The sequence below is a fragment of the Anastrepha obliqua genome, chromosome 6, assembly GCF_027943255.1.
Source record: "Anastrepha obliqua isolate idAnaObli1 chromosome 6, idAnaObli1_1.0, whole genome shotgun sequence".
Lineage (NCBI taxonomy): Eukaryota > Metazoa > Arthropoda > Insecta > Diptera > Tephritidae > Anastrepha > Anastrepha obliqua.
In genome coordinates, this window is record NC_072897.1 from 39,073,252 (window position 1) to 39,145,340 (window position 72,089).

At 39.8% G+C, this 72,089-nt stretch overlaps 2 pseudogenes; both read left to right on the forward strand.

The window, feature by feature from the left end:
• Nucleotides 1-31,709: 31,709 nt before the first annotated feature.
• Nucleotides 31,710-31,895, forward strand: LOC129251108 (U2 spliceosomal RNA; annotated as a pseudogene).
• A 740-nt stretch (nucleotides 31,896-32,635) lies between these two features.
• On the forward strand, nucleotides 32,636-32,774 carry LOC129250962 (U2 spliceosomal RNA; annotated as a pseudogene).
• The last annotated feature ends 39,315 nt before the right edge of the window (nucleotides 32,775-72,089 follow it).

Here is a 72,089-nt window from a genome sequence, read left to right on the forward strand (position 1 = left end):
TTCTGATGATCACCCGTAAGAAGAGAGTGAAGTGGTTCAGGTGGAGGGAGAGTTTCTTCTAATTTGACTTTTCCTTGTAAACAACACATACCTTTCGATTCGTCCTTGAATTTCAATGCGAAGCAATGTTCACACACTACTGACATAGTACCTATTGATACTATTCGGTCGTCCTTGTAAGAAATCGAAGGATCATAATTCATGGCCGAATTTTCTTTACTCACCCATGAATTAGTAACTCGTGCTGATGATTCTCTGGCTCTCTTTATTCGATGTCTGTCCTTATCTCGGGTGCGGCGAAGCTCACGCTCTCTTGAAGATTCTCCCTCTCTCTGAGCTCTATATCTATCCCGAAGCTGACTGAGTCGAGCCTCACGCTCTGCTGACGATTCTCTGTCCCTCTGAACCGTATGCCTATCTCGATCCCGGTTGCAACGAACCTGACGCTCTACTGAAGATTCCCTCTCTCTCTCAGCTCCATATCTATCCCGCATCTGACTGCGGCGAGCCTCACGTTCCGTTGACGATTTTTAATCTCTTGCTGAACGTAGTCTTCTGGCATCCACTGTACTACGACCTATGTTCGAACGACGACGTCTTCCAGCCATGACTTTATAATTTTTGTGAAAATTTACTCAGTTCTATATGTATGATTACCTATCCACAAATTGTCATATTATTAGTATGTGCCGCAGTTAAAAATATGTAAATACTTACCATTTAGAAACAAAAGATAATTACTGATGTAATATCTTGAAAAATATTTTTTTCAATTATATGCTGTAAAGAGTCATATACATAGATCTATATTAAAACAACAATGTATTTAAGGTATTTGAATTTGAATTTGAATTTGAAGAGGTCGAGCCAAGGAGCACCAGGAGATTTGGTGGCTCCTAAAACACTCAGGCTAAAAAGCCCATTGTATTTAAAGCTCTGGAAAGGGGGTAGATAGTTAAGGAGGGAGGGAGAAAAGTATCAGAGAAAGAGATAGGAAAGAATAGAGACAGAGATAGAGATAGTTAGTCCTGTGAGAATTTTCCAGATTCTTTGGCAAATCTGTAAATATCCTCTAGTTTGAGAGAACGAATATTACTCATTCCCATGACATCGGAACCCAATACCCGTAGTCGCGCTCTAGCAAAGGCAGGACACTCACAGAGAAAGTGCTCAGTGCTATCCGCCTCCTCCAAGCAGGACAGGCATACCGGGTCCTCGATGATTCCAATGGTGGTCATATGCTGACCCCATGGGTTGTGTCCTGTAATGATGCCGACCATCAACCGAATGTCTTTCCTTCTAAGTTTTAGTAGAAAGTTTGACAGTTTTCTGTTCGGACTTGTCACAAAACACTTTGCAGTTCTGCAGCGTTCTAGACCGGACCATCGCTCTTTATGTAGATTGCCTACATAATCGTTGATCCAATTCTTGATTCCTGCGGGACTGATTCCGATTATTGGCTCTGGCCCCTGTGGGGGCACCGCTGATCCACGGTTGGCCAGTTCGTCGGCAATTTCGTTTCCTTGAACACCGGAGTGTCCCGGAACCCATATAAGTACAAGCCTGTTTTGTCTTGCGACAGAATTAAGCTTCCTCTTACATTCTTGAACAATCTTCGAGGTTTGCTTCGCGTTCTCCAGGGCCTTCAATGCAGCCTGACTGTCACTGAAGACTCCAATCTGTTTCCCGCTCCATCTCCTCTCGATTATCCATTCCGCTACTTTCAGGATGGCAAAAACTTCTGTTTGGAAAACAGTTGCCATTTCCCCCATAACATAGTGATACTTATTACTATCGTTTAAGTACCATCCGGCTCCAGACCCTATTTCAGTCTTGGACCCATCGGTAAAGAAAATATCCGTCAGACCTCCCTGCATGCATTCTGGATTGCTCCATTGCTCACGCAATGGAAATCTGACATCAAATTTCCTTCCGAATGAAACTGTGGGTATCAGGTCATCTTTAGGTGCCAAAAACAGTGGATACTGCTCCGACAGCAACTTAAAGATTTCTCTGTGTCCCGAAGTTCCATCTTCGTGCCAGAAACCATATTTATGAAGTCTACACATTGCTTTTATTGCTTGCTGTTGTATCTTAAGATCCAGGGGGAGCAAATTAAGCATAGCATTTAGGGCATCACCAGAGGTTGTACTCATGGCACCCGTGATGCATAAACATACACTTCTTTGCAGCCTGTATAGTTCCCGGATTGTGGACTTAACCATGCTCCGTCGCCACCAGACCACAGAAGCGTAAGTGATGATTGGTCTGATAAGTGCCGTGTATATCCATAGGACCACAGCAGGTTTCAGACCCCAAGTTTTGCCAAAGGCTCTACGGCATTGCTGAAAAATCTTCAATGCACGATTCACCTTCAGTGAAACGTGTGTCTCCCAGGTCAGCTTCTTATCCAAGATTACTCCTAGATATTTAACTTCGTTGGAAAGACCAAGTGTCACACCTTTCAGTGTTGGAAGACTGAGTCCATCCAATCTCCGTTTTTTCGTAAACAAGACTATGGTTGTTTTGTTCGGATTAACGGAAAGACCTTGTCTCATGCACCAATCATCGATTTTGTCAAGGATCCTCTGTACTTTCGTGCAAAGCCTCCTTAAGGATTTATCCGATGTTAGCGCACAGACGTCGTCCGCATATGCTTGGACGTGAAAGCCGAGTTCCTGCATCTCCGCTAATAGGGAGTCTACGACGAAGCACCACAGCAGCGGAGAAAGAACACCCCCTTGGGGACATCCTTGCTTGACCCTGACTGTGATTTGCTCGTCGTCGCTCCCACCAGCGGTTAACAGCCTCTCAGAGAGCATGGAGTATATCCATTTTATAATGGCTTGATTAACTCCGTGTCGTTCGGCAGAACAACATATCGAGCCAAAAGTGGCATTATCAAAAGCCCCCTCAATGTCCACGAACACGCCCATTGTGTATTCGTCAGCTTCCAGCCCAGCTTCAATCTTGCTAACAAGATCGTGTAAGGCTGATTCACATGATTTTCCACTCTGGTAAGCGTGTTGATTTCTACTAAGTGGACTTCTCGGCAATACCTCCACTCGAATATGTTTCTCCACCACTCGTTCCAGACTTTTCAACAGGAACGATGTCAAACTGATTGGTCTGAAACTTTTTGCTAGGGAATAGTCATCTTTTCCTGGTTTCGGAATAAATACTACTCTTACGCGTCGCCATTGGGATGGTATATAACCAAATGCAAGACAGGCTGTGAAGATCCTTTTCAGGGCCTCAATCAGCCTGTCTCCTCCTTTTTTAAGCATTACTGGATATATTCCGTCAGGTCCAGGGGACTTAAAGTTGTCAAAGGAAGATAAGGAAAACCTTATCGATTCCCTTGTCACTATCCGACTAGCAATATACCAGCTGTACCTAGAGGTTCCACCGTTGCCACCGTCATCGTTCATGCCACTCTCAGCTTCAGAGAGAGTTCTACTACCCGGAAAATGGGTTTCGAGTAGAGCATTAAACGTTTCCGATTTGGAAATGGTGTATGAACCATCAGGTTTTCGAATGGAATCCAGCCTTACTGAGCGGTCTAAATGAAGGACCTTACAAAGTCTTGCTGTTTCCCTCATTTCTTCGACGTTACTGCAGAAATTTCTATAGGATTCAAGTTTGGCTTGCCGTACTTTTTTCTTATATTCTCTCTGTGTAAGTCGATGATTGGCCCAGTCCTCTTCTGTTTTGGTCTTCAAGGCCTTATTAAGAAGTTTCCTGGACCGTACACGAAGCTTCGACAGTTCAGGGTTCCACCAAGGAACCGCTTTCCCCTGTCTGCTTTGCCTGAGTGGACACAGTTCCTCAAAGCATTTGATTAAAGTACCTTCTAATTTCTTAGTAGCATCTTCAATCATTTCTGCTGATTTGAGTTTTTTCAGGTTTGGTAATCGCTCTGTTACAAGCTCACCATACCTGTCCCAGTCCACATTTCGAGGATTCCTACCGGAAGGTATTGATATAGTGTCAATTCCCAGTCGGAATTCGATAAGACGATGATCAGAAAGAGAGTCCTCTTCCAAAACTCGCCATCGGTTGATTTGATTTCCAACTGACCTATTGGTAAGTGTTAAATCAATCACCTCTTGTCATAGGGTAGGTAGGCCGAAACTATGATAGCTTCGACACTGTTCCCACTTTTCCAGTACTTTATTTTTGCAGCAACGATATCTCCAGAGCATAGCTCTTTTAACATCGTGTGTTTGATCAACCTCGGCATGATAATACATGCTCGCGGTCTCACATTCCCTTCACAATGAAGTATTTGTCCCCACGACATAGCACTTAGACCACAGATACGCTTGTGACATACCCATGGTTCTTGTATAAGTATTATGTGTGGGTTTGTTTGCAGTTTTGCATGCCTACGGCACAAGAGAGCCGTAGACGCTTTGCTATGCTGCAGATTAATCTGTGTAAATATTACTTCAGTCATGAGACTGAGTATATTTACGCTTTGTCCTCCACCTTATCCTGGACGCGGAACTGGATCCGCCCCAGATGTAGGTGAGGACGGCAACCGTACTTCGACTTAAGCACCTTGAGGGACCCAAGATCGATACCCAGTACCAGGTGGGAACCCGCCTCCGAAGTGGTAGCGGATTTCTGCCTGGTGCACGAGTATACTCTCCAGAGAGTCGTGTCAAGATCGTTATTCTGAACACGGATGCGTTTGAGGAGTTCTGCTGAATTACAGGAAGGACCCGGAATCCAGACACTCGCTCGTACCAACCTTTCTTTGCTACTCTCAACAAGAATAAACTTGCTGTTTTCGCAGGCTGGAATCTTTGCTATAGCTTTTTCTAGCCATTCTCGGGAAAAAGCATTGGAACAGTGCACCTTTACGATGCCGTCCACCACGCTTTTCCCCTCGAACGTCGGCGAGTCTTTCGACTCACCGATAGCTTTCCAAAGATAGCTGTCAAGATAGTCTTGCTGCCCTTTGGACAGTAGACCATCTTGTTTGTCGGTATGTATCTCCACCGTCATTGCCTTTGCTGCCATTCTCGCGAATGATTCGCCAGACGTTGACGGAAGAGTGTCATTCGACATTTGAGGTCCCTTAGCCTCTGCCTTGTCAGGCAAAGGTTTGTCTGCCTTGGATTGGGTCGAGGATGCAGGTATTTCCGAATTCCGTCTCTCGACTTTCCTCTTCTTTGCCTTTCTCCTCTTCCCGGTCGTTGGCACAGACCCCGTTTCGTTTCCGGAAGAGCGCAGCGCTACAGAGGAATCCTCTGTTCTGCCACGCTTTCCCGTTTCCGTTACAGGTGTCGAAGTTGACGGAGCTTGAGACCTTGCCTTAGCTAGTGCTTCGGCTTGCCTCGCCTTCTGTCTCCTTCGTTTGATCTGCCTTGCGGTTAGACCAACACCTGCGTTCGAATCTCCAATAACTTCGGTCTTTTTACCGGTACTTACCTGATTCGCACCAGGTTTAACCGTTGTCAAAGACTTACTCGGTACCAGAGATCCGTCTGAGTCTACTGAGAGATTGTCCGCCATCTCCACATCCTCCACAACTTGTTCAGTTGCTTCAGATCGTTTCGACGGCGGTGTATCACTCACACTCACTCGGCTCTCCATTGGCATAGCCAATGTGCCATGTTTCACCACTAGTAGTTCGCTTCCTCCGGAACCCTGGGTGTCAGTTCCGGTCATAGGGGAATGTGGGGTTCGGGCCTGCACATCCGATGCCCGAGCCGTCGATTGCTCGACGGGAGGATTTCCCAGAAGTGGGTTACCTCGTGCAGAGAGATCCTTGTTGAGCCTCCACATTGTAAGAAAAATGCATTTTATACCTTCTGCCAGGTTGTCGGTACGGTACTCTCCACATAGTACTTGGGTGGCCACCAATTCCGCCGTTCCGCGGTTGAGTGGATACCCAATTCCTATATGGAGCTGCCCTCTTAGTTCGTGGTAAGTTAATCTCCATAGAATGGGGTTAACTCGCCACTTAAGCCTCATCCCCGCGGCAAGGAGACCGACATGACAAGGTATTTAATTGGTTAAGGATTAATGATGTACCTATTTGCTGAAATCACTTCGAAAATAAGCTATTAGTTGTCGTAAAAAGTAAATGACAAAAAATGTTATTGTATGGAATCGATAGCAAACTAAACGCGCTCCGAATCAATAAAAACTATTCAAAAACTGTATTTTAACACGTTCCCTGTCCCAATACAAAAATGCAAAATTGACCGAGACGTCCAACAGCGTTTTTTGAATAATTAGTTTTTTTGTAGTCATAGCTTTATATAATACTAATAATTAAAAAAAACGGATGTAGGGTATTTCTACCTGAAACACATATGGTCCATGAGCGTAGAGGGACATTTTTGCTTCTGCACGTTCATGAAACACATGTGGTTTATATACCCCCTGACGCACATATGGCTCAGGAACGTGTCAGTGCTTATCAGGCGCACGTTTCCTGAACCATATGTGGCTCAGCGGACAGGGAACGTGTTAATTATGTGGGATTTACTAATATAGAACGTGAAAATAGCGTTTTATTTCGCTGTAAAACTAATAATTAAAAAAACGGATGTAGGCTATTTCTACCTGAAACACATATGGTCCATGAGCGTAGAGGGACATTTTTGCTTCTGCACGTTCATGAAACACATGTGGTTTATATACCCCCTGACGCACATATGGCTCAGGAACGTATCAGTGCTTATCAGGCGCACGTTTCCTGAACCATATGTGGCTCAGCGGGCAGGGAACGTGTTAATTATGTGGGATTTACTAATATAGAACGTGAAAATAGCGTTTTATTTCGCTGTAAAACTAATAATTAAAAAAAACGGATGTAGGCTATTTCTACCTGAAACACATATGGTCCATGAGCGTAGAGGGACATTTTTGCTTCTGCACGTTCATGAAACACATGTGGTTTATATACCCCCTGACGCACATATGGCTCAGGAACGTATCAGTGCTTATCAGGCGCACGTTTCCTGAACCATATGTGGCTCAGCAGACAGGGAACGTGTTAATTATGTGGGAATTACTAATATAGAACGTGAAAATAGCGTTTTATTTCGCTGTAAAATTGTATGTCCATATAATTACATGGAATTCAGTACATACATAGATACATATGTACATACGTCCGAAATGAAATAATGCGAGCGATTCGTAAATACATACATACATACGTCACCATACGATGTAATTCAACATTAATGAGGTGTGGTGAGATTATCGCTTAACGCCTGTTGCTTCATTCGGTTGACAGCGAACAAACACACAAACAGCTTTTTTTGGAAAAAGAGCTGCTTTTGTTTAAACAATTTTGGTTAAATAACAAATATATCAATTTTTTTTTTGATGCAGAACGAAAGTAAATATTTCAAAGTTAAACTCTAAGAAAGTTTCATTTTAATTGGTTGATTCGTCTGTGATTTATGGCCGTGAAAACAAAAAAATTATGTTTTTTTGCCACATTTTGACCGATTGCCACGCCCCCTTTATATATTTCTTCACATTATATAGATATAAACCTTCCTCTTCAATCAATCTATCTTTAAAAAAAACCGCATCAAAATCCGTTGCATAGTTTTAAAGATTTAAGCGATTACGTGGACATAGGGACAGAAAAAGCGGCTTTGTTTTATAATATGTAGTGATATAGATGTGTGTACTATATGCGCGTTTGGCTTTCTGGACGGATATTAGAATGATATTTTCTCTTCAATATACATGGCTTAGATTTGATTAAAGAGATTAAATATATGCATATTTATAAGTACATATATCCCTTTTGATTGATTTATATAAAAATTAGTATGAGTATCAGTATGAACTATTTTATATCGAAAAGAAATTTCTAAATATCCCATTCAAACCTAAAGCACCATTTTAAAGCATTTATAATTAAAATAAACTAACAAATTTTACCAAACTTTCCTGGTTTGAATTGTAAAACAAATCGTGCAAGGAAAAATATGACTCTTCAGGACTTGAACCTGCCATAAAAACCAAACGAATAATTCCGCCGACTTTAGCTTCTGCACAACAAATTAATTGCGTGCACGGCTTTCTTAATCCCACTCATTCGCTTCGCTGTGAGCATGAAATACGACGAATCCCTTACTAGTGTGTTAAATCCCCTACTACTGTGATGAAAAATTATATGAAATCCTCTACTAGCGTGGTAAAAATTGAGATCCTCCACTAGTGTGGTAAGTTGAATTTCGAAATCCCTTACTATGAAACTACAAATTAGTACTCGAAAAAAGCTCATTTAACATTTGCGCCTTCTCATCTCATTAACATTCTCTGCAGTAACGTTCTCTGCAGCGGTATTCGATCAGCAGCGAACGTAGGTAAAAAACCATTAGTTGGTAAAACCAATATTGTGGGTGAAAGAGCAGAAGCAACAACGGCAGAATACCCGGTATTGTTAACCGGGGCATAATAAACCCAATGCGTTTCTGAGATTTTACTATCTATTTGTTTGTTAATAGCACCAACAGCATCATTAGATGGCACAAATGAAGTGCGTGTAGGTTTACATTAAAATTGGCTGAGCAATAACACCTTCACTAACACCATTCATTAGCTAAGGCAAGTACTCAAGCTCCGTCAACTTCGACACTTGTAATAGAAACGGGAAAGCGCGGCAGAACAGAGGATTCCTCTGTAACGTTGTACTCTTTCGGAAACGAAACGGGGGCTGGGCCAATGACCGGGAAGAGGAGAAAGGCAAAGAAGAGGAAAGTCGAGAGACGAAAGTCGGAAATGCCTGCATCCTCGACCCAATCCAAGGAAAATAAACCTTTACCTGACAGGACAAAGGCTTAGGGACCTCAAATGTCGAATGACACTCTATCGTCAACGTCTAGCGAATTATTCGCGAAATTGGCAGGAAAGGCAATAGAGATACATAGTTAAAGATTGTATATTTTATATATTAAATATGTCTTTATTTAGAACAACTTAACAACTACTTTACACGAAGACCGTAAAAAGAATCAGAATAGAATGAATTAAGACTGATGTTACATTATTATTTATAGCCTAATTTTGTCTATGTTGCATATTAGCACGGTGAATAATTCTTTCGAAATGTTTACCGTTTGTTTGGTATGTTCAATAAAAATATAAGTTGCATTATTAAATTTATGTTCAATAAAATATAAGTTGCATTATTGCATTTTGAATTAAAAAATTCTTTGGAATTGTTTACTTTTCTTTGGCAAGTGCCGGAAATGCAAATTCATCAAAAAGATGAATTTATGTTCAATAAAAAATACAAATTGCATTATTGCATTTTGAATTACGCAAATCTTTGGAATTACTTAATTCCAGACGGCACGTGTCGGAAATGAATAAAATTTAGGTTATGTATGAACTAAGGGGGTTAACTTAATTAAATTTAATTTTAATAATTTAAATTTAACATTAAGGGTTTCACCCCCATCGTTAGTTTGAGGGTCCGAAATATGCAATATAGACATCTTTTTCTTTTCAAAAAATATTATGCTTAAAGTAATTATTACAGCTAAACTTATGTTGATTATGTTTGAGTTTTTATTCTCATATAATATTGTTTTTATGGTTTCTTCATGTTTTGTTTGTTTAATATACAATGATTCTAATTTTAAATTGGCGTTAGTATTAGGTTTCTTATTAAATTTCGAAATTATGTTGGGTAACATAAATTTATCAAAAACATTAATTTTTGCATTTAGAAATGTTGTATTTAGTGCATTTACTTCACAGTTTTTAAATTTCAACAAGGAATTTCCTGTCATACTCATATTATATTTGTTACAATTGTGTATAAATTTATTGAAACGTTTTTGAATACAAGAACGCCAGGTGTGATTTCAGTTACAATTGTTTATTCTAGTTTTTCCATTTTGCAAAATGTTTTTTTTAAGTTTATTATTTTTGTTAAACAAGTATCGTTTAATTTAATTAAATTCTTCTTCATGTTATCCTTTAAATTTATATTAAAGATATTATTTTATGAATCCACAGGCACTTCTTTATTTTCTAATGCTACTGAGTTATTATCAATGTTTGGAATTGCTTCGAATACGACTTTTGAAGGAATAATTTTCGAATATTGTGGTATAAGGAGAATAATTAGCATGTTAGAATCTTGCAAAGCTACGGCTACTTTTATGTTTACGTAGCTGCTGAAGTCATTATTATATCTAGATCAGTTTTTGTCATTATATCTGAAGGAATAATTTCAAGTTTACTGGAAAATATAATTTGTCCAATATTATCGATGTGGTCTCTTAAAAGTGAGATATCATTGTTTATTTGGTAGATATGTGATAAAAATGTGACTTCTATTTCTAAAGTCGCTATTCTATTCTGTAGGGAGTTCTTAAAGTTATTGAGATAGGTTTCTATTAGACACTGATTTTTGTTTATATGTTTTGTAATATTTTGTATTTGAGTGGTCATCATATGATTGAAATAATATATGTTAGGCTGTCCCTTTTTTCAGTTGGAGTTTGCTGGCTTTTGTAAATTGTATTCAGGGATTCGTTGATGTGGGTCTCGTCGTCCCTATCCATAGCTCCTGCTATAAGTTTTAGTCTTTTTCCCAGAATGTTTAGAAGTCCTCGTTTTGTTCTCAATTGTGGGGTAAGGTTTTCTATTTTAGCTGTAACTAGAATGAAGTTTTTGTTCGTCGTGTCTAGTATAGTCTTTGTTTCGGTATTGGTTTTATTCAAGGTATTTATATTTTGCAATATTAAGTCCAAAGTGTTCTTATAGGAAGTTGTATTGACAATGTGGATTGTTTTGCTATAATTTTCTATGACTTTAACTTCATCTGTTTTTATTGGCAAGTATCCGTTATTGTTAGTTAAATCTTGAATGTCTATTGATTGCGATGTGACGGATGTGAAAAATGTCAGAGTAAGTATTAGGTTTGTCATCTGAAAGAAAATTGGTTAATTCATCAATTGTTGTTAGGGTTTTCTCTGTCTTGATATTTTCGTTTGGGTTTGATGTGTTTCTTGTGGTACTTGTGTCTGGTCGATATAGTTTGCAAATGGGCATCGTCTATCTTATTGGCGTTAACTTTCCTATATTTTCTGTGTTTTTTTCCACCTCTTATCTCCTTAATATAATTTGGTCCGCTTTCTAATTCAAAATCTTTCCGATTTTCATTTAACTTCTGAATATATTTTTTTCTTTGCATTTATAAGATCACGGATTTCTTTATATCTACTCTCATGTACTTTGCCATTTGCAAAAACAATTGGCTTGATGCCGGTGTTGCTGTGTATGGTATTGTTATAAAAACCTATTATTCTAATCATTTTATCTTCCATACTTTCGTCTTTGTTTTCTCTACCGTGGGCTAGCAAGCGTATGTGTTCATTGATGGTGTTATGTAGTCCTTCAATATCGGAGTTGGACGTATGATTACTATCTATGTTTTCTTTTATCAAAAATTCCTGCATTGGTATAGCCTTAAATCCTAATTCGTTGTGCACGATAATTTTATTTATTTTCCCGTAGGTATTGATTATAAGCAATAGTTTGGTTTTGAATTCCGACCAACTTCTACCGTTTATTTGAAAAGCAAAAGCGAATTTTGAGAATTTGTCGATTGCTGTCATAAAGAGTTTCTTATCTAAGGTAAAAAATACGTCTATGTGTAATATTTGGAGAGGTTTGTATGGGGTTTCCGTAATTTTATAAGGGATCTTTGGAGGTTTCCTGTCATATTATTCTAAGTTACAAATTTCAGAATTATTTATGAACTGAGTTATTCTTTGTATTAATTTTCGCATTGATTATAAATAGATTTATTTTTTATCTTAATGATCCAGAGGTTGTTTTCATTGGTTTTTAAACATATTAATTGGTGAAGTAGTACTTTTTATTGTAACACCAGCTTTAACCCGCGGCCCCGCTCGCGTAGGAGTAGTTTTGAGGGATTTAGGATATGTATATAAAAGAATTACAAACAATAATTTGACAGAAAATAATTTTTTATTAATAACCATAATATTACAATACCCGAAATCCGTTGCTATACCTCGTTAAAATCAAAACAACCAATTAGAAAAATATCAACCAAATTATTTTTAGTAATTTTCTATCTCAAACCGTTTTTGAACTTTGCATTTGGGTCATAGTTGAAAAGCTTATGCGGATTATGAAGTCTAGAGTGTGCTATAAATAGTGGGAAATAGAAAAACTAAGATTTTTTAGATTAAATTTAAGCAAATATTCGATTATAAGTGACGAATGAGAGTGTTGGCGCGGCCTGGGGGCTGTGGGAAGGGAGTTCCATCATAAAAACATGCCTATAACCTTCATTGGGTGAAAATATGAAAGTATAAAAATTGTTACGTCATTTGGTGTTGTCGTTTCGTAGTGATGCGCGGACAACGTACAGACATCCACCTTTATAGTATAGATTATCACATTCTAGTGTATTTATGCTGGGTTCAGTTTCAATCCTTGACAAAGCATCGGCATTACTATTCTTTGTTCCTTTTTTGTACATAATTTCGTCATTGTATTCGGATAATCTTAATCCCCACCTAACAAGTTTTGAATTGGGTTCCTTTATAGAAAAGAGCCATGTTAGTGGCTTGTGATCCGTTTCTATTATAAATTTGCGGCCAAAAGAGGTAGGGCCTAATGTATTTTGTAGCCCATATAATAGCCAATAATTCTTTCTCTATTGTACTATCATTTATTTCATGTGTATTAAGGGTGCGACTTGCATAGCATATTGGGTGATTGTCTTGCGAAAGTACGGATCCCAAAGCGTAATTACTCGCGTCTGTTGTCAAGGTAAATGTTTTAGAAAAGTCTGGATATGCTAATATTGGATCATGTAATAGTAGCATCTAACATTTTTCTTTGAATCCTTCTTTAAGTATTTAGTCATTGGTTTAGCGATAGATGAGTAGTCTTTTATGAACTTTCTGTAGTAGCCTGTGAGCTCTAAGAATTGCTTGATCTGTTTTGTCGTTTTGGGTATTGGAAAGTTAACAACGCATTCTATCTTTTTAGTATTGGGCTTAACTCCTTCCGTTGTAATTATGTGCCCAAGGAACTCCGTTTCTTTTTTAGAAATCCTGATTTATCCAGTTGGACTTTCAGGTTTGCCTCCTGCAATCTTGCGAATATAAGTTTAAGTGAGTTCATATGTTCCTGTAAAGATGTTGAAAATATGATTATGTCGTCCAGGTATACCAAGCAGATTTGATTGATGTAATCTTCAGGGAGGATGGTTCCATATGTAGAAGTCCACGCAAGTGGGGAAAGTTACTGATTGCCATTCACTTGGGAGTGGCCAGGACGATTCTTCTGCATATGGTTCAAGCAGCTCACAACTCCCGGGATTAGCCCAAGTATCCTCTGGGTAGCTTCCGAACACCCGTTCGGGAGTGAGCTAAAGTGAGAAGGCGAAACATTCCAGGATAGCTGGTTGTGTTCTGGGTTTGGGACCCGCCACTTAAAAACCTCCCCCCAATGAAAGCATATACAAAGCCTCGGATGAGAACTTCCAACACTGATGACGACCCCTGCAAACGAAATAAGGAATATGATTTGAGGGTATGCACCTGGAATGTCCGGTCCCTTAATGGGGAAGGTGCCTCTGCCCGGCTGGTTGTTGTCCTCGTGACGGGGGCAAGGAAAGAAAACCATAGGACCTTGCGACGTCTACTACAGCTGCCATGTAAAGGAGCGTAAATTCGGTGTCGGATTTGTTGTGGGAAAGAGACTTCGTCGCCAAGTACTGTCGTTCACTCCGGTGAACGAGCGTCTCGCAACAATCGGCATCAAAGCGCGATTTTTTAACATCTCGCTAATTTGCGCCCACGCCCCGACGGAAGAGAAGGACGATGCGGCCAAAGATTCCTTCTATGAGCGCTTGGAACGTTCTTATGAGCGCTGCGCCCGCCACGACATAAAAATCGTGCTTGGCGACTTCAACGCCAGGGTGGGCAAGGAGGGAATTTTTGGTCCCACAGTCGGAAAATTCAGCCTTCACAACGAAACATCCGGTAACGGACAGAGGCTGATCGACTTCGCCGGGGCCCGAAACATGGTAGTCTGCAGCACCAGATTCCAGCATAAAAAGATACACCAAGCTACTTGGCTGTCTCCTGATCGAAAAACGCGAAACCAGATTGATCATGTTGTGATAGATGGAAGACACGCTTCTAGTGTATTAGATGTACGTACGATCCGAGGACCCAACATCGACTCGGATCATTACCTTGTTGCAGCCAAACTGCGCACACGCCTCTGTGCAGCGAAAAGCTTCCATCTAACTACGCAAAGAATGTTCGACATCGAAAAGCTGCAATCACAACAGACAGCCAGAAGATTCGCCACTCGACTCTCACTCCTGCTCTCCGAAAGCACTGCCCAACAAACCGGCATGCTCGAGCAATGGAGCAATATTTCTCGTTCTCTACGTACTGCCGCCGAAGAAGAAATCGGATTCCGGCGAGCCCGAAAAAACAATTGGTACGACGAGGAATGACATGCTGCCGCCGAAAGAAAAGATGCTGCCTATAGAGCCACGCTGCGATCGGGCGCAACGCGAGCCATGTGGGATCGCTACAGAGAGCTAAGAAAAGAAGAGAGACGTATTATTCGACAGAAGAAACGAGAGGCCGAAAAACGTGAGTGCGAGGAGCTTGAGATGCTGGCCAATAGGAACAACGCCCGAAAATTCTTCCAGAAAGTTCGGCGGCTTACAGAAGGTTTCAAGACCGGAGCGTTTTCCTGTAAGAACAAAGACGGCGATCTGGTGACCGACATCCAGAGCATTCTTAAATTATGGAGGGCACACTTCTCGAACCTGCTTAATAGTGAAAGCTGCGCATGTCAAAGAGAATGTGATGATCCCGATACCCCAATCGTTGACGACGGAATTGACGTTCCGCTACCTGACCGTGACGAGGTGAGAATAGCGATAACGCGGCTAAAGAACAACAAAGCCGCGGGCGCCGACGGACTCCCGGCTGAGCTATTCAAACATGGCGGCGAGGAGCTGGTAAGGTGCATGCATCAGCTCCTATGCAAAATATGGTCGGATGAAAGCATGCCTGCCGATTGGAATTGAAGTGTGCTCTGCCCAATCCATAAGAAGGGCGATCCTGCAATTTGTGCCAATTACCGCGGGATTAGTCTTCTAAATATCGCCCATAAGGTTCTAGCGAGCGTATTGTGTGAAAGGCTGAAGCCCACCGTCAACCAACTGATTGGACCTTATCAGTGTGGCTTCAGACCTGGAAAGTCTACCATCGACCAAATATTCACAATACGCCAAATCTTGGAAAAGACCCATGAAAGGAGAATTGACACACACCATCTTTTCGCCGACTTCAAAGCTGCATTCGACAGTACGGAAAGGAGTTACCTGTATGCCGCGATGTCTGAATTTGGTATCCCCGCAAAACCAATACGGCTATGTAGGATGACGTTGCTCAACACCAGCAGCGCCGTCAGAATTGGGAAGGACCTCTCCGAGCCGTTTGATACCAAACGAGGTTTCAGACAGGGTGACTCGCTGTCGTGTGACTTCTTTAACCTGATGTTGGAGAGCATCGTACGAGCCGCAGAACTTAATCGCTCAGGCACAATATTTTATAAGAGCGTACAATTGTTGGCGTATGCCGATGATATCGATATCATCGGCCTGAACAACCGCGCTGTTAGTTCTGCCTTCTCCAAACTGGATAAAGAGGCAAAGCGAATGGGTCTGGTGGTGAACGAGGACAAAACGAAGTACCTCCTGTCTTCAAACAAACAGTCGGCGCACAAGCGTATCGGCACCCACGTGACTGTTGACAGTTATAATTTCGAGGTTGTAAAAGACTTCGTTTATTTAGGAACCAGCATTAACACCGATAACAATGTCAGCCTTGAAATCCAACGTAGAATCTCTTTTGCCAACAAGTGCTACTTTGGACTAAGTAGGCAATTGAGTAGTAAAGTCCTCTCTCGACGAACAAAACTAACACTCTACAAGACTCTCATCATGCCCGTCCTAACATATGGCGCAGAAGCGTGGACGATGACAACATCCGATGAAGCGACGCTTGGAGTGTTTGAGAGAAAGATTCTGCCCAAGATTTTTGGACCTTTGCACATTGGCAACGGCGAATATCGCAGACGATGGAACGATGAGCCGTATGAGCTTTACGACGACATAGACATAGCGCAGCGAATAAAAATCCAGCGGCTACGTTGGCTGGGTCATGTCGTCCGAATGGAAACAAACGCTGCGGCACTGGAAGTACTCGATGCGGTACCAGCTGGTGGTAGTAGAGGAAGAGGAAGGCCTCCTCTGCGTTGGAAAGATCAGGTGGAGAAGAACTTGGCTTCACTTGGTGTGTCCAATTGGCGCCGGTTAGCACGAGAAAGAAACGACTGGCGCGCGTTGTTAAACTCGGCCAAAATCGCGTAAACGGTTATCGCGCCAATTAAGAAGAAGAAGAATCTTCAGGGATATTGTTCATCAATCTCTTGAATGTTGCAGGGGCTGTTTTAAGTCCAAAACCCCTTCGCCAGATTTTCCCAGTTTTTCAAGTAACTCGTCTATGTTCGGGGAACTTCATAGATCGTTACATCGTTCAGTTTTCAATAGTCGATTAAAAGTTTCCACTTTGGTTTTCCACTGGCATCGGTCTTCTTCGGCACGATCCAAATTGGGGCTGATTAGGGAGAATTGCTATTCCTAATGATCTTATTTTTCAACATCTCTTGGATTTGATCTGCAACTTATTTTTTATGTACGTATGGGTATCTATATGACTTAGAGAATAGGGTTATATTGTTTGTAGTCCGAATTCTATGTTTTATTGCGGAAGTAAATGTAAGTCTATCATTTTCTTGGTAAAAAATATTATATCTATTTATTATTTGTAATAGTTGTGATCTTTCTTCAGGGTTCAAGTGTCCTATTTTAATCGTTCAGTGGTTAAAATTCTTTATTTCCAATTATGCTAAAATTTTCTACTTCCCCATTTTCTACATTTAAAATACCTTCCCTTAAAATATTTCCGCCTTTTTCTTCCATATAATATACTAGATCGGAGTTATCTGGTGCTATTATCTTTTTCTTATTTAGGTTTCCCCTTTCAAAGAGCATTGTGAGTTTCTTGTTACCGATGACTATTTGTTTCTTTCTACATATAATCGATACAGGCATTTAGTGGTCTCAATATACCGTTACTTATTAGACCATCGTAAAAATTATGAAATCTTATTATATAAAATTCTAGTGTTTTATTTTTTCCAATGTCGCTAAATTCTTCGAAAATAGGTATTATGGCTTTTTCGTTAACGTAAATTTGGCGTTAAAGAGTTTTAATTAAAAGTGGGTTGGTTGAATGAATTCTTTTGGGGTCACAGATCCCCGGATTTAAAATTGAGTTTGTTGCACCTGTGTCTATTATAATTTTTATAAAACCTATCTTCGTTTTTACTATTATAAATGGTAATTTATTCTTCAGACTGATTCCCGAAAATTTTTAGCGGTGTTGTTGGAATGGTTGTTGGTAATTTCTTTCGTTATTTTGGGGCGTGGAATGGAAATTCTTTCTGTGGTTTTGGAATGGTTTTTGGAAGTTCTCGTATTGTGCTCTATTCCTACTATCTTTTTTATTTTATTGTGTGTCATTCCTATAGTTATTATTCCTATTACTTGAATGAGTTTTAAACTGTGGGCCGTTCCCATTATTGTTCCCAATATGTGCGTACCCGGCTTGAAACAATATTTCCATCGCTTCCTCCATGGTGTCTGGATCTCTACATATTAGTATTGTTTTCATTGGTTCTGGCATCTTTTCCTTAAATACGTTCAGTGCGGTTCTCATATTATCGCACTCATTTACTGCTGGACCTGACCCAACTACTGTCACTGTTTTATTGTTCAAGCTCCTTAGGGCTTGTTTGATTTCGTTATAAAATTCTAGGCAATTGGTTTTAAAGGTTATCCCCCTTAATCTATCGAAAAGTTCCTCTATACTGTGTCTGTCGGCAAAATTGTTTAATAGAATCGTTTTTATGTCCGTCCAAGACTGTGCTTGGCAATTGATTTCAATTGTCTCGCGAGCCTTACCCCTAAGCTTATTTTCGATTATGTCCGAAAAGAGTTGTTGGGATGGCGGATCGTAAGCCCTAAGGATAGAATGGACTATCTATCAAATTGATGAAGGTTTGGAGATCTCGATAATCTCCATTGAATTCGGGGAGGTTATTTAGGTATTTAAGGGGGTTAATAGTAGCTGATAGTGGTGCTTGTGGTTCTACCATTTTCTATATGTATTCAACGATAAATTCGTAAATCATTCGTATGTGTGCCCTACGTCTTCTTCTAACTAATTGAGGTCTATCAATTTGTCTGGTGGGTATCTGTAACTGTCGCTCGAGTCGAACCCTGAATCAGAAAGGTATCTAACGGTTTCTAATGTTTCAATTTCTGAATCAGAAAAATAGTCTGATTCTGAGTCACTCATATACAATGACTTGAACTAGGCTTACTTGCTTAGTTAAAAAGGAATTTGTATAAATATTTGGTTGTTACTGCTTAATTTCTTAGCTTCCTCCTTAATAGTTTTAACTTTTCTTTCTTTTGTTTCTATATTCTTTGCTTTAACTTTCATATAAAACTATTTTCTTCTTAAAATACAATTTTTTTTTTGTATCCTTTTCTCAAAGCTATCTTTCACTTTGTAATTTGATGTTGTTGTGCATTAATAGGACTTACTTCTGCATCTTCTGTTATTGTTTCTTGTCTCAGATGAACGATTTCTGATGATGTCGTTGTCGCGGAAGTCCTCTCCTCTTATGTATCTTCTGCTGTTGTTTCATGTTTTAGGTGAACGATTTCTAGATGCTGGGTGCTTTCGATGTCCTTCTGTTGGGCGGAATGAAGCTGTTATTCGCCTTTTTCACTTTGGTTTTAATCTATAGTATCAATCTTTTGCTTACTATATTATCACACAAAAAAAATATTTTAGTTCTTATTTTATAGTAGCAATATTTTGTTTACTATATCCTCACCGTTGTGGCAATCTTTAGCCAACAAGTTTGCGAGAGAACAAAAATTGTTTTCGGTACCGCACTAAATATATAAATTTACTTATCTTCATTTTTATGAATGATAATTGCGGTATCCTACCGACTGCGCCAGTTAAAGATTGTATATTTTAGTTAAAAACAAAAAAATATATGTATGTCTTTATTTAGAACAACTTAACAACTACTTTACACGAAGACCGTAAAAAGAATCAGAATAGAATGAATTAAGACTGATGTTTTATTATTTATAGCCTAATTTTGTCTATGTTGCATATTAGCACAGTTAATAATAATTCTTTGGAATTGTTTACCGTTTGTTTGGCAAGTGCCGGAAATTTGAATTAAAAAATTGTTTGGAATTGTTTACTGTTTATTTGGCTAGTGGAAATGCAAATTCAGCAAAAATATGAATTTATGTTCAATAAAAAATACAAATTGCATTATTGCATTTTGAATTAAGCAAATCGTTGGAATTACTTGATTCCAGACGGCATGTGGTGGAAATGAATAAAATTTAGATTATGTATGTATCAAGGGGTTTAACTAAATATAACAATACACACCGACAAACAAGACGGTCTACTGTCCAAAGTGCAACAAGACTATCTTGACAGCTATCTTTGGAAAGCTATCGGTCAGTCGTAAAACGCGTGAAACCGATCTCCTGTGGGGATGACTGTATTCATGAACAGATGACAAGCACGAACGCGTGAGGTAAGGCCTTGAGACGAACCCAAACAGACGACAAGTCGATATCGAGGAACGATAATGCGATTTTCCGATGCCCCATTGGTGACAAACCAATGGATGCTATCGATAGCGTATAACCCCAATACGCAATTAAGAGAGGAACCGGACGCAGGTACCTGGTGTGTCCAAAAAGCAGAAACACGGCTCCACCTTGATGAAATTGCTTTTAGCAGTCCCAGAGTACAATCAGCTGAGAGGGAAGGTATGTTATAAGGTTAGTGGGAGCATGCCCCACATACCACTGCTGTGACGACACCTTTGATGATGTTTCTGACATTTTCGATTTTAACGTCCTCTGAAAAAAAAAAAAACAATAAAAAGCGGCTAAGTTGGCTGAGTCATGTCGTCTCAATGGATACAAACGCTCCGGCTTTGAAACTATTCGATGCGGTATCAGCTGGTGGTAGCAGAGGAAGAGGAAGGTCTCCTTTGCGTTGGAAAGATAGGTAGGGAAAGACTTGGCTTCACTTGGTGTGTCCAACTGGCGCCGGTAAGCACGAGAAAGAAATGACTGACGCGCTTTATTAAACTCGGCCAAAATCGCGTAAGCGGTTATCGCGCCAATTAAGAAGAAGAAAAATAAGTATTACTATGCTATGGGGAAATGGCAACTGGTTTCCATCTTGAAAGGAGCTGAATGGATAATCGAGAGGAGATGGACCGGGAAACAGATTGGAGTTTTCATTGACAATCAGGCTGCACTGAAGGCCCTGGAGAACGCGAAGCAAATCGCGAAGATTGTTCAAGAATTTAAGAAGAAGCTTAATTCGTTCGCAAGGCAGAACAGGGTTGTACTTAAATACGTTCCAGGACACTCCGGTGTTCAAGGAAACGGAATTGTCGGTGAATTGGCCAACCGTGGGTCAGTGGTTCCCTCGCAAGGGCCAGAGTCAACAATCAACATAAAGAGCGATGGGCCGGTCTAGAACGCTGCAGAGTTGAAAAGTGTTTTGTGGCAAGCCCGAACAGAAAACTGTCAGACTTTCTACTAAAACTTGGAAGGAAAGACGTTCGGTTAATGGTCGGTATTATTACAGGACACAACCCATGAGGTCAGCATATGACCACCATTGGAATCATTGAGCACCCAAGTAGCTTAGGGTAGGCGGATAACACTGAGAACTTTCTCTGTGAGTGTCCTGCCTTTGCTACGAGTTTTGGGTTCCGGTGTCGTGAAAATGAGTAACATTTGTTCTCTAGAACTGGAGGAGATTTACAGATTTTCCAAAGAATCTGGAAAATTCTTACCTTTGTCTCTGTCTCTATTCTTTCCTATCTCTTTCTCTGATACTTCTCCCCTTCCCTTCTTGACTATCTACCCTCTTTGCAGAGCTCTAAATACAATGGGCTTTTTAGCCTGAGTTTTTTAGGAGCCACCAAATCTCTTGGTGCTTCTTGGCTCGACCTATTAAAATTTCAATTTCAAATCAACACCATTCACAGCAGACGATATCTCCGAAGGAGCAGAATGACCGGTATTACTACCAGGAGTAGTTGAAAAACCGGTTTCATTATATGGCGCGATTCCAGCTGGTAGGCTTTTAGTACCGACAACAGCGTGCTTAGATGAAGCAACTGCCGTTTCCTCACTTTCGATGGCAACAACGGTTAGGTCATCTGTGCTATAATCACAAAGCAAATAGGCATTAACACTTTTCTGGCCGATCTTGTCTTTCTTACCGTCGAAGTATAGTATACCTTGTAGTTTTTGTTAGACTACAGTCCAAAGATATTAAGAGCTCAGCTGTAGCCGTTTTGCTATGATGGATACTGATTTGAAGAATTCTCCCTTCCATCTTCAACCCTCCCGGGGTCACCCCCACATGTTCGGCTGCCGTCGCCGTCCCTTTGTATTCGGTGGTATGTATCGCGTTGGGCTCGTCACTCTGTAGTGCTAGTTTCGCTTCTGTCATTATCATCCTTCGGGGTCTATTTGTTGAGGCGCAGGTAGACACTGCCAGCAGTACCTGGAAGGTTAGCCTTTGGTGGAAGACAGCAGCTCTCTTCCACAACAGTGTTTATTGTCGTCATGCTGATCACGCTTTCTAGGTCCAAGTCTGATTCGTCCGCGGTACCTCTTGAGACTGACCCCTTCTATTGTTTTGCAGTAGCATTTCGACTGCTGAGGCCTGCAACCATCACCGCAGATGTGTGACCGTTGGCGACATGAAGAAAGAATCAAGTTCCCCTTCGAGCTCGCCGGTGATAGAAGACACCACTCCCACCGACGTTTGGACTGATATCCCGGCCAGAATTTTATCCTTTCTCGACCTTATGCTGGCTTTATTGTTCAGGTAGTCCTCCTGTAGCGTTTTATGTCTACCCACCAGGCACTTCTTGATCATTACTGTAACAAAGTTCTGCATCTTTTGGTCCACCATTAGAGTACTGGATGAACCTAGCAGCTGGCGTCCCCATCCCAATATCAAATTGCCACCATAAGCATACATTTTTTTTTTTCATTAAAAAAAATTGTACAAAATGAATAGCAATAATGATAAATAAAATCTCAGTATTGGACAAGAGCCTTGTTGAAGTTGCCATCGGACCAAGTGGAACATGTTTACATCACAGCGAACCACACAAAATGGAGTGTGGCTGAAAGCATATACACTCGAAACGATACATGGCTTTAATAATAGAAATGAATTTTGCACGACTGCAACAACCAAGAGAACCTTAGAAGAAATGGAAAAGGACTGCCTTAAACACCGGGAGCTTTCACGCGATATCGAATAATGTTCACGTTTCCGAAGATATGGCGGAACAGATAGCCAAACAAATTGCCGATGTGACAATCCAAACCCCGCCTATTGGTGAAAACGGACATAGTCAATATGTGGAAGGCTGGCTTGTGTAAAAGCGCGAAGAAAAGGGCAAAAAGCGTGGAAACGTCCATAATGCGGAGAGCTATACGCCAAATACCGAGAACGGAAGTACGAGCTGAAAAAGCCAACTCAACAAAGCAGCAATTGCTGCTTAAGACAATGTGAGACGGAGACAGTGATTCAAGGGGCCTAGCCAATAGAACTCTCATGCAAAAGATTAGACTCTCGCGTTCACCGCAACCGACTTGCCACTCGTTGCTTACCCCAAAAGCAAGAATTCAACGATCAGCACAGTATGTGGAATACCATCGATGTAGTACCCCCAGTTTCACCAGAAGGAGTTTTAAACACCATAAGTCCCATAAAAAACATAACAGCCTCTGAACTCGATGGCGCGCCCAATATCACCTTTAAGGCAGCAGTATAGCAAAGCTTGATACGTTTACGAAAATGTATGGAACCTGTCTCAAAGAAGGAGCTTTCCCCAGTGGATAGAAACTGCAAAGGCTAGTCCTGTTACTCCAGCCAGGGAAACAGCCAGACCAACCCTCAGAAAACAGGCCCCTCTGTATGCTCGACACAGTAAGCAAGGTGTTCGAGCGCATTATATGCAACTGACTGCAAGAATACTTGTAATGTCCAACTGGCTTGTCTGACAAATAATATGGCTTTCGACGGGCTAGATCCACATTAGAAGCGATCATATTGCCGACAACTTTGCACACGAAGCCATCAGTGGAGGACGCATCCCAATGGAGTTTGTGCAGTCATCACACTAGATATCAAAAATGTATTGAACTCGGCGAGGTGGTCCAACATACTGCAGTCCCTTCATGTTCCTGAAGTAGGATACATACGACGGATTAAAAACTTAAAATAACTGTGAAATTATGTATACGATGGGGTGCTCAGGCTACAATTGTCAGTGTCTTGATTAACACATGACTCAGCTTTAAGCAATATCTAACTACTGGGGGCCGGAGTCAACGGAGCGCTCACAAGAACTCTGCCAAATATCGGCGGTGCACAAGGTGCAAGAAAACGCCTCATATCAAGGGTGGTAGATTCTATTATTCGCAAACAATTCTACTCCCATTCAGGCGGGACCTATGTAGCACAGGTGTTACGTCGGAACGCACTAAGAGTCAAAGACGCCATTTGCATTATCGTCGGAAAACTCCCTATGGATATGCATGCGCCAGTAATGCGTCACCTCTATGACAGGTAGAGACCAAACCAACCAAAAAAGAAAATAGCTACAGAATGTCTCCAATCCTTAGAAGAATGGCAGCATAGATGAGATCTATCAGTCGACGGGCGTTGGACCTATAGGCTTACACCTGAAATCGCGCCGTGGATCCCCAGGAATTACGGTGACGTTGATTTGTATCTCCTCCGTTTTAAGCTGGCAGACAACTCCTACTGCCCGCACTGCTCCAACACGATAAAAGATGGAGACCATGTTATTTTCCAATGTGATCGTTTTCGTGACGAGCGTCCAACACTGGAGGTGCTACCTGGACACTTGTTGCAGGTGAACAATCTGATACCAGGCAAGTGTGTATAGAATAATAATTGGAATGCTGTTAAGACATATGCAGCAAAAACAATGCAGTAGCTCCGATATGCGTAGTGGGGCTGAAGAGTAGGAAATCTTGAGTATGGAGGTACTCCCTTTGGTTAGGCACCTATTGCGGCGCGTCCCAGGTGGTGGATAGGGTACGCCACAGTTATCTTCTGTGGTTAAGTAGGTCATAGCCTTGGTAAAAGCCTACTCGCGAACCAGCCTAGTTCTCATCAACCAACAACTATGGTAGGGGGAACAGCATGCTGTGCAGTGTTACTGCACGCGTGCCGTAACTGCCATAATTGCTGGCAGTGACCCATATCCACTTCGGTGGAAGGCGAGAAGCTACTCGTATTAGTAAGTCATGTCTCTGCTAATACGAATGGAATAAACATGGACTCACGGGGAGAAGGCCACTTCCTTATATCAAAGGCTACCAGTCCAAGGTGGAACAGCACACGCCGAGGGATGCATGGCTTAGGGTGAGCTAAGTCGCTAGTATGCGGACTCTGGGGCACCTGTCGCACCCCAGTTTCAATTCGACTTACCACGGCATAGGGCTCTGGCGTGGCGAACCCCATTATTTCCCTACATAAATCCCAGGTCACGACTGCTGACACGTCAGCTGAGTGACCGCACCGCAAAAAAATGAATCAAACAACAAACAAAAAACAAAACAAAAACAACAAATTCCTTCCCGACGCGAAAGACCTCTTGGCTCCACCAAACTTATGGCGGAGTCAAAAACCACCCCTTCGGTGTCGAAAGTGCTCGCTAAGAGCAAAACCGTCAAAGAGATACCACCGCACTCCCTTGTGGCTTCTTCCTCCAAAACCGACTCGGTTGCGGAGAACCAATTGATCACCAAATCTGTTTTGCCAGAAACTGTGAAAATAAGTCGGACAGAAGTCTCCAGAAAACCCATCCCTCCTCATCTCCGTCGATACAGAGATCGAAGACGCGCCATTTTCCTTATGGAAAAGCTGGGCAAAACCCCTGAGGAGGAGCTGTCCGACCAACAAAAGTCAACTCTCGATTGGGCCCGAGAGTTCCTTCGGAAGTATGAGGCGTCCAGAGAGAAACCGAGTGCAGCTAAGCGGCAGCGGTCTTCAGAGGATCCTCCTAGTTCCAACGACCCCAAGAAGCATACAACTTCCTCTGAGGTCAAATTACGCAAGTTCTGCGAAGTTGCCAGAGATAGTCTGGTCATGGCGGTGGTGGAAAAGAGCCACCCTGACGGTTTCATCTCTCCATCAAACTGGAAGATTGTGGAGAGAAAACTTCAGTTGGGCTACCTGGACGTTCTGAAGCAGAACCCAGGACCCCTCCTTTCTGCTCTGACGCGGGATGGTTCCAGGCAAGGGTCAAGTTGATCGCGTGCTCGGATCAACGTTCTGTCAACCTGTACGGCATGGCCCTCGACCGACTCGGCGAGGTATGGCCCGGGGCGAATCTCAAGCTCGTCAATAAGAGCGAAATACCAAACCAACCACGCGGCAGAGCAAGAATACCTCTAGAGCCATCCGATCCGGAAACCATTCTGGAGCTACTGAAAATCGGAAACCCGAACCTACCCACCGAAAACTGGAGGGTAGTTAAGGTGGAAGAGCCTTCAGGAAACTCCAGACATGTCACGCTGCTCCTGGACCAGGAAAGCGTTAAAGCACTGGACGACCGCAACGGGATTGTGGCGTTCGGGTTCATCACCACTACCATCTGGACCTATCAGCCGAAAAATCTCCCCGCACAAAGCGAAGAGAGTACGGCGGCCCCCAAGATGGATGTCGATAAGCCACTCTCACAAGCTTCGACGATTGAGTCCGACTCGGAATCGAACAGCGAACTTGTGGGACACTTATTTAACATTCAACTCGAGGACGAGGATAAATTTTTAGATAGCGGTGATGACGCGAACGCCACAGTCATTGAATGTTCGTCTAAAAGTGCTGCAGATTAATCTGCACCACTCTAAGGCTGCCTCGGCAGCCCTCATTCTTCGTCTCTCTGACCTCAGAGAAGAAATCATTCTCATCCAAGAACCTTGGATATCAAACGACAAGATATGCGGCCTGAAAGATAGGCACTACACCTTGTTTCAAGGTGAGGCTAACGTTAGATCGCGCTCTTGTATTCTCATTCGAAAACATATTAATGCTTTTCTTCTTCCCTTTAGCAATGCTGACACCACTGCCATAGAGGTTGAAGCTGTCCACGGCCCGATTTGGATTGTGTCGGCTTACATGCCTTACGACGCAGCGGAGGCGCCTCCTCCTGAAGCAGTGAGAAGGCTCGTCAATACGGCCCATCTGAACCAGAAACGCGTCATTATTGGAGCAGACGCTAATGCACATCATATTGTTTGGGGTAGTACAAACAACAACACACGAGGTGAGCAACTTTTTGATTATATTCTAGCGAATAAGCTTGATATATGTAATAGAGGTGATGTCCCCACGTTTCTTAACTCATCTAAAAGAGAGGTACTCGATATTACTCTTGCTAGCGAATCATGTACACAACTGGTGCAGGACTGGAGCGTTGATAAACAGCACTCTTTTTCCGACCACCAATATATAACATCCACTTTAAAAGCCGAAACGGCAAAACCCATGAAGTACCTTAACAAAAAACGTATGAATTGGATCAAATATAAAGAACATCTTGCCAATGGACTTCCTGATATCAGGCAGTTTGAAATGGCAAATAAAAACGATATCGAAAACGCTGTCAACATGATAACGAAGACGTGTCAAAGCGCAGCACGACAATCTTGTCCCCTGACAAAAACAGGAGGTAAGCATAAACCTTTTTGGTGGACTCCAGAAATCTCAGAACTTCGCAATCGAACTCGGAAACTCTTTAACCAATCTAAAATAACAGACGAATGGGAAGAATATCGACAATGTCTCAAAGACTTTAAGAAAGCTGTCAGAAGTGCAAAACGCACATCCTGGCGATCATACACTCAAGAATTAGAGAACACTTCAGAAGTAAGCAGACTACGCAAGATTCTTGCATCAAACCCAGTCTCTCCCAGTTTTATCATGACTCAAGATGGAACTTGGACTACTTCAACTGACCACACTCTTAGAATACTTCTAGAATCTCACTTTCTAGGCTGTGTTGCCAACTTACCTGCACTTCCCAGCACTTTTCAAAGTAATTATGGGAATAGATCAGATCTAATCAGCTCTAATAGCATCTCTACAGCAATACTAAGCTTTAAAAAATTTAAATCACCAGGTCCTGACAACATCATTCCAGCAGAACTTCAAGAAGGACTGGAAATTCTACTGCCTTGATTAACAAGGATCTTTAACAAGTGTTTAAATCTCTCTTACCTTCCGACAATTTGGAAGAAATCGAAGGTAGTATTCATTCCGAAAACGGGGAAGCCTTCACACTGCAAACCAAACGACTTCAGGCCCATTAGCCTAACCTCTTTTTGCTTAAAGGCTTTTGAAAAAGTCTTAGATGAGCAAATCAAAACCCAACTTGATACTAAGTTGATCTCTGAGGCACAACATGCCTACACTAAAGGGAAATCGACTGAAACGGCGCTTCATTCACTGGTGCAAACAGTGGAAACTTCCCTTCACAATAAAGAGTACCCTCTTGTCGCATTTATCGACATAGAAGGTGCTTTTAATAATATTGATCCCAACGCTATTTTGTCTGAAATTGCCAAATTGGGTATTAATTACTCCATCCGAAGGATGATCGAACAAATGCTCCTAAATAGAATAATCACTTCTGAGCTTGGGTTAAGCCGCATAAGAATGTACGCCGTCAAAGGCACTCCTCAAGGCGGAGTACTTTCACCCCTTCTCTGGAATCGCGCTGTAAACAGTTTGCTTCGAAATCTCGAAAAAGCAGGCTGCAAAGTTGTAGCCTATGCAGATGATATTGCTCTCTGCGTGTCAGACAAACACCTGAATACCCTCACTGAGCTCATGCAACGCTCAATCAATATTCTGTCAAAATGGTGCACCGAATGCGGACTAAATGCGAATCCAGCAAAGACAGATCTTGTTCTCTTCAATAGGAAACAACAATCTCCTCCACTGCAAACAATAACCTTAAAAGGGGAATCACTGCTCCTATCTGATTCAGCTAAATATCTAGGAGTTATTCTTGATAGGAAGTTAAGTTGGAAATTGAACATCGAAAACAGATGTAAAAAAGCTTTCATAGCTCTCTATACTTGTAAGAAAGCTATAGGCAAAACCTGGGGGTTTTCACCTCGGATCATTTATTGGATATATACCTCGATCATCAAACCGATACTCTTCTACGGTGTGGTTGTATGGTGGACAGCACTCGAAAAACGGTGTAGAGTAGCCACAATTGATCGAGTCCAAAGAACAGCCTGCCTCCTGATAACAGGATGCTTAAGTACAACACCTACTAAGGCTCTAAATAAGTTGCTTCACTTGTTCCCTATCGATCTGGCTGGCAAAGCGATTGCAGCGAAAGCAGCGACACGCATGAATGCTATATCGAAATGGAATAAGTATCTTGGCCATTCGGCCATACTGAACAGGAACACTGTTATCTCTTCCGACATAGACTATCATGTAAGTCTTCCATCACCACCCTTGCTATTCTCCTGTTCACTCCCAACTAGGGAAGAATGGAAGACAAATCTTACCGAAATCGATGGCCCTCTGACTATATATACAGATGGTTCAAAACAAGACGGCAAAGTGGGATTTGGAATCTTTTCCAATTCCCCTCACATCAATCTATCATTTAGATTACCCGACTACTGTAGCGTATTCCAAGCGGAAGTATGCGCTATCTGGTATGCTGCGAAAACTCTCTTAGAAAATAGAATATCACTAGAAGATATCCGCTTTTTCATCGACAGTCAAGCGGCCGTTCGAGCACTCAGCTCCTCTTATACCCACTCAGATGTGGTTCGATCCTGTCTCTTATCTCTTAACGAGATAAGTGTTCAGAATTCTGTCCAAGTTATCTGGATACCGGGTCACAGTGGATTCGAAGGTAACTGCAAAGCTGATGAGCTCGCAAGAGCTGGAGCTGCGCAATCAAATGCTACTAACTTACCCACAATCCACATTCCGCTCTCAACATGTAAAATGATCATCGATCGAGAATTTCACAGCATTTCTGATCGGAGGTGGCGAGTGGAAACTACTTGCGTTACGACCAGACAAATCTGGCCACCTACAATCCCTTATAAGTCTTTCGAAACACGAACTAAGGCATATAATATCTCTTATCACCGGCCACTGCCTTTTGGGCACTCACGCACGTCGTCTCGGGGTTCCTCAAAACGACCTGTGCAGATACTGCGAGGACGAAGATGAGGAAGTATCGAGCAGACATTTGCTGTGCAGTTGTCCCGGTCTAGCCCGAAGTCGACTCGCTCTTCTAGGCTCTCCAACAATTGACAATCTTTCAGTACTCTCGAACCTGAAAATCGAATCTCTCATCAAATTCTCGAAACGAATTAATATCTTTGACCAAAATCTACAATAAAAATCTCGGTTAGGTGGGGAAATCATATAACATAATGAGCTCTAGGGCAACACAACGGACCCAACTTGCGGTCTATGTGGCACTCCGATGCGGGGTCACCCTTAAACCAACCAACCAACCAACCAAGGAGGTACTAACTGTTTGACTGACGAATGGCACTCACGAAAAAATTGAAACCGCTTTCTTCCGATGTTCCTTTTACTCCAAAAAGCGGAGCAATGGAGAATATTAATGATATAAAACCTCCATATGTCAAAAGGAGAGGATCCTGGACGCAAGAAGTAATTGTGGTCAAAGAAACGAAACGCGGCACAGATAAAGACATAAGAAGACGTGCCTATAGCAGGGAGCTGGTGAATAAAACTGGTCGACTTTGGGAAATATTGAAAACCTATTTCCAAAGCGGGGGGTCTTCTTCTTCTTTTCTGATTTTCAAATCCGTGGCTACGTCAATTAGAAAAATTGTCGGATTTGTGGCTCAGAAAATCCACACGTTACTGTAGAGAAGCAAATGCATCCACAACGAGTCATTGTTTGGTGCGGTTTTTGGTTTGGCGGCATCATCGAGCCATTTTTTTTTCGAAAATAAGCGAGGAACCGCGGTTACAGTAAATGGCGAGCGTTACCGTGACATGCTGAACGAGTTGTTTCCAAAAATTGAAGAGGATGACATGAACGACATTTGGTTTCAACAGAACGGTGCAACTTGTCACACTGCCAAAGTTACACTCGAACTTTTGGCTACCGTTTTTGAAAACCGAATAATCAGCCGAAATTCCGATATCAATTGGGCGCCTCGGAGCTGTGATTTAAGCCCGTTGAACTATTTTTTGTGGGGAGCCGTTAAGGACAAATGCTATGCGAACCATCCAGAGACGATTGATGCTTTAAAACACGAAATCGAAGTTGCCATTCATGAAATTGGAGCCCAAACAATCGAAAATGTGCTTAAAAATTGGGTTGATCGAATGACCTACTGTACAGCCAGTCGTGGCAGTCATTTGATCGATACTATTTTTCATTCATAAATGACAATGTTTAATCTTCAAAATAAAAAAAAAAAGTTTGAAAAAATATTGATTAGTTTTTTTTTATAGCCGATTCAAAAAGCAAATTTTACATGGCCCACCCTATATTTATATATACAGTGTGTCAAGAATGAGTTTTGGCATAGAAAATAAATTAAATTTTTCGACTTCATTGGCCAAAATAGCACTTTTTATTTATCTTTGACTTCTGTTTTTACTGCTTCATATTTATTCACAGCATTTCAAGGAAATTAAAAAAAAACCATCAAATTCTTTGGAAAAATACACTGTCAATAAACTGCTTTTAAATTTTGCTTTTCCAATTTTTTTAAAATGTGTTGCGGGACTAACTTTGATTTACTGTTATCTTTGCTTTGCAATTATCACTTTGATGCTTTCCTTTGACCATTGACAATTTGAAAAGTTGTTGTTTTATTTGGACTTAAAATTTTAATTTAAGTCTCGTTTTATGCGGTAGATACAGAATATAAAAAATTCGCATTCAAAAATACATCACATGCCTTGAAAAGGTAGGGATACGTTCCGTAATTTCCTATAATCGCACAAAACCAAAATAAATAGGCTGCTTGATAAATAACTTCGAATAAACTTTCATTCAAACTGAATTCACTTTATTTTATTGAAAAGCTTTGCATTTTGAAGTGAAAACTTCTTTAGAATCGTTGGGAGTGATTTGAGGAAAAGTGAAACGAAAAAGCGACCAACTTGGCTACGAAGCGTTATATTATATGTTGATATAAACGTAGCGACGAACTAAATAAAAATAACTTTTATTTTTTCTTGTGATTCGAACCAAGGATTTTGGATCGGAAGCTCACATTGCTAGTCGCTCGGCTACCGCGCCATGCTGTCGTCGCTGGCCTAAAAGTTATTTAGTTACGAAGCGTTATATTATATGTTGATATAAATAATTTTTGTGAGCGTGTAATTCTCAAAAGGTTTATTAGAAAATCTATTGAAGTAGGTAGTGTGGTATCTGTTCTTATCAGCTTAACATCTGATAGATCCTCCGTCGGAGGACAACAAATGTTAAACTGATTTTTGGAAATGGGCGGAGTGTTTTAGGGGCTTGCTCCGCCTCTGCCACGGGTTGACCCGGTATTGCAGTACCGCCGGGATTTCGGCCTTGAATAAATACAAGAAGAAATATACTAATACATTTAGCTTTGGTGGGAAGAGCCATAAATTTTTATATGAATACATGTAGATGGAAATGGAATTTTTTTTTTTTTTTTGAAATTTGCATTGTAGGACATTTCTGATTATTTATTGAAAACAGTTTTTTTTTATTAAAATTGATTATAGAAGAAAATTGAATATTTTCCAAGGTGAATTCATACACTAAGCTAAGTAAAACGTTTCGGAATTCAATTTTGTGTTGACATCCAAATGTACACGGCGGAAGAAAAAAATAACAAATCAGCTGTGTTATTGCTACCACCTTCAAAAGATTCGCCTTGATTTTTCATATAAAAATTATACATATCATCACTTGTGACAACTGTACCCAGTCGGTCGACAGTGTGTGAATCATCTTTAAATTCTGCAAGAATACCCCAACCTGCGCAGCGCACAGTAAAATCGACACAAAGCTGAACGCAGAGCACAATCGTACAAACACACTAACGTACATACATACATATATACGCTCGAATACATTTTCTTACTGTGCTCAGCCAAGGCTGGTAGTCATGAACTGTGGCGATATGAACGCACAAATGCACATACACAGGCACGAACATGAAATCAAACAGCTCGCCGTGTTTAAGTGAATCGGTTTAAATATTTCGTACATTAATTTTTGTGAGCTTGTAATTCTCAAAAGGTTTATTAGAAAATGTAATGACAAGGTAGTTTGTTGGTTGTGTATGGTTATCGCTTCTCGGCCTTATGGCTAAGATCAAAGTGTTAAACTAATTTTTGGAAATGGGCGGAGTGTTTTAGGGGCTTGCTTCACCTCTGCCACGGGTTGGCCCGGTATTGCAGTACCGCCGGGATTTCGGCCTTAAATAAATACAAGAAGAAATATACATTTAGCTTTGGTGGGAAGAGACATAAATTTTTATATGAATACAAGTAGACGAAAATGGAAGAAATTTGTAAGTCTGTTTCTTCGGTCCGTTTGGGTATTTTTTTTTTGACAACATCGAAACCAAAGCATTTGTATCATATTTTATCTATCATAAGCCACTCGTATCATTTGTTGAAATTGAAAACATTGAGGATGAATAATAATAAAATGAAGAAAATAAAATATGAACTTTATAGCAATATTATAATGAACCTATAATTATCCCGCTCCTAATGCTGCTTTCGTCTCATTCTCTCTCAGTTTGTTTTACGGAAGGTTTCACTTCTATCGCGTCTAACCATTAGACACGTATTTTTTTTTAATCATTACCGGTATATGATAATGGTTTGCACTGTTTCCGAAGTGGTTCACTTTCACCTTTATCATCAGAAGAGACTGTTTCTCCAATAGATATGTCCGGTAAAACCGATGGATTTTCATAAACTTTATTCCCTTTTGTGTACCTCTTTTTTCATTGACACCGTAATCAGTAATTAACTTTTGCGATTATGATTCTACCTATTTTTTATGTAGCTCACGATAAAGACTCGTTCAGAATAGAGGTCATTATTAAGAAAATGATTTTCTAATTTACTGCAGAGTTGAAGACTTTCTCGAATTAATTTTGCAGTGAAGGGGAGACCCCAAACTGCAAATGCTCACTGTAAAAAAATTTAACTGTAGATCTAACTGTCCTTTACTTCCATAAACGTTATATTTATGTCGGTGGAAGAAATGGAGTAAGCTTTGAGCATTCCATAATTTTGGAGACTGTGTATACGCGCGAGTTAAGGAATGTTTACTACGCCACTGCTGACGTCGTCACATAACACGTTATAACATGCAGCGAATGCATTATCGATACAAACCGTATCAGGCAGCAACCGAAACGGAATTTTCCACAAACAAACAATATATAAGTATTTGTAAATAACATAAGCAATGCATAAGGACTGATGAACAACCTTAACAATAGATAAGTATTAGTAAATAACATAAGCAATGTATAAGGAATGATAATAATATATATAATTTTCCACTGCAAATATAAATAGCCCTAAGTATACAAAATGTAGAGCAGTATTGAATTTCTATTAATAAAGAAAGCACCTGACTGTGCAGCATATTTCTTTACTCTATTCTATTCAAACAGAATAACTGGGGCTCAACTGGGATGACAATACGTTTTGTCACCTAAATGCTAAAATCCTCGAACTATAGGAAAATAAAAAATCCACGGTCTTGGAGAAAGACAAAAAACCAGTTTCTGAAAAAACGAAACACTAAATAAAAAAAAAACGGTTCCTGGAAAAGGGGAAAAAAATTAACAACTTCCGAAGAAGTTGTCGTGACAGAAACAGAACAAACTGGATCAGGGCGGAATAAAAGCATTCCTATCTGGCTATTCTTCCAAACGACGTGCCAGGAAATCCGAATCCTCCTTTCTAAGACGCCAAAGAAGCGACAACACAAGAAATATGGCCGAATCAGCACAGTTAAGAGCACAAATTGATGCACAAACACAACAGTTCCAACAACAAATTTTACAAGTAACTAACCTACAACATGAGCTTACTATTGTAAAGGAAAACCAAACAGCCTTCCACAATATCAGCACTATTACACAACACGAAGAAATCCCTCTTACAATAACATACGCCAAAGATATCGGTTTGGAGCTGTTCAAAATAGTACCCAAATTCGATGGGGATAAAAACTTGTATCGCTCATGGAGATCGCAAGTCTGGAAGTTTATGGATGACACAAAAGCGTTCACAGGACATCCTAGGTATTATAGCGCAGTAGGCATCATCCGCACGAAAATTATAGGAACAGCAACCGACATACTAAGCAATCATAACACGAAATTAAACTTCTATTCGATTATAAATCGATTGGACTACACATTTGCGGACCAAAGACCTTTGTATGTGTTATTAGACGAGATGAAAAAAGTTAATCAAGGAAGAAAGAATTTATCGGGATATCAACGAAATTAATAAAGCACTTAATCTTGCGCTTTCAAAAATTGAAATGGCGCATGAAAAAAACAGCGAAGCTATGAAGACATATGCTAACCAAGAAGCCGTTCGAACATTCATTATGGGACTGAATAGCAGATACACAAGTGGAACCTTGTACAGCCACAACCCAAAGGACTTAGAGCATGCATATGCTATTGCCAGCACAATCTACCACGACAACCTTAACCAACAATTTGAAACTCAGCCAAGGTATGTCCAACAATCAAGAAGTCACTCAGGAGAATAACGCTTCCCTCAACGAAATGAACGCCCCAGATATAATCCAGGGATACAAGTGGAACGCAATAATTTTACTCCGCACCACGACCGTATAAATAAACCAATACCTATGGAAATAGACAACTATAGGCAGTGTTTACGTCCTACTCAACACCAACAGGGATACGAGAATCCTTTCAAAAGGGAAAGAAATCCATCATCACAAAACTTCAATCAACATAAGCAGCAGAGGATCAATCAAACGCATCAAACAGAGGCAGAATCTACTATATCTCAGCTCGAAGAACAGAATGAAAGAGGAAGTACTTTTTTTAGGCGAATAAACGGGCTGCCCTGCATTCAAACAAAGTACGGTCTTACAGGCACACCCGTTACAATCTTAGTCAACAAAGGATCAACAAATAATTATATAAGTATCAACTGTAATATTGGTTGTCGTAAGACACACTTAGACCTTCGGCAGGTCCATTGTGATACCACTGGAGCTTATCCTTACTCTACGTGTTCCTTTTCAAACCATACGGTTGCTTTAATAAACGAGCAGAGCTTCGTTAGTTTTAGATGGGCTATGTCCGCTACATCGGTTAGAAATGCTGTATCGAGAGTGCGCAGCCTTCTCATAGCTAGGCTTTCACACTCACATAAAAGGTGTCTGACTGTTTCCTCTTCTTCTGTATTAAGAGAGCTTCTACAGAAATCGAAGTAATGGAGTCCTAACCTTCTAGCGTGGCTGCCTATTAAACAATGACCAGTTAAAATACCTATCATTTTTCTTATAGATTCTCTGTTGAATCTTAGCAAGATCTTCGATCGACCGCTGTTCCAGTTCGGCCATGTCTGTCTGCTTAGTTCGCATGTTGTGAGGTTTTGCCAGATTGTATTTACCTTTTTGATGGTTTCCCTGTCTATAAATAATTTGCAAGTGGCTATGGGCATGGGTATCAGCGCCTTATCCGGTTCGAGATCGAGCGTTGTACCGGTTCTTGCAATTTCATCCGCCTTACAATTTCCTGCAATGTTGCTGTGGCCTGGTACCCAGATAAGGTGCACCTTGTAGCACTTAGATACGTCATCTAGTAGTTTAAAACATTCTAGAACTGTTTTTGACGAGTGTGTTTTTGATTCCAGCGCTTTTATTGCTGCTTGACTGTCCGAGTAAATGAAGACTTCATTTGCGGATAATACTCTCGTTTTTATTTCTTTAAGTCCCTCTTTTATGGCAGTGACTTCCGCCTGAAATACACTGCAATGATCAGGTAAGCGAAATGATTGGCATACTCCGAGTTTGTCGGAGTAGACCCCTCCACCTACTTGGTTGTCCAGTTTTGAGCCATCTGTGTAGATGTTTAAGTCGTTTATCTTAACAATGAGCCCGTTATCCCATTCCTCTTTGGAAGGAAATACTGTGACAAAGGATTTATCGAAATTGATGTCCTTGGTCCTACAGAAATCCGTTGTGCTGGGAATGCAGGGGAATTGTTCTAAAATTGAGGAGTGCCCTCTTTGTTACGTTCTGAGTAGACCGATTTCTCTTAGTCTGAGAGTTGCTTCGGCAGCTGTTTGCTTACCGTACTGCTCTATTGGTAAAATGTTAAGCATAATATTTAGTGCATCTGTGGGTGTGGTTCTGAGGGCCACGCAGATGCAAAGACTGGCCATTCTTTGTACATGGCACCATGGTTCTTTTGATGTACAATTTATCTAAAGCTGGCCACCATACTAGTATGCCGTATGTTAGGATTGGTCTGACAATTGCCGTGTAAAGCCAGTATACGATAGATGGGGAGAGACCCCAACTTAGTCCTATTAGCTGTTTACAAGAGTATAGTGCTATTGTCGCCCTTTTTACTCTATCTTCGACATTTGCCTTCCAAGTTAGCTTTCGGTCTAGTATTAGACCTAAGTAGCGGGCCTCATCACTAAATGACAGTGCCGTTCTACCTAGGGTCGGAGGAGCTATATTTAGAATTTTATGCTTCCTGGTAAATACGATGAGTTCAGTTTTATTGGGGTTGACTCTTAGCCCATTTGCTTTTGACCAATTTTCAACCATGTTTAGTAAATCTTGCATGACTTCTCTAAGTGTATTGGGGAATTTCCCTCTTACTACCATTGCAACATCGTCCGCATATGCTACGACGTGTTGTCCTCTCTCCTCTAGGCTCTTTAGCAATGAGTTTAGTGCCAGCACCCATAGGAGAGGGGACAGCACACCGCCTTGAGGTGTTCCTCTTCTAACTTTTTTCTTGATCTCTGAGGCCCCTAGGGTTGCGATCACAAATCTGCTCAAGAGCATGTTTTTGATGAACTCAACCAGAGCGCCAGAGATCCCGAAATCCGTCAGTGCCTTTATTATGGTATCCGGTAGGATGTTGTTGAATGCGCCCTCGATATCTAGAAAGGTTACCAGTGTGAATTCTTTATTATCCATTGACTTCTCGATTTCTGTAACAAGTGAGTTAAGTGCTGTTTCAGTTCATTTCCCTTTACAGTAAGCATGTTGTGAGATGCTGAGCTTATTAGGGCCGATGTTAGCCTTAATATGCTCTTTTAAATTCTTTCTAATGTTTTTAGCAGAAAGGAGAATAGACTAATTGGCCTGAAATCCTTAGGTGTTGTGTGTGAACTTTTTCCCGCTTTAGGGATAAAGACCACTTTTACCTCTTTCCATACTGATGGGACACTTTTCAGTTTCAGAGCAGCCTTAAATATGGCCGTCAGCCACTCCATGATGTAGTTGAGTGAATGTTGTATTTGGGCCGGGAATAATCCATCTGGGTCCGGTGATTTAAATGGTTTGAACGTGTTCACTGCCCAGGTTATCCTAGTTTCAGTGATTATTTCTTCAATGTAAGAGTTTGGTCTTTCTGTACCATTGTTGTTTAACACGTTAGATGATTCGTTGCTGGGAAAGTGTGTGTCCACTAGCAACTTCAGAGTTTCGTCACTCGAAGTAGTCCAACTCCTGTCCGGTTTTTGGAGGTATCCGGTGGTATAGTGTTTTTTTGAAAGGATTTTACGCAGTCTGGAGGCCTCTGTGGTTCCGTCGATTTCTCCACAGAACGTTCTCCAACCAGACCTTTGCGCTTTCCTAACTTCTTTTTTGTTAATTTTTAGCTTAGTGTAGTAGCAGTCCCAGTCTTTACTCTCTCGTGTCGCTTTCGCTCTATTAAACTGTCTTCTGCTGTCGTTTCTTAGTGTAGACAGGTCTTCTGACCACCAGGGCGGCTTTTTCTTCCCCTTATACTTAATTAAGGGGCAAGCCTTGTTTAGCGCAGTTCTACAGACCTCCGTAAGGATTTGTACGTGTTCGTTCAATGATTCTCTGTCTTCATTAGTAATATTTTGGGAATTTGGAAGTCTTTCCTTAAGTTCCCGTTTATATATATGCCAGTTGGTCTTTTTCAAGTTCCTGCTGGCGGGCGGGGCCCGTGAGCTGTTTCCCCCAAATTTTATTTCTATGTAACGATGATCGGAGTAAGAGTGTTCATTCAGAACCCTCCACTGCATCATCTTTTCGTAGAGGGTTTGACAAACTAGCGTAATATCAAGAACTTCTTGTCTATTGCGCGTAATAAATGTAGGTTCGTTGCCTTTGTTACACACTAAAAGCTTACTACATATAATATAATTAAAGAGAGACTCACCTCGTTCGTTTGTATCCGAGCTTGCCCATACGGTATGGTGGGCATTGGCATCACCTCCTAGGGCTAGTTTGCGGTTGTGTGCTTTGCAGTCTTCCACAAGGCTTCTTATTAGCGGCGACGGCAGTGGACCTGTGTCGTCTCCGGCAAAATAGAACGAGGTTAGCCAGATGTTGCTTCCGCTCACTTCCCAGCTAACCGTCGTAGTATCTGCGTTACTGAAATTTTGAATCATAAATATATTAAGATGTGCTTTTGCCATTATGCATGCTCTTTTAGTACCTTCACCATTGGTCTTGTATACTTTATACCCTGATGTCCTCAGATCTGGCTGATCTTCTGCCAGACGCTCCAGGAGGGCAAGGCAGGCTTCTTTACAGTGATGAAGGTTTATCTGTAGAAGATGCATCAGCTGTTAGCGTTATGTCTGGGTCTTCTTTGCTTTCGCATAAAAGTTCCCTTTCGGAATACTTACGCTGTTGTGTGTGGTACTTACCCTCCCGTTCGAAGTACAGCCTCCCTAAGCCCATTTCTGAGCCTGAAGAGGCGTATTCTTCTTCGGCGGGCCGGTCGTCTTCACTCATTGGCTCGGTTTCGCTCATGGGTTCTAGTTCGCCCATGTGCTTTTCACCTTCCTTAGTGGCAAGGAACTCAATTGCATCTGTGTCGGTTTTGTAAATGTGAAGCTTCACCTTTACAAAACCGTATCTCAGTTTACCATCGCATTTCGCTAATGGTTCGATGGAGTTCTCTGTGAGGAGCAGGAGAGCCTGCATGGTGGCGCGCTTCTGCTCTTTCGATTCTTCCGCGCTATTATTGTTGGTGAGAGTTTTGACATACCTCCATTCCTGCGTTGGGATGTCCGGATTGCAGACCCGAATGAGCTTCAAATTCTCTTCCGGGTCTTCGACGGTTGAAGGTAACCAAACCCTTGCTCACGGCCTGGACGGAATATCCTTCCTGTCCACGACCACTAGCTTGGCATTTGGGTACACTTCGCCGACTTTGGAGATGGCCTCTTTATACAGTTGAACCGATCTCTCATCGTCGCATGCTATAATTTTTATCTGGCCTTGGTGCCAGCCTAAGTCTTCGCACGCAGGCGGGGGGCCGGGGTTCTCCAGAATAACCTTCAGTGCCACTTTCGTTAGCTCAGTCTCGATCCATTTCCACTGGCCCTTGGGGATCATACCTTCCGGGTGGTTCTCGTCCAGAACTCCTATGATAAGGCGGTCGTTTGCAACCTCCGCTAATGATCTTCTGGGCGTCACGCCCATTGATTTGTGCCTTTTTGCGTTTGGCTTATTATCCTCCAAGGACCGCTGTCGTTTTGGAGCCGATTGTGTTGGTTTGAAGTCGGGGTTGAAATCAGGAATGATCGCTTTCGCTCTATCAATCGCCTCTTTCAACTCCTGTGACATTTCTCCTTCCTTTGGGTGAGTTTCGTGCACCCTCCTTAGGAGCCTAGCTGCGTTTCTGCGATCCTGGTAGCTCGCTTTCGCTGGGTCTACCACCCTCACAAGCGGCCATCCTTCGGTACCGGAGCTAGCAGTAGCATTGCTTCCAGTCGGGACCGTTTTTGGGGGCTGAATCGCAGTTTACTGCCGGGCTAGTGCCCCCCTACTTGTACTTGGACCTGTGCCCAGTTCTGAGTGCGTGTCAGCTGTCCTCGCTTTCGCTGAGGCTGTCGCTATATGTTTGGATCGACTTATTAAACCTGATGGATGGCGTTTTCTTTGAGCTCGGTGCGACCGTTGCTCTTGTTGCGGAACTGTTTCTTACAGTCGGTCTATTAGAAAGAGGACCGATCTCCTTTTTTTTATTTATTTTTTTATAGTCTCTCTGCATTATGGACCCACGAGTGTCGGAGAAAGGATGTCCGCCCGTGCATAGCTCCGACCTACACGGGTAATTCTAATTATTACGGAGGGCGCCAGTTATCCGTAAGCTCCGTTCGAGACTTGGTTATTTATTAGAAGGGCCCCAAGCCTGACAGATTCTCGGCACGGGTCGCATCACACCTTAATCCAGCCCTTCACCCCCGACCACGTTAAAAGTACTTTGAGTAGTGCTGTACTATTGAGGAGTATCGAACCCTACCCATAGTACCCTTAACTTAGCTAAGTACCTCCTGAAAATAGGAAAACTGTGGTACTTATTACCAGCTGGCACCCTCGAGGAGGGTTCAGTGGAGGATTTTCGCCAGCCTATTAAACCTATAAAAACAAAAACTATTCGCGGATATTCATTATTAAAATCTAAAAAAATTATTACTTTGTATAGTCATCACTTGCCATTTTTTTGAGATTGATGAGCTAGTATTTGATATGATACTAGGTGAACCAGGACTTAGAACTATAAAAGCAGAAATAAATTTAGTCAACTACAGTTTAAAGTACCAAAAGAAAGTTGTGAAGGTAGAAAATGAACAAAAAAAAACACCAGTCTAACGGTTAGACGCGATAGAAGTGAAACCTTCCGTAAAACAAACTGAGAGAGAATAAGACGAAAGCAGCATTAGGAGCAAGATAATTATAGGTTCATTATAATATTGCTATAAAGTTCATATTTTATTTTCTTCATTTTATTATTATTCATCCTCAATGTTTTCAATTTCAACAAATGATACGATAAAATATGATACAAATGCTTTGGTTTCGATGTTGTCAACATGTCTTTGAAATACCGCGTCAATGGTTGTTTTTGATCGTGTTGTCGATTCAGTGCGATTGTTACACATTTTTAAATTGAATGTTGTATTGAGTACGTCAATTAAAGGAACCGCTGTGTCCAATGCAAAATTTACGTTAAAATCGTCACTTAAAATCATTGGAACTTTATTGTAATCTTTTCTAAGTATCCGCGATACTTCTGGTGTATACTTTATTAAATTTTCGTGAATGAATTCCGTGATGCTATTTATTGATTTTTTTTTCGGTCGATATTCACGACACTTTTCTGCATTATTTTTCGGCATAATTGCGGTAAATATTTAAAAATGAAAATATTTACGAATATAAAAATACACACGCGGTTGCTATTATGAGCGTCCCCAGCAAAACCTGCGTGACCGAAACTCTAACACAATTACATTTTTTTGAATGTTACAAACACATATGCACGCAGGTTTTGCTGGGGCGTGACCGAAACTCTAACACAATTACACATATGCACTCGTATTTGTTTGAAAATCGACTTTTTTTTTTGGTTCTCCGTCACCTTTGGAAAATGTGTAAACAGTAAGCAAACTTTATTCATATATTTTTCCTCATTTTTGCATCAGTAAAATTAAACAAACGCCGTAGCCGAATGGGTTGGTGCGTGACTACTATTCAGAATTCACAGAGAGAACGTCAGTTCGAATCTCGGTGAAAACACCAAAATTAAGGAAAACTATTTTTCTAATAGCGCTCACCCCTCAGCAGGCAATGGCAAAACACCAAGTGTATTTCTGCCATGAAAAAAAGCTCCTCATAAACATATCATAAAATAAAATAAAATAAAATAAAATAACTGTATAAAAATATTTTTTTCTTGTGATTCGAACCAAGGACTTCGGATCGGAAGCTCACATTGCTAGCTGCTCGGCTATCGCGCCATGCTATCGGCGCTGGCCTAAAAGTTATTTAGTTCGTCGCTACGTGTATATGTAATATTCGTAGCCGAGAGTGTCGCTTTTTTCGTTTCACTTTTTCTCAAATCACTCCCAACGATTCTAAAGAAGTTTTCACTTCAAAAATAAATTACACAATAAATAATGCAGAATATGAGGATGACATTAGGGATATAATGAGAAAAAATGACGAAATTATTGAAAACTTACCGTTTACCACAACTATCCAAGCATCTATTAGAACGAATAATGAAGATCCCATTTGGACTAAACAGTACCCTTATCCCATGTCAGATAATAATTTTGTGAATACAGAAATCCAGAAACTTCTCGATAATCAGATAATTCAAAAAAGTAAAAGTCCATACAACTCTCCGATTTGGACAGTCCCAAAAAAGGGCACCGATGAAAACGGGAAGTCCAAAAGAAGGATGGTTGTAGATTATCAGAAGATTAACGCACAAACAATATCAGACAGATACCCTATCCCAGACGTAAATATTACTATTAAAGATTTAGGGAAAGCAAAAATATTTTCTACTATAAATTTGGAATCGGGATTCCACCAAATACTAATAAAAGAATCAGACAGAGAGAAAACCGCGTTTTCGGTAAACGGCGCTAAGTATGAATTTATCAGGATGCCATTTTGGCTTAAGAATGCAAACGATGCGTAGATGATATTCTCCGGCAGTACATTGGAAAATTTGCATACCTATACATAGATGACGTGTTAATATATTCTTTCTCACCCGAAGAGCATGTTGAGCATATAAGAACTATTGTAAACCCTTTGTAAGACACCAATATGAAAATCTCTAACGAAAAATCACACTTCTTTCAGAGCTCTGTCGAATACTTAGGACATATTATATAATAAACTCAATAGAATAACGGTGAACCCCAAGAAAATCCGAACAATAAAAGAATATCCTATCCCTAAGACATTAAAAGAACTTAGATCCTAGGGCTAGTTAGCTACTATAGAAAGTTTATTCAAAATTTTGCAGAAATCAGTAAACCATTGACCATACATTTACGACGACAATGGTATAGTAAGTAGAAACAAAAGTGCGAAAGTAGAAGTTAACTTAGATGAGGCAGCTCTAGAAGCTATCCAGAAAATCAAAAACGCGCTTCAAGCTCAAGTAGAACTCTATCGACCTGACTTCACGAAACCTTTTGACCTGACTACAGATGCCAGCAATTTCGCTATAGGCGCAGTGCTGTCCCAAAACAGACAACCTATCGCTTTTGTATCACGAACACTCAATGAGACTAAAAAAATTACAGTACCAACGAAAAGGAACTTCTAGCCATTGTATTGGCCCTACAGAAATTAAGAAATTACTTAAATGGAATTGCTAATTTAACAATACATACAGATCACCAATCTTTAATTTACTCTATTTCCGAAAAGAATCCAAATAACAAACTAATAGGTCTATGGATAAGTTCGTGCGGTTTTACAACAGATGGCGTAACTTGATTATTATTCCATCGATCCACATTTCCAAACATTCATTGGAGAGCTACTGTCGTAAGGCACAAACGTCAGTATAAGTTTTTTATTTGAAGCGTAAACAACAATATTTTTACCACACTTGAAAATGTCGAATTTCGTGCCAAATAATGTGTTTTTGCGGGGAATTCTTTAATATGAAGAAAAAAGCAGCCGAAAGTCATCGTATCTTGGTGGAAGTTTATGGTGAGCATGCTCTAGCTGAGCGAACGTGCCAGAAGTGGTTTGCACGCTTTAAAAGTGGTGATTTTGGCCGCGCCGCCAAAGTTCATGGATACCGAATTGGAGGAATTGCTCGATCAAGATCCGGCTCAAACGCAAGAAGAGGTTGCAAAAACTTTGGGAGTTGATCAATCAACCATTTCCAAACGTTTAAAAGCCATGGGAATGATCCGAAAATCAAATTTCGAAAAAAACCGCACGAACTTATTCATAGACCTATTAAAAAGATGGAAGAATTTAATAGAAGAGTATGGTGCGAAATTAGTATACAAACCAGGACATCAGAATGTAGTTGCTGATGCTCTCTCAAGACAACAAATAAATACGACAACTGATTGCTCAGAACACTCAACAGAAAGCTCACCTGTGGATCAGTTTAAGAGGGTCAAACAACCTTTAAACTTTTTCCGCAACAAAATTATACCAATTCACGACGCAAATAAAGACGAAATTGTGTCACAGACTATCTTAAGCAATAATACACGACATATAATCTATTATAAACATAAAGATACCCTAATTTCAAGTTAAAAATCAATTATGAGACCTTACTCCTGGTCTAAATTTAGATGCTCTAAAATTAGATGAAGAAATTTTATTTCATTTCAAAAACGATATCAACTCCAATTTCGCCACATGTAAAATTGTTGTAGCACAAACACAACTTCAAGACGTATGTAACTGATCCGAACGAACAAAGACAGATTATCATACAAACTCACAAAAGATCACATAGGAATTATAAAAACAATATACAGGAAATACTTACTCAGTATTTTTGGCCTTCTATTCGAGAAATGTGTAAAAAGGAAGCAATAAACTGCGAAGTAGGTATGTTTACAAAATAAATACGACAGGCACCCTAACAAACAACCAATAGGTAAAACCCCAATACCAGCACACGTAGGCGAATATATACAAATGGACATATTCCACATGAATAATAACATATACATTAGTTCCACATGTAAATATTCCAAATATTCTTATCTACGCAAACTTCCAAATAAAGTAAACTGCCACAAATACACTAAAGAAATACTCACACAAATATACCCTAACACGAAATATGTAATGACAGATAATGAGAATGTGTTTAATGGACATACAACTAAATCAGTATACGACAGACTACATATTAGACCGGAGTGAAATACGTAAATTTTTTCAAATCATATCGTAATAGCAGGGAAAAGTTGCTACATATCAATACAAATTCAGGAAAAAAAAGAAATTTCAAATCGGTTAATATCTTCCGTTCGCGCATTGCATTTAAAATTTACAAATTTTATAATAAATTGAACAAATATTCGAAAAATTGTAAGAGGTGGAAATGATGTTAGATAAAGTTCATTTTTTGTAGACTATTACAACATCAGGTATAGTTTGAAAAGAAAAACGTCTACCGCTCTATCAAAGCCCCTACAGCCCCTGAAAAGAAGTGGAAAATGCCATTTTTTGTATAAATTTACGTAATTGCGGGTGGTTAGTTTCTCTATTTTAATTTTTGTATAAGTCTTCTTGAGTATATAAGTAGAATAAATTATTCCCCTCTTAGCGCGCCCACTGACCACTTTATCTTAAAGAAGTTTTGTACAGCTCTTGGCCCGTCCTTTTTGGACGACTCAGAACTCACCGCGTGAAGGTGACTGTACGACGAGTTCCACCCACTCCCTTCCCAACCAACCAACCAAAGATGAAAAATTATTTATTCGGGAGTGGCAAAGTCTGCTTTAGTGTCAAATTGAGGCATAACTGTACGAGAAGTGAGTGCTGCTCTTATAAACCCATCACGTCTCTCGTTCCCATACACTTTTGAGGACGCTTGAGTTACTAGTTTTACGCAACGCTCCACAGCTTGCGTATGGCATGGAATATTTGTTAAATCTATGGTTAATTTAGGTTTTTCTTTATCAGAAATTAATTGCAAGATATCTTCAGAAGAAAGGCTGTCTAAAATTGGAGGGCAGGTAAGTTTCATTTCAGACCAATTAATTAACTCAAAATATTCATTTGCTCCAAAGTTCAGTTTAGGAACCAAAAAGTTTCTAATATTTTTGTCTTTTGAAGGGATTTCTTTTATTTTCAGAACTCGCTTCAATCCAAGATCGCGGACATGCTCTCTGTCATCTACCACCATCGAGAGAAGAATGTTTTCTGGATGGGCAAAAAAGGAATTTGTTTGAATAACCTTATGAACTACTGCCTGGACTTCTGAAGATAAGATTCTACATTTTTTAATACATTCTAAAATATGTTTAGGTCCGTCAACTATTGACGAATTTGTTTTGATTTCGAACCATAGAGGTGCCTATACAGTCAAAATGTATTTTACAATTTGAATGAGATTTTTAGATGGCTCCTGCAAAGAAATGTATAATCGTAGGAACCTGTTTGCAATTGTCAACCACCGAGAGTGTGATATTGGTCCCGGATCTCGATTTGCTAGATCTGGGGAGCAAAAACCAGCATCAATAGCAATGGCAATGTCATGTAAGTATTTCTGATCTTTACTTAAGCTTATTGCGTCAAGCGTTCGTGGAAGAGAGCATTCGATCCTCTGAAAAGCAACGATGGACAAAGATTCACATTTAGCCAGCTGTTTGCCAAGAAGCCCACTGAAAGACTGAGGACCTGTTGTTTTACCATCAAGTATTTCAACTAGATGCCTCAGAGGTAATTCATTAAAATGGAGGAGACAGATAGCCCATTGTACTGGTCTTTTTAAACGCGTTTCAATGAATTTTATTGCACCATTCTTCCACCCAGTATTTGTTGATGTACCATCACATCCAATCACTACAACATTAGATTTATTTATACCATTTTCTTCAAAATAATTTACAATGCTGTATGCTGTGTCCTTTCCACTTTTTAAAGTAGGTACTAAATGACAAAGGTACTTTGAGCCTGGTTCTGCTATTACTGAAATGTGCTCTTCTTTTTTATAGATTGATAACGTTTGTTTCCTTTTTCAACTAAAACTAAAGTGTCATCCATCCTGCCATCAAAATACACACACATCGGATCGTTTATTTGCTCTATTGCATTCCCCGCTTCGATAAGTTTTAGTCTACATTTTTCTTTTTCTCTTCTCATTTTGCTTCGATCAACAACAAAAGAAGTATCTTTGTCCGTTATAAGACCAACGTCTTTAAATGCACTAGACACAATAGCTGCTGCTGCTCTATCAGATACTCCAAAACGATCACTTGTTAAGGCCGTTGCTGGAAGTGATAAGCGCATCTGTGCATTTTTTGAACTTGCTGATTGAGAGGAAATAGAGCGTGGGGTCTGAAAATCGGGATCATTCTTATCATTTTCAACTTCAGGAGTTATCTCTGTTTCAGAATCAATACTACTACAAGAAGGTCCAGGTAAGTTGGTCTGACTTAAGTGACGAGCTTTTCTCTGCAATTTTAATGTAAGCTTTTGAGTTTCTTTGGTATCTACTGTCCCAATCTTTCCTTGTCCGAGATATCTTTGAGCATATAGAAATTTGATTTCTAATGGCGGTATCTTTCTATCTTTAGGGCATGTGCAGTTGATAGTTACCGGCCTGGGACAAATACACTTGTCAAAGCTTCTTTGACAAAAGCAATTGAGTGTCATCTCGCACTTGCAGGACGAAATGTCAAATAATGTACTTGAAGATTGTTCAATAAAATCATTGTACTTCTTTTGTTTCTCAGGTGTGTCTTTGTCCCTTGAATAAGATTTACGAAGAGTGTAGTATCGATCATGTAGATGTTTAATCTTTTGTACAACTCTTGTGTGGGAAACTATTGGAATCGAAGCCTTGGAATAAAGGGACTCAGTCTGATGAGCTACAGTATCTGCTACAACTGTGAATCTTAACTTCTGACCAGAACTGGCAGCAGAAGATTCTACTGACATTTTGTACCTCACTTCTTGCCAACATTGTATAATGTCGGTATTAGTGGGAAGGACCGATGACAGCAGTGGTTTAGGTGCACCAAAAAATGGGCAGTGTATGTCCTTACGAGTAAGAGACATGAATAAAATGTTTCAAGAGATTTAATGTTAAGTAATTGTGTAAACTATGTAATTCAAAAGAACATCGAATAGAATTTTTTTTGACCAAACAGCGCTGTTCGACAAGAGTGAAAGCAGAACTGGTAATGACCAGAGAGTACTAGCTCTTCCGTGTACTTCGTTTATCGGTATGCCAGAATCAAAAGCAAAATGAAAAGAAAGACGATGGAATACAAGTAACCAAGTGGAAGACGATCTAAAGCACAGACGTGTTGTAGTAGCCGTAAGCCGCTTTCACGCAAGCCTCATTTGGCATAGGCTTCCTTAGTAGATTTGGTGTAAAATTGGTAAAAGTTAATCGCTCAGAACCACAGAAATGGATAGATTAGTAAATTAAAAATCTACTACTCAATGCTGAAAGTGCTATGTATAAAAAGGGAGCTCGATCTTTAATCATTTACCACTTCTACAAGTTTTCGTAAATCAGCTAGATTTGGGATAAAATTTGTAAATTTTAAATGCAATGCGCGAACGGAAGATATTAACCGATTTGAAATTTCTTTTTTTCCTAAATTTGTATTGATATGTAGCAACTTTTCCCTGCTATTACGATATGATTTGAAAAAATTTACGTATTTCACTCCGGTCTACTACATATACCACTCAGTCACACCAGTACACCACTCAACAACGAACGCTCAAGTAAAACGCATACACCAGTGGTCGCCAACCTTTTCAATGTGTTGAGCTACTTTCAAGATTTTGAAATAAACAGCGAGCTACTTGCACAAGCCAACATAAATTAAATAATACACAGTTATATTCGACATATAATACATGTATTTATTTTACTAATATACGTTCTATATATTATAAACTTATGACTTATAGTGCTTATACTTATGCATAACCATGTTCACACCTATCAATCGTAACAAAATTTTTTGCAGTCATATTAGCAAATCACAAGCGACTTAAAAAAACAACAAAACACTAATAGTACATTATTAAATAACGATTTAAAATGCATACTTATTTCATTTTCCGGTGAATTTAGCAGTCTGAATAATGTTGTAATACTGCAGATCAAAAAAATTCCCGAAATGAGGAAATTAGAGAGGAAAAAAGTTTGACCGTCTGTAGACGGTCAAAACGGTTTGAGACAAAACATATCAAATATGAAATCTGGTAAGCAATGTATTTTAATAATTCAATTAAAGTTAAAATATACTACATTGTTTAAAATACAAATCATATTAAAAGATTATTAATGAAATTTATTTCGAGTGGAATTCCTTGAAGCAATTTTTGTCAAAACAAGTCTATAAAACACAAGTTTATCTCACATTTCGAGCAATATATTTGAGTATTGGACTGTTTGCAATATTTGCATCTCCTTTTTCCTGAGTTATCAAACATAGCGGGAATGTGTCCAGTGTTATCAAATCTGATGTCATCTATAGGTCTGACACACCTTTTTCCCTGGCTTGTAACGGGTGATCAATTAAGAGGAGTTTTTTTCATTTGCGTTTTTTTTACAGATCGCGCGCGAGTTGTGGCAAACTGTCATCGTGGATTTGTTGAACAGCGTTTGGCATTTCATCATGGAAAGACTCACACCGCAACAACGTCTACAAATTGTTCAACTGTATTATGAAAATCAGCGTTCTGTGACAAATGTTTTTCGTGCGCTTAGACCGCATTATGGTCAACATAATCGGCCTGCCTTAAACACTATTCGACATACCATCAACAAATTTGAATCCGAATATTCATTGGTGGATAATTCTCGGCCGAATAGACCACGTCCAGCAAGAAGCATTGAGAATATAGCGGCAGCAGCAGAGAGTGTACGTGAAAACCGCGATGAATCGATTCGGCACCGTTCTCAGCAACTTGGACTGTCGTATGGAACAACTTGGTCAATTTTACGGAAGGATCTTCATTTAAAAGCATACAAAATACAGCTCGTACAAGAACTAAAGCTGATTGGGCTCTTGAAAAGATTGAAGAAGATCCGCTGTTTTCGAGAAAAATTTTGTTCAGCGATGAGGCGCATTTCTGGCTCAATGGTTACGTCAATAAGCAAAATTGCCGTATTTGGGATGAAGAGCAACCAGAACAGGTTCAAGAGCTACCTTTACACCCAGAGAAAACAACGGTCTGGTGTAGTTTATGGGCTGGTGGAATCATCGGTCCATATTTTTTCAAAAATGATGATGGCCGCAACGTAACTGTGAATGGTGCTCGCTACCGTACCATGATAACGGACTTTTTGCTACCTGAAATTGAATCTAATGATCTCTACGACATTTGGTTTCAACAAGACGGAGCCACTTGCCATACAGCTCGTGAAACAATGACTTTATTGAGAAGTCATTTCGGAGAGCAGCTGATTTCACGTTTAGGACCTGTGAGTTGGCCACCAAGATCTTGTGATATCACACCTTTGGACTTTTTTCTTTGGGGATTCGTGAAGTCCAAGGTCTATGCTGATAAACCAGCTACGATTGAAGCTCTGGAAGCCAACATTACGCGTGTTATTCACGACATACCAGTCGAAATGCTCGAACGAGTGATTGAAAATTGGACCTTCAGAAAGGACCACCTTAAGCGTAGTTGCGGCCAACATTTGAATGAAGTCATATTCAAAAAGTAAATGTCAAAGAATGTCCTTTCAAATGATACATAAAGGTTTTGAACATAATTTACATTTTTGTTTTTTTTTAACTATTGAAAAAAGCACCTCATGATTGATCACCCGTTAGTTGGCTGACAGGAGGTTGTTAATGGTCTCCCTAATTTCTTTGGAAGCGAAAAAGAACAAAGGTCATAAGCGATTTTCTCGCGGAAGTCTTGAAGATTAATTTTATCACTTGGATTGACGCGATGGTAGAGTATATATGCATTTGTTACGGCCATATCGAGGAAATGGTAAAATATTCGGTTCATTGGGTTGCGTGTCTTAAGTCGGATGTGGTATCGTCCCATCAGTCCATCCATCAAATCCACCCCTCCCATGTGGGTATTGTACTCTTTTATTATTTATGGGCAGCCTACTTCGATATACGATTTTTTTTACGATCGTAACGTGGTAATTTCGTTGAGACTGCTGTGGGGTTGGTCTTCAAAAACGGCATCACCCCTACATATGTCGATGCAAGTCGAACTGCTCTGTTATCCTTCCATGTCACTGTTAAAATGTCCACACCATATGCTGCACCAACATACTCAACGGAATATCCCCTGCTCGAAACTGACTATTCTTTGTCTTTCTCACTTGGCAACTTTGAGTTTGGAATTCGATTAGAGCGAATAGTTCCCAAAGAAAAAAATCCTTTTGCACGCAGATAAACTAAAAGAGGCAGTGAGGTATAAAAATTGTCAAAAGACAAAATGTGATTTTGAAATTCAGGGATCGATTGGTTTAGGCGAACTACTATGTTTGCTGTGGGACCGAGGTCCGGTTCTCTCGGCAAAACAGTGTTATCGCCCGCTCCGATAAATACTTCAAACCTATACGAATATCCAGAAGTATCGCATAAAACAAACAATTTTATACCCCACTTGTGTGGCTTATTCGGCATATATTGACGTAGATGATGCTTAGTCTTAGTTGCACACATTTGTTCGTCAACACAAAGGCGTGCTGTTTTTGGCACAGAGTCAAACCTTTCATTAAACAGTTCCGCAATACGTCTGACACGATACAACGGATCATAACCAGCAGTTCCTCTTTCAGCGCGTTGCTCTTTGTCAGCAAATGATAAGTAACGCTTTATATTTTCAAACTGCCTGCAAGACATTGCTTTTCGTATTGGCTCAAATGCGTTTTTGCTCCAGTAGCTTTCCATGTTTGGATATCGGTACAGTGACATATACAACAAAATTCCTACAAATTTGTGAATATCTGCTTCTGATGTGCAGAACGATTTGTTTCCAACAATTAGGTCGACAATTTCTGAAGAAAAAAAGTATTTGAAGAATTGGAATGGCGTTTCTAAATTATTAATGAATGCTGGCAAAGATGTATTGCCGCGAAATGCGATGTCGTTATTGTGAAGTTGTAATGACTTTTTCTTCCAACAAATTTTTTGAAATTCTTTCGATCTGATATCGATTTCCCCCACATTTTTGCAGCTAAATCCTCCGTTAGATGGAATTGACAAAGGTCCTTCGATTTCAATCACATGAAGTGGAGATCGTGGTCGCTTTGATAGTTTAAAAGGTGTTGCTGCCTAGGTGGTAGGGGATAGTTTCTCTTAAAAATTAAATCGAAATTCAATGTAAAGGAAAGTACAGAGTTTTTTAGATATACCTTGTTCAACAGAGCTGACATTCAAAGACAAACCCAAAGCATTCAAAAATGCAGAGCTTGTGTTAGCTTCCTCCATTTCATCTAAGCACTCCAATATTGCCCTATCGGTACTCTCCTCGGTACTCTCCTGAATGAAATCATCAGGTTGAAAGTCAGGGTCAGAAATATCGTCGTTTGCTCATCAACTGACATCATATATGCTTCTATCTCCTCATCCGACATCGTAGACAACTTACATCTTCTCATTTTGTCCATTACTTGAAAAAATACGTTACAAAATAGCCGATATACATATAAATGAAAGTCATATTTGGTATGAATATGTAAAATTTCGCATTAACCGTTATGACCGTCTACAGACGGTCATCAGAAAATGCTAGAATAATACATATAACCTTCGGCTTACTCAAAGGAACATGATAAATTATCAAAATATATATTATTTTAAGCTTACCATAAAATTTTAAAGCATCAGCATAAGTACAAGTTGCAATTCCTTTCGAATCGTAACTTCACCAGTTTCCAAAATAATTTATTTCACTTATCACACTGACCTGCGGCACTCCACTAGCGTGTGCGCTCAAAGTAGAGAGAAAACTGAGATTGTTAGCTTCACTTTTATTCTAAAATAATATTTAAGGCGTAGTTGTTGGCAAAAAATTATTGACCGTCTACAGACGGTCTAAACGGTTAGAGGGTTAATGAGAAGGTTGACATTCTGACTCATCGATAATTTTTTAATATTATATTTGCAATATAATTTGATACAGTCATTCGAATACAGTTATCCAAATGTATATCTGTAAGCCGATTGCGATATTTATTTTTAATAAATTTCATATTGGAAAAAGAAGATTCACACAAATAAGTTGAACTGATTAACGTTTTCACTTTCAACGCAACACGACATAAAACTGAATACTTATCTTTACTTACTAAAGTCCATATACATTTTGTATTTGAACCTAAAGATTTTAAAGTCAAGTCACTTTGAAGCAATAAGTTTCATTTCTGTCACAGCTATGTCTTCGCCAAAGTTGTTCATAACACAAGTTGCAAACTGTTGTATATCAATGTCCATGAAGGGTGAAACAACAAATTGCGTCACTAAAGCAATTTTGCTGAAATCCTTGAAACGATTTTTGAAGTTTTCCTTCAAGTTAGAAACTATTTCCATATGATATTTACTGTCATAGGGCTCTAATAGATTTTTGGATATATTTTCGGAAAGAATAGGCAAATGCTTAGTACCGCGGTTTTTTAGGTTTTGTTCCCAAAATTCAAGTTTTGTAATAAATGCATTTATATCAGAAATCATTTCCGCTAATTCTTTATCCCTGCCTTGAAGCTGCAAGTTAAGCTCATTTAATTTCTCTGTAATGTCCACAAGAAAACCAAAATCTCTGAACCAAGTCGAATTTTCCAGTTCAGGAATCGGTTCATCGCGTTCTTTGAAAAATTGGAGTATAGCAGGCAGGACATCATTGAAACGTTTGAGCACTCGTCCTCTGCTTAACCATCGCACTTCAGAGTGAAGAAGTAGCTCTCCGTATTCATAGTCAATTTCATCAGCCAAGGTTTTAAATAATCTTCTTTGTAACGCTTGAGCTCTAATCTTGTTCACAATTTTCACCACCAGTTTCATAACGTTGTTCAAGTTTAGAAAATTTCCACATAATGCTTGCTGATGTATAATACAGTGGTGACTAAGAAATTGTGGAAAACTTTCATCCTTGTGACATAGCGCCACGAGCCCCTTTATCACAACCCACCATAGCTGGAGCACCGTCAGTTGTCAGGCCTACCATTTTTGATATTGGAATTTTCTCAGAAGAGATGGGATTTTTTAAATGAGGAAACAGCTCTAGCCCAGTAGTATGTCCTTTGAGTGGAATAAACTTCAAAAGATCTTCTTTAATTGTAAAATCACTAAAAGCCATCCTGACAAAGATGGCCATCTGTGAGGTGTCAACTACATCTGTTGATTCATCCAGTTACAGTGAAAAATAAATACAGTTATCTAAGTCACTTCTTAACTGTAAAAAAATATCATTGCTCATTACTTCTACTCGCCTCATCACTGTATTAGCAGAAAGTTGCATAGATTTTATAGCAGACACTATTTCGTCTTTATTTCTAAAGTTGGCGAATAAAGAATCTGCAGCTTTCAAAAATGCTTGTTTTATGATTTCCCCGTCTTCATAAGGTTTTTTCTTTTGTGCAATTATCTGCGAAGCACGATAAGATGCTTCAGTTGCAGCCTTATTTTTGTCGATTGCTTTCAAAAATATTGACTGTTGTCGAATTAACTGGATTTTTAAATGTTTCAGTTTTTCTTTTCTGGTGGCAGAATTTAACGGGAATACCTTCTCAAAATTCGAATGTACAGTTTTATAATGCCTCTCAATATTTCCTTTTTTTGGAACTGACACAGATGTATTACATAATAAACAAACACTTTTGCCTTTAACTTCTGTGAAGAAGTATTGTTCTTCCCATTCCGAATGGAAATGGTGTGTCTTCGCCTTCTTACTACTGCTTGCCATAATGTTTCGAACTCTAACCCAACCGCTGCACGCAGAACGTTGATAATGCCATTCAGTATTAAACATAGATAATAAGATGTGAAACTTCTTCATTTTGAGAGAGAGCGCCCATGAGGACGTTTAAAAACTTGGCAGCACTCACACGTTATGGGATTTTGAACAGCTGATAGGCGAAATGGCAGAATGCCAGAAGAAACGCGCCAAAAATAACAGACGAAAACAGTTCGTTTTTGCTTAACCCTTTCGGTACGGAAAGCCGCTAACGGAAATACAAATTATTTTATATGTTTAATAGTTGCAATGGGTGAAATAAAAGTCTTTTGTCCCATCAAAATTGTAGGTATCTTCAAACATTGCCCGGACATATAAGTCCCGTTCGGACCGAAAGGGTTAATGGAGAAATTACGTGTGGAAATGTTTATAATTATTTGTCTTAAAATTAATTCAATTGAAATGTAATAATTTGAATTGAAGTGAGTTTGTAGAATCCAAAGCTCGTTATATCCTTTTCGACTTCTACTTTTAATTAGTCTTATGAACATAATGTTATTTTATTGAAAACTGTGTGTTGGTTTATGTAAATTTGTATATACGTAAATATTCTATGGTTGAAAAGTGTAGGTAAGGGAACTGAATTTGTGTTTGAGATATTTTACAAAAATTAAAGGTAATCTGCTTTAACTTATTCTGTTCTTTGTTTGAGAATTTTTTTTTTGTTACCCAATTTCTGTGTTATATTAAAAAATCGCAATAAGTCATGTTTTTAATTATAACTTATGTTTTTCGCGTTCATTACTTTATCTATATATGTATATAAAAATTAAGCCGAAAAAAAGTGTGCATTTGTCCGGGGTAATCTCAGCAACGCGTGTAAGGAAAACAATGAAAGTTCCACACATTGTTGGTGTTGCTTTGGCAAAGATAGATAAGAGTTTATTAAGTAGAAAAACGTTACAATACTTATGTTATCGCACAATTTACAGAATATGATTTAAATCTTAATTCTACATCATTATATTTGTATATTTATAACAGGTTTGGTTTTTTAAATGATTTTTTCTTTTTTTTTCGAAGGAAAAAACTACTATGAAAAACCTCCGCTATACATCTTACAAGCTAGGGTTAATCTATACGCATTTAAGTACCAGGGCCTAATTGAACATTAAGTGAGTGTGTTTTTGCTATTTGCCGCACGTATTTTTTGTACCGCACATAGCATTCATTAGAATTGAATACATTTGGGTCGTGTGTGTCTGGGCCGATTATTATGAAATTTGGTATATATATATATATTTCCACTGTGAAGGTTAGTGTAATATGCTTATTGATTCCACTCGCCACCAGGTGGCGCTGCCGAAGGCCAAAACGAGGACCCGGGTAACCCTAGGATGTGTTTTTACATTGTGGGTATCAAATCAAAGCTACTGATAAGTGCTTTAATACAGAGTATTTTTTAGATCTCTGAGTGACCAGAATCTCGAGATATAGCCGAAAAGGTGGACCAAGGTATCCTTGGACGTGTTTGTACAATATGGGTATCAGATGGAAACTGTTGACGAAAGCTTTTAAGTGAAGTAATTTTTACTGCCCGTTTCCGGGATAAAGAAAGGAGATGGAGCTGGAGATGGAAGAGGAAAAGGAATAGCTACAGGAAGAGGAAGAGGAAGACCACTTATTATTAAAAATTAAAAAAAAAATTCTAAAAAAATTTTAAAATGTTACATATCCGCTTATTATATAAACGTTAATCTGAAGTCAGTTATAGTGAAAAATTCATTGTATCATTGCAGGCGTGATTGGTGATCGTTTCCTTAATTTTTTGCAGAAAGGTTATGCTAATATGAGATATTACCTATATTATTCATATATTTACGTACTACCTGTGTACTCACAAATATACGGTTGAAGCAAATACATATATGTCAGTTTTTTTACTTCGCCTGGAAAAGTTTATATAAATTTAAGAAGAGTAAATAGAACTTATTTTATATCAGACTTCACGCAAAAAAGTCATTTGCACCTGAACACATAGCTGGGTTAAAGCGGGGGGGGAATAGAACAGTTCTCTTCTCCTTCTCCGCTTTTTCGCACACGTATTTGTATGGGATGAGTGCACGATGGCACATAAAAAGTCAATAGAAGCGCTTGATAGGACATTACGAGACTTACGTAGTAAAAATGAAATGTTTGGTCGTGCTGCTGGCAGGTGATTTTAGACAAACACTGCCTGTTATTCCTCGAGCAACTGTAGCAGATGAATTGGTTGCATGTTTGAAATCATCATATTTGTGGAGACATGTTCAAACACTCAAACTAACTACAAATGTACGTGTTCTTATGCAAAATGATCCATCAGCTGCTGAATTTTCACAGCAATTATTGGATATTGGAAATGGCAAAGTTCCTGTCGTAATTTAACTGGCTTAATAACTTTACAACCAAACTTTTGTGAAATAAGTCAAATGAAAGAACAGTTAATTCAAAGTATTTTCCCAAATTTGCCTCAAAATTACAAAAATCATTATTGGCTTAGTGAACGAGCCATCATGGCTGGCAAAAATAAAGATGTGAATGAAATGAATGCGGCTATTTTGGCTAACATACCAAGTCTAGAACAAACATATCGATCCGTTGACACTGTTACAAATCAAGATGATATTGTAAATTATCCCACTGATTTTTTGAATTCCTTTGATTTACCTGGATTACCGCCACACATGCTAAACTTGAAAATAGGAGCACCGATTATTATGTTGAGAAACATAAATCAACCACGACTATGTAATGGCACTCGATTAACAGTTAAGAGATTGATGAATAACGTCATTGAAGCAACAATTTTGAATGGAAAATACTCTGGTGAAGACGTTTTAATACCGCGAATACCAATGATACCATCGGATATGCCGTTAGAATTCAAACGTTTTCAATTTCCTTTTCGCCTGGCATTCGTGATTACTATAAGTAAGTCACAAGGCCAAACTTTATCAATTTGTGGTATTGATTTAGAATACCCATGTTTTTCTCATGGCCAACTTTATGTTTCATGCTCAAGAGTTGGTAAGCCATCGGTATTGTTCATTTATTCAACAACGCATGCAAAAACGAAAAATATTGTATACCAAAGAGCATTACAATAAAACAAGTAATAAAGTAAATCACATCAAACGTTTTTTAATTGCTACTACTATTTAAAACTTCTTTCATTACTATTCATGCGCGAGAATTTTAATAAAATACGAACAGTATTTTTCGGCTTAATTTAATTAATTAATCTAGATTTTTTTAAAGACGACCAGCGGAACGGTCGGGTTTTCGCTAGTTATTATTAAATTACTTTTGTATTTCAGGTTTAAATAAATAATTTCATTTACATATAAATTTATAAATTTTTGCTTATTTATGTACATTTCTCATACGGATTGTGCTTATTTTTAGTATATGTAGGTGTTTACGAGTGATATAAGGATATTGGGCAACCGCACACTAAATACTAACCTCCAGACCTTTGGTTCAAAAATACCCAATTCATGTTTCTACTGCTGTGGCAATATTGGAAAATGTTATAAAAAATGCTCATTTTTCAGCGCTCTCACGAGAAAAAGAGTTTCACATCTAGTCATCTATGGTATTAAACTGAGCGCAATGTCGACGTGCCGAGCCGCAAGGGCCTCTCCCATAAGGAGGTGACGGGTACGACGACCCCGCGGACCCTAGTCAAGATGTCCCCCGTTTCAGCGACTTTGTAAGCGTTAGCTAGAAAGTTAGGAGACAAAATCCAGCACATGTCTGTTCCCATATTGGGCGGTGTGCTGGTCAGTGTCTGTTCACCATGTTAGGTGCGACTGTATAAAAAGCATGACCGGTATTCAACGGGGCGCACTGGGAGTCCCTGGATAGGTCGTTATGGCTTTCCACCTGCGACCTCAAAGGGGTGATGTGAGTTCGCTCTGCCGATGTGTTAGCTTCGTTGTATATCAGTAACCAGCCGCCTTGGACCCTGGTCAGGAAGTGTTCATTGGGCGAAAGAGTAGTAGCTTTCGTTGCTCCGGGCGAGCGCCGGTCCGTCCGTGTTTTCCGGGATCGGTAAAGCGTAGATCAGGCCTCAGGGAACTGGGGTAGGAGCATTGCCTCCGAGGGTACACCCGCTCTTAACTATTTCGGCCCGCCCCCCTGCACACGATGCGCTGGTTAAATAAAAAAGAATGGAAAAAAGTATGGAAAATAAACAAAAAGAAGAAAAACAGCAGAAGGCCATTACTGATGGAGATATAGAGCAGAGCCCTTTCGTAAGGAAACCTCGATTGCTTCGCTCGCCACCACAAAAAGGGAATTTGCCCCTTACGAGTGGATCATTGCCGACTATAGGGAAATCAAAGACGGTTAATGAAGGAGCGGAAATGACGCCTCAAGATGTAAGAGTAACGTCAAAAGAGGTTAAAAATACTGCAAATGCGCCCAATGCGCCGTCGCATACCCCTGTAACTGCAAAGGATGCAAACACAGAACGGGAAACCACTGCATCTCCGCGACAAGAGTTTATTCTCAAAATGCGAGCTGAAGAAGAGGAAGCCGTAGAGAAATGTTTGAGAGTGCTTAGGAAGATGAAAGCAGTTATATTGAAGAGTAGAAATACTTCCACGGAAATAAAGACCGGAGTCTCAGAGCTTGACGAACTATTTGACGTCATGAAAAACTGCAGAAGAGGTTGGATTCGAGCTGAGAATGCCGGTAAAAGTCGTCTCTTGCCGGAAACATCCACTAAAGAAGTCGGAGGTGACACCCCCGCAACTGCCCGAAAAACAGGTGTTGCCCAGGAGAGTACTCCTTTAACCGCAAAACGGAATGCACCAAGCCCTGCCGCACCCGACTCTTCGAAGAAACTAAGGGGTCGAGAGCCTGAGAAATGGCAAGTGGTAAGTCGGCAAAAATCTAGGCCCAATACCGTGCCAAAAGGAAGTGATGAAGCGCAAAACGATGGCGCAAGGAAGGCTAAAGCCAAACAAAAGAAGAGTGAACGAATATCAAAACCAAAATCGGAGGCTGTGTTGGTAAAGCCGGTAGAGCACCACAGTTATGCTGAAATCCTCAAAAACATACGCAAAAATACCATGCCAGACGAAACCACAACGGTGAAAGGCATAAGAAGAACCAAAACTGGCGCTCTTCTACTTGAATTCGAAAAGGGGAAAACAGTTAACGCTGATTTTTTGAAACAACTAGAGGAAACCGTAAAAGCGGTCGGTTCCATTACAACTCTCAGACCAACTTCAACTGTAGAGATCAGAGACTTGGATGCCGTCACGGAGAAGAAGGAAGTTGATGACGCTGTGAGAAAAATGCTAGCTGGCACTAATGAAAATATCGATGTTAGGATCACAAAACCTAATCAACGACAACAAGTACGGGTATCCGATGTGGAGAAGCTGGGCATAAAATGAAAGAGTGCACCAAAGAGCCCAAATGCTGCCTATGCACTGATGCCAATCGCAGCGAGACAAAGCATATGCCAGGCTCGGGCAAATGCCCGATGACAAAAGAACATGCCAAGATAAGATAAATATGATTATACTTCAAGCAAATATGCACAGGAGTAAAAACGCAGACCTGCTAATGGAGCAGATGGTCTTAGAAAAAGGAGTTCAAGCAGTATTAATAAGCGAATAATACGCTCAATCCGAGAAAGCTTGGATCGAAGACGAGTCGGGAACTGCCGCCATCTGGCTGCCTAGGGGCACAAATTTCGTAATAATCGCGAAAGGATCAGGCGATGGTTTCGTCTACGTTCAAAACAGCCAATTCACAATGATAAGCTGTTATTTTACGCCGAACAACAATATAGATGAATTCACCCGGAAACTGGAAAGTATTGAAGACAAAGCCCTTAGTTTAGAGGGACGGCTAATAATAGCGGGAGACTTCAACTCAAAAGCAACCGAATGGGGCTCGGCGACAACGAACTCAAGAGGTAGACGAGTGCTGGACATGGCAGCCAGACTAGGTTTAGTGGTACTCAACACAGGAACGACTACGTACCGAAACCCAGATTGTGAAGGCACAACACCCGACATGACCCTAGCATCGGAAAGCATAATCACCTTTACTAAAGACTGGAGAGTCCTGGAAGATTACAATGGGAGTGACCATCAATACATCACGTTTTGCATAGAAATGGAAAACCAAAGAGTACGTGAAAATCGAAATAAAAGTACACGCAAATGGAACATTAACAAGCTAAACCCAGCGACGCTCCTTGCAACTATTGACGAAAATAAAACGACGATCTGTACGAATAGTACAGCAAAAACACTAGTCAAGACAACAATGCAATGCATTAAGATAGGTTGCAACGCATCTATGCCTAAAATAGATAAGAACAAAAAAAGAAATGCTGTATACTGGTGGACACATGAGATCTCAGAACTTAGAGATATGTGCATCCATAAGCGTAGAAAGTATACTAGAGCCAGAAGATTGGGCCCGGCGACAACAGAATCCGAAGAATATAAAAAGAGCAGAAAAGAATTGAGGAAAGCTATAAACCAAAGCAAAAAAGATAAATGGGAAGAGCTACGAAACGATCTTAACAATAACCCATGGGGGTTGGGCTACAAAATCGTTATGAAAAAGTTAGGGGCCAAATCCCCTGCTGCTGATATGGAAACCGAAATGGTAAGCAAAATAGTCGATACACTCTTCCTAACACATTGTGCTGAGAGGGAAGAACTCGAGTATGAAACAACGGAACCTGTCCCATTCACAGAAGAAGAACTTATGGATGCTGCAAAAGCAATGAAATGCAATAAAGCGCCAGGACCTGATGGCATAGTTGCAGAAATATTGAAACTATTGGCAATCGAACGCCCTTTTTTGCTGCTAAACATGTACAACGCATGCCTAAAAGAAGGAATTTTTCCAGAAATATGGAAAAAACAAAAACTAGTACTAATCAGTAAGGGAAAGGGAGACCCAACATTAGCGTCTGCTTATAGACCGTTATGTATGCTGGATAGCGCAGGAAAACTTTTTGAGAAACTGATAAAGTATAGGCTTAGCGAAGCCGTAGAGAACAGCGGCGGCCTCTCCGACAGGCAGCATGGTTTCAGAAGTGGCAGATCTACCTTAGGAGCCATTCAAGATGTGATAACTAGCGTAGAACACGCGAAGGCAGGTAATCGATACTCCAAACGTTTAGTACTACTAGCCACACTGGATATCAGAAATGCTTTCAACAGTTTAAGTTGGGACGACGTAATTGAAGCCTTAAAGGTAAAATTCAAGACCCTGAGTAATCTATTGAAGATTATTCGCAGCTATCTAAGCAACCGCGTGCTCTTATACGAAACGCGAGAAGGGTGTAAGACCAAACAAATAACAGCAGGTGCGGCCCAACGATCAATACTCGGACCTGAACTTTGGAATATAAGCTACGATGAAATCCTTCGAATAGAGATGACCGAGGATGTGCATTTGGTGGGATACGCAGATGACGTTGCGGCTGTAATAATCGCCCGGAACACTAACGAAGCCAAAAGAAAGTTAAATCAGGTGATGATCCGAGTTCAGACATGGCTAGAAGACCATGGATTAAAGCTGGCCACAGAGAAAACAGAGCTAATCCTTCTAACGAACAGACGTATCCCATTAGAAGTAGACATAGAAGTACTCGATGCCACTTTATCGACAAAAAGAGTAGTCAAGTACTTAGGAGTGCACTTAGACACAAGGCTAACCTACTGGGCGCATATAAACCATGCTGCCACAAGAGCTGCCAAAGTAAGTGGCATGTTAAGTAAGCTCATGGCAAACCTTGGAGGTCCAACGCAGAACAAGCGAAAACTTTTAATGGACACGACGAACTCGATTCTCTTATACGGATGCGAAATATGGGCAGATTCGCTAAGGGTGCAACGCCGGCGGAAAACTTTGCAACCTGTGCAGCGCACCTGCGCTCTCAGAGTGGCTTCGTCATATAGAACAGTATCTGAAGCAGCGGTGTTAGTTATCAGCGGAACCATCCCTATAGATATTCTAGCACAAGAGCGCAAACGGAGATGGGAGGCAAAAAACATAGGAACCCCAGTACTACGTTTCTCCGAAATTAGAGTCCAAACGCTTACACTTTGGCAAGCAAGATGGAACTCTGAACGGTATGGTAGATGGACAGCGAGACTAATACCCGATCTAAAAAAGTGGGTAGAAAGAAAGCACGGTGAGGTTAACTATTACCTCACACAGTTTTTGTCCGGACATGGGTCCTTTCGCAAGTATTTGTGGGGAATGGGTAAAGTGAGCCAACCAAACTGCATATATGGAGATACTGAGTATGATGATGCGGAGCACACCTTCTTTGAATGCGAGAGGTAGAACGTAGAGAGAACAGGTCTACAACGAGCTATTGGTGTATTTACACCTGAAGAAATTATCGACAAAATGATGATAGACGAAGAAAAATGGAATGCCGTCACAAATTTTGTAGAGGATATTATCCGAAAAAAGAAGCGCGAAATGGAAAGTCATGCTGAAGAGCATTGAGCATGGGTTTCTCAAAACAGGCGACCCTGGACGCAGGGTGAGTAAGTAAGTGTCCTTCTTAGGACGCCGTCTTGGCCCTCTACCTCGAAGCAATGCGGAAGCAGTCCCGGGGTGGAGGGAAAACTCCAAGAGAAGAGGGGGGATATTTTTAGTGGATTCACCACACACGTAGTAGCGACGGTTACCATATGGTGTGAAGGCATTTTTAACCCAACCTCACCACCAAAAACAAAAAAAACAAAAAAAAAATGTCGACGTGCATTGCGTAGGGGAAAATGGGGAGTTGTGAGACATTGTTATCTTTCGGCATTATTCATTTGTTTACATTCGATTTTAAGTGTCAACAAGTGTTCTCGATGCGATCTCACTTTTCAGCTAGCATTGGTAATATTTACACGCATTCGACGCGTCTCTCCAGTTACTGTGTTTCGGAATTTCTCGGTAAGTTTTTTTCATCTTTTGTTTTGCGATACATTCGATCAGTTGTTGAAGCAAATTGCAAATGTTAATATATACAAATTATTAATTGTCCTATTAGCTTTGAATATACACATTCACTTGGGCATGAACGTTCGATGTGTTTATGACTACGCGGCCATTTATAAAAACAACGATTTGGGGAGTTGTAAGACAACAAATGTGGGGAGTTGTGAGACACCGTTTTTTTCGATGTTTTAACGCATCTTTCAGCAGCAATAATTTCAAGTTCATCAGAATTTAAAGAAGAAGAAGATTTTTGCATCATCTGCAAAGGTGCAATGCCGAAAAAGTTAAGCAGAAACAACTCCATTCATTGCAATGTATGCGATCGAGCTGTGCACCTAAAGTGTGCCAATTTACGAACTGGTTATTACACAAGTTCTCACCTCGAATCATCAGATTGATGGCATTGCATTTTTTATACACTTTTTTATAACAATTGTCTTTTCTTTTTTATTTTTCATCTTAATAAAGAACTAACAACTAAAATAAGTCATTTTTATTGATTTAAACCAGGGTGTCTCACAACTCCCCACATTTTTGTATTTTGTATTATATTTTATATTATTATATACAATTTTAATTTTAAGGAAAATTGTAGTTTTGTTAAATAGGCCATACCAATAGCTTCCAGTATTCATTGACTAAAGATTCCATCGTTGACATACGCAGAATATTAAGATTTTGAGTAATACGGGTCCAAAAACAAAACCCGTCTAACAACTCCCCATTCTCCTATATATATAAAGCCAAAGAATTCTCGAACACGCTAATCGGTCCCAGCCGATCCTAGAACGGAGACGCGACTTCGCGTCGAGTTTGTAGGCGCGAAATCGCTTACCGCAGTGTTGCCGCTGTTTATCTATTTATTATGAAAATTTCTGAAATTTGCTCATACTGTTATGATTTTCAGACTTTTGGATTTTTTGCAATGTGAGCAGCGCGAGCTACCAGAATTGTCTTTGCGAGCTACCGGTAGCTCGCGATCGACGGGTTGGCGACCTCTGGCATACACAGTACACTAATGGAACTATCAACACTTCTAGCACAGGAAAATCATACGGCACCGGGAGAAGAACTATTTACCGCCGTGAAGCAGTACAAGAGGACGATTCATTCCACCACAAGATTTAAACCTGAGGAAGTGTTTTTAACAGAGAGAAATACCCCAAGATAAAGAACATCTTAATCGACAAACAGGATAAACTCCTGCAATATCATAACAAAAACAGACACACAATTACATACAAAAAAGGTGACTTCATATACGTAAAAACCGATAGAAGAAATAAATTAGCAGCTAAATATAATAAACACAAAGTAGAAGAAGATCGTGGGGACACAACTTTAACAGCAAGAGGGAAAGTTACACACAAAGACAATATTAGAAAACAAGCAAAATGTGCAGAATCGCAATAATATTTTTCTTACATTTGAAAATTGCTAACAGTGACAAAATAACTGATTTGAATAACCAAAACTATGTGCTAACAGAGACAGATCCATCCTTTTTATTTGAGAATTCAAAATATTTGTACCACATAGCTAACCTGAGTACAATTCTAGCACCATACGAAAAAATAATAAGAAACAGGTACATAACAGATGAAAATCAGGAAGGAACTTTATTAATAAACGCAACTTATATCAACTTCACATAGAGCTAACAGGAACACCAGACCACGACGACCTAATAGAAATTAAGACAGGACTCAATTAACTTATTAAAAACAACAACCAACAACAAAAGATAAATTCTCAATTTGAAAAAATCTTAGAAATCTTAGATCTTAAATCAGTAACAGAAAAAATAGTAATACACGAAGTCTATCAAGAACTTGTAGCCATCACAAATACAATCGATTTTGCAAAAAATGGAAATTTTTATTCAGGCACTTTAAATTTGAATGATATTGAAGAAATAATTACAAATGAAAATTTGATACACCCATAATAAATATACTAGAATATGCAGATATACATATTTGCCTATACCAAAACTGCGTAATAACTATTTATAAATATCCACTTATAACAAACAAATGAAAATTCTATAATATAACACCACTAATGTATAGACATGGAAAAATAATTACTGACAAACATATTGCTGAATGTAACAACAAATATACTACAGTAGCTAAATGTAGAAACTATGTAGTAATGAACAGATGTCAACAATTGGCAGATGATAATTGTACCACTTTTGGAAAATAAGGAAGCTAAATGTAACATCATTCAAGAAAACAATAAACCTATATTAGTATTATATCACGCTAATATCATCACAGATGGAGAACATACGTGGAATGGATATACAATTAAAGGACCGAAACTTATCCAATTTAACATATCCACAAACATCGACGATAAAACATACCTCAATCATCAAGAAGAAACAAAAAACGCAATCCATTCTCACACTAACGAACAATTAGAGATCCTAAAAATTCTAACTTTCGAGTCAGATTACAAATTTAGGAATGTACAAAAAATGTACAAATACACTATACCTATAGAAGAACATCCGGTAAAGTTCACATTGTATAGCATTCTCCGCCTAGCAACTCTAGTACTCCTTGTGTACTCTTCAGCCAAAATATGCCAATGCTACAAAATAAAGCAGGAAAAAAAGGAGAAAACTCACTAACGAAATATACGAAGCGGAATTGATCCGCCTTAGAACACAACAACAGTAAAAAGTGAGGACACTTTATCTAAATAAGGGGGCAATGTTTACTACGCCACTGCTGACGTCGCCACATAACACGTTATAACATGCAGCGAGCGCATTATCGATACAAACCGTATCAGGCAGCAACCGAAACGGAATTTTCCACAAACAAACAATAGATAAGTATTAGTAAATAACATAAGCAATGCATAAGGACTGATAAACAACCTTAACAATAGATAAGTATTAGTAAATAACATAAGCAATGGATAAGGACTGATAAACAATTTTAAACTGCAAATATAAATAGCCCTAAGTATACAAAATGTAGAGCAGTATTGAATTCCTATTAATAAAGAAAGCACGTGACTGTGCAGCATATTTCTTTACTCTATTCTATTCAAACAGAATAACTGGTGGCTCAACTGGGATGACAATACGTTTTGTCACCTAAATGCTAAAATCCTCGAAATATAGGAAAATAAAAAATCCACTTCCATCTCGAAGAAAGACAAATCAAAAAATCAGAAAAAACGAAACACTAAATAAAAAAAAAACGGTTCCTGGAAAAGGGGAAAAAAATTAACAACTTCCGAAGAAGTTGTCGTGACAGAAACAGAACAAACTGGATCAGGGCGGAATAAAAGCATTCCTATCTGGCTATTCTTCCAAACGACGTGCCAGGAAATCCGAATCCTCCTTTCTAAGACGCCAAAGAAGCGACAACACAAGAAATATGGCCGAATCAGCACAGTTAAGAGCACAAATTGATGCACAAACACAACAGTTCCAACAACAAATCTTACAAGTAACTACCCTATAACATGAGCTTAATACTGTAAAGGAAAACAAAACAGCCTTCCACAATATCACCACCATTACACAACACGAAGAAACCCCTCTTACAATAACATACGATAAAGATATCGATTTGGAGCTGTTCAAAGCAGTACCCAAATTTGATGGGGATAAAGACTTGTATCGCTCATGGAGATCGCAAGTCTGGAAGTTTATGGATGACAGCAAAGCGTTCACAGGACATCCTAGGTATCATAGCGCAGTAGGCATCATCCCAACGAAAATTATACGAACAGCAACCGACATACTAAGCAATCATAACACGAAATTAAACTTCTATTCGATTATAAATCGACTGGTCTATACATTTGCGGACCAAAGACCTTTGTGTGTGTTATTAGACGAGATGAAAAAGGTTAATCAAAGAAGAAAGAATTTATTCGAATATCCCAGCGAAATTAATAAAGCACTTAATCTTGCGCTTTAAAATTGAAATGTCGCATGAACAAAACAGCGAAGCTATGAAGACATATGCTAACCAAGAAGCCGTTCGAACTTTCATTATGGGACTGAATAGCAGATACCCAAGTGAAACCTTGTACAGCCACAACCCAAAGGACTTAGAGCATGCATATGCTATTGCCAGCACAATCTACCATGACAACCATAACCAACAATTTGAAACTAAGTCAAGGTATGTCCAACAATCAAGAAGTCACTCAGGAGAAGAACGCTTCCCTCAACGAAATGAACGCCCCAGATATAATCCAGGGATACCAGTGCAACGCAATAATTTTACTCCGCACCACGACCGTATAAATAAACCAATACCTATGGAAATAGACAACTATAGGCAGTGTTTACGTCCTACTCAACACAAACAGGGATACGAGAATCCTTTCAAAAGGGAAAGAAATCCATCATCACAAAACTTCAATCAACATAAGCAGCAGAGGATCAATCAAACGCATCAAACAGAGGCAGAATCTACTATATCTCACCTCGAAGAACAGTACGAAGGCGAAAGTACGTTTTTTAGGCAAATAAACGGGCTGCCCTGCATTCAAACAAAGTGCGGTCTTACAGGCACACCCGTTACAATCTTAGTCGACAAAGGATCAACAAATAATTATATAAGTATCAACTGTAATATTGGTAAGTCAGTGCCTATTAAACCTATAAAAACAAAAACTGTTCGCGGATATTCATTATTAAAATCTAAAAAAATTATTACTTTGTATAGTCATCACTTGCCATTTTTTTGAGATTGATGAGCTACTTGATGAGCTACTATTTGATATGATACTAGGTGAACCAGGACTTAGAACTATAAAAGCAGAAATAAATTTAGTCAACTACAGTTTAAAGTACCAAAAGAAAGTTGTGAAGGTTGAAAATGAACAAAAAATAAATTACACAATAAATAATGCAGAATATGAGGATGACATTAGAGAAATAATGAGAAAAAATGACGAAATTATTGAAAACTTACCGTTTACCACAACTATCCAAGCAACTATTAGAACGAATAATGAAGATCCTATTTGGACTAAACAGTACCCTTATCCCATGTCATATAATAATTTTGTGAATACAGAAATCCAGAAACTTCTCGATAATCAGATAATTCAAAAAAGTAAAAGTCCATACAACTCTCCGATTTGGACAGTCCCATAAAAGGGCACCGATGAAAACGGGAAGCCCAAAAGAAGGATGGTTGTAGATTATCAGAAGATTAACGCACAAACAATATCAGACAGATACCCTATCCCAGACGTAAATATTATATTACTATTAAAAATTTAGGGAAAGCAAAAATATTTTCTACTATAAATTTGGAATCAGGATTCCACCAAATACTAATAAAAGAATCAGACAGAGAGAAAACCGCGTTTTCGGTAAACGGCGCTAAGTATGAATTTATCAGGATGCCATTTTGGCTTAAGAATGCAAACGATGCGTAGATGATATTCTCCGGCAGTACATTGGAAAATTGGCATACCTATACATAGATGACGTGTTAATATATTCTTACTCACCCGAAGAACATGCTGAGCATATAAGAGCTAATGTAAATGCTTTGCATGACGCCAATATGAAAATCTCTAACGAAAAATCACACTTCTTTCAGAACTCTGTCGAATACTTAGGACATATAATAAAACACAATAGAATAACGGTGGACCCCAAGAAAATCCGAACAATAAAAGAATATCCTATCCCAAAGTCATTAAAAGAACTTAGATCATTCCGGAAGATCATACAGGAAGTTTATTCAAAATTTTGCAGCAATCACTAAACCATTGACCATACATTTACGACGGTAATGGTATAGTAAGAAGAAAAAAAAGTGCGAAAGTAGAAGTTAAATTAAGTGAGGCAGCTCTAGAAGCTATCGAGAAAATCAAGAATGCGCTTCAAGCTCAAGTAGAACTCTATCGACCTGACTTCACGAAACCTTTTGACCTGACTACAGATGCCAGCAATTTCGCTATAGGCGCAGTGCTGTCCCAAAACAGACAACCTATCGCTTTTGTATCACGAACACTCAATGAAACTAAACAAAATTACAGTACGAACGAAGAGGAACTTCTAGGCATTGTATGGGCCTTACAGAAATTACTTAAATGGAATTGCTAATTTAACAATCCATACAGATCACCAATCTTTAATTTACTCTATTTCCGAAAAGAATCCAAATAACAAACTAAAAAGATGGAAGAATTTAATAGAAGAGTATGGTGCGAAATTAGTATACAAACCAGGACATCAGAATGTAGTTGCTGATGCTCTCTCAAGGCAACAAATAAATACGACAACTGATTGCTCAGAACACTCAACAGAAAGCTCACCTGTGGATCAGTTTAAGAGGGTCCAACAACCTTTAAACTTTTTCCGCAACCAAATTATACCAATTCACGACGCAAATAAAGACGAAATTGTGTCACAGACTATCTTTAGCAATAATACACGACATATAATCTATTATAAAAATAAAGATACCCTAAGGTAGGTAGGTAGGTAAGATGGCAAGAGTACCCCAGGTACACTACAAGTAGCACTTACGTGACGTTTTGATACCATAAAGTGGACCACTACCTGTGAAAGGATTAAGGGAGGAGATAAGACCGTCTACAGGCATCCAGTGCTGTTGATGTATCGGAGGAGAGAAAAGGGATCTAGGCTGGAGAATTTCATCAAGTCATCCCCAAAGGGGACGCTGAGGAATCTCAAGCGCCTAGCCGCCAAAGCCGGACATCTGCAGAGAAAGTGTTCCACAGTCTCTTTCTCTGCAGGATCCCCACAGCTTCTGCAATGGGGGTTGTACGGAATTCCAAGCTTCTCCGCGTGAGTGCCGATCACCCAGTGGCCAGTGATCACCGCAATGAGTTTGGAAATTGAATGGCGGGGAGTTCCCATCACCTTAAGCGTTCTGTTTATATCGTATTGAGGCCATAGTGCTTTTGAAATGGCACACGATGAGACAGACCTCCATCTGTCTTGCGCTTTTCTTAGAAAGAAGTTGTGTAGTTTCCCTTTAACGACGGCCAAGGGGATACCGATGTCTGAGAAGAGGGCAGCTGGATTTGGTTCTGCCGCCCCCTTCCTGGCAAGCTCATCGGCAATTTCATTTCCCTCTATATTCCTGTGCCCAGGAACCCAGATGAGGGAAATGTTTCCTGCACGTTCGAGGCGTTTAAGTTCCTCCTTGCATGAGTTCACGAGAAGAGAGCTGCAATACGGCGACGACAGTGCCTTGATTGCAGCTTGGCTATCGGAAAAAATTTTAATGTCTCCCTCCCAACAGCGATCTCGAAGCATTTTGCATGCCTGCAGGATCGCGAAGACCTCTGCTTGAAAGACGCTGCTTGTCTCCGGCAGTTTATAGGAGACCGAAGTGCTGGCTGATTTGGAGTAGACCCCCGCTCCCACTCCAGACTCCATTTTGGATCCGTCAGTGAAAACAGAGGCATCTATATCCGCAACAACTCTCCCCTCTTTCCAATCTTGCCTGCTCGGAAAGATAGCCCTAGCACAACCCTCAAAGCACAGTTTGCGGATGGAGAGGTCGGTGCGAATATCAGAGAAGGAAGGGGAGATCTGCTTCAAGATGCTGCTATGCCCTACAGGGAGTTGTCTCCAAAGGCCAAACTCCTTCAGTCTGATAGCACTCTGAGCAGCAATGGATTTAACCTGCAGATCCACAGGAATTAAGTGGAGAATAACGTTGAGCGCAGCGGTGGGACATGTCCTACAGGCACCAGTGATGCCTACACATGTAGTTCTCTGCACTCTCTCTAATTTAGTGAAGTTGTAGCCCTTCTGAAGAGCTAACCACTAAACTAGGCAACCGTATGTCAAAATTGGCAGAACCACTAAGTTGTACATCCAAAGTACGACACGTGGCTTGAGGCCCCATTTTTTGCCGAACATAGATTTACAGGCGTAGAAGGCTATATTAGCCTTCTTAACTCGATTTTCTATGTGCGGCTTCCAGTGGAGCTTGGGGTCAAGTATTACACATTTCCGATGAAAGTGTAAGACACTGGTTGTTAAGTCTAGCAAGCTTAAAAGGTGGGGGCTTGCATTTTCTGGTGAATAGCATCAACTCCGTTTTGTCAGAGTTGACTCTGAGACCGCAACT